The sequence below is a fragment of the Spermophilus citellus genome (assembly GCF_964194105.1).
Source record: "Spermophilus citellus genome assembly, chromosome: 16".
Classification (NCBI taxonomy): Eukaryota; Metazoa; Chordata; class Mammalia; order Rodentia; family Sciuridae; genus Spermophilus; species Spermophilus citellus.
Window position 1 is genome coordinate 11,242,862 of NC_138196.1, and position 72,089 is coordinate 11,314,950.

At 45.5% G+C, this 72,089-nt stretch overlaps 2 protein-coding genes across 2 annotated transcripts; one reads left to right on the plus strand and one right to left on the minus strand.

Annotated features, from left to right (window-relative positions):
- Positions 1-6,043: 6,043 nt before the first annotated feature.
- LOC308634931 (retinal homeobox protein Rx-like) lies at positions 6,044-10,117 on the plus strand (the record flags this gene model as incomplete). Its single annotated transcript, XM_081269133.1, has 3 exons — positions 6,044-6,332; positions 6,630-6,883; positions 9,623-10,117. The coding sequence occupies 3 exons, from the start codon at positions 6,044-6,046 to the stop codon at positions 10,115-10,117; spliced, it is 1,038 nt and encodes a 345-aa protein (XP_081125259.1).
- A 23,782-nt stretch (positions 10,118-33,899) lies between these two features.
- LOC308634934 (small nuclear ribonucleoprotein-associated protein B-like) lies at positions 33,900-34,670 on the minus strand. Its single transcript, XM_081269135.1, has one exon. It carries the CDS (start codon positions 34,593-34,595, stop codon positions 33,915-33,917), a length of 681 nt encoding a protein of 226 aa, XP_081125261.1. The 5' UTR covers positions 34,596-34,670; the 3' UTR covers positions 33,900-33,914.
- Between the last annotated feature and the right edge of the window lie 37,419 nt (positions 34,671-72,089).

The window sequence follows — 72,089 nt, forward strand, 5'->3', positions numbered from 1 at the left end:
CAGGGAGGGCTGGCACAGGGCTCTAGTCCAAGCTCGACCACAGATGTTCTCATGTTGGCAAATCCTTAATTTCCCTGGACCCACGAGTAAGAAGGAAAGGTAGGAGGTAGACATGAGAGGATAGAACAAGATAATCATCAAAGATCCCCTTATGGGTCTACCACATAGGAGACTCTGAGACAACAGGAAACTAATGGGAAACTAGTTTTTTGTGATTTTTTAAATATTTTATTTTTTAGTTGTCGATGGATACACAATATTTTTATTTTGTTTTTATGTGGTACTGAGGATGGAACCCCGTGCCTCACGTGTGTCAGGTGAGCACTCTACCACTGAGCCACAAACCCAGCCCTAGTGGGTTTTTTTAATATTCTTTAGTTATAGCTTTATTTCATTTTTATGTGGTGCTGGGGATCGAACTCAGTGCCTCACACATGCTAGGTGAGCGCTTTTCCTCTGAGCCACAACCCCAGTGCCCCCAGCCCTAGTTTTTTGTGTTCTCTTTGTTGTGGTGGTTGTTTTGTTTGTGGTGCTGGGGATGCAACCCAGGTCTTTGCACGTGCTAGTCAAGCACTCGGCCACTACACTACATCTCTGGCCTTTGTTTTTATTTTTCATTTTGAGACAAGGTCTCACTAAATTGCTGAGGCTGGCCTTGAACTTGTGATCACCCTGCCTCAGCCTCTTGAGTGGATGGATTATAAAGCATAAGCCACCACCACGCTCAGCAGGGAACTAGTTTTAAGGGATCCTGTTTCTGAAAATAACCTAACTGGGAAGCCATGGGCATGGCAAAGGAGGATGGACTTCTGCTTTTTGCTGGATGTTCTGTAAAGAGCTGCGGTCCCCGTTCTGATGTACAAGGACAGTTACCTCTGGGAAACACATCAGCTCCTAACTGCCCTGTTTCCACCTCTGACCAGATGAAATGTTTGCTGCCATAAGACCAGGGAGGGCACCCCACTAGCCACAAATGCCTCTTTTCATTCTCTGATGGTATATGTGCTACAACTATGCGATGGGGTTCTTACTCCTAACAATAACAATATATAAATAATTAACATTTACTGTTGAGTAGTAAACTGGTGTATATGAGGTGTGTGATGTTTATCATCTGTGCCAAAGTCCTATTCTTACAAAAGTGGCCAAGAGTATTCATTATTAGTTATCCACAGATTAAAAATGAAGTTTCTGATAAACACCTCTCAGAATGTTTGTCTGATATACCTTCTCTGGTGCTTCAAGAAGGAAAATAGTTCATCAATTAGGAGGACCTGGCAGTGAGAGATGAACAAGAATACTGTCTTCATCTCTGGATTCAATTTGTCAATATTAAAGAGAAAGATTAGCTTCAGAGTTTTTTCCAACTTTGCCAGCAACTTGCGTATTATGCACACGATGTCCAATATATAATTCAGGTTAAGCATCCCTAATTTAAAAATCTGAAATGCTCCAAATTCTGAAACTTTTTGCATGTCAATGTGATGCCACAAGCAGAAAGTTCCACACCTGACCTCACATGACAAGTTGCAGTCAAAAGACAGGAGACCTAAAAGAATTGTATAAAGTTATCTAGGACTGTGTGTATAAAGTATATATGAAGTATAATTGAATTTCGTGTTAAGATTTGGGGAACCATCCTGAAGATAACTCAGTATGCATATGCAAATATTCTAAAATTGAGAAAACACCCAAATCTAAAACATTTCTTGTTTCAAGCATTTTTTGGATAAGGGACATTCACCCTATGTGGAGGAGAAATCACAACCTCAAAGGCAAATACTTCAAAATATACTTCAAATGCTTAAAACTATATTACCAGAAATCACTGAGAGTAATTTGGAACTCTGGGAACAGAGAGAGTTCCCCAAACTTCATGAGACAGCCTTGGAAAGTTGAATGGTAACTTGTTTTTTAGCAGGTCTGCCATCATTTCAACTGAAAATAAATTATAGATGACACTTCCTACCTTCCTCACTCCCTCTTGACTTTGAACTATATTTTTCCCATTTCCTTGAACTCCCCAAATTTCTTATTTTATTCACTGGTTCTCTTATAACCACAGGAGAATTAACAGGTACACACACACACATGTACACACACACACACACACACACACACACACACACACCACATTGCAAGGTGGTACACATAGTGGCTAGAAAGTTGTATAACTGAACAAAACACCTGGGTTCAAATCCTGCCTCCAGGTGAAGTCAGCTGTGTGACTTGCCTGTTTCCTTAACTGTAAAGTGGGTAACAATGTTTCTTTAATGTAAGGTGGGTAACAGTAGTATCTACCGCATAGGGATATTGTAAAGACTAAATTAGGTAATCCATGTAAATTACTCAAAAGAGTGTGGAATATACTTGCTAGCAGAGATAGTTAGAGTTCAGTAAATAAACTATGTATGTATTTAACTCTTTAATTGAATTTTGTGGAACTTCAGTGCAGGGATTTGTGTGTGCACTTAATGATATATAAGTTGGGTTTTTCTAAAACGAAACTTAATTTGCCTTCCCTGAACACGTATCAGCAGTGGAAGGAGGTGGTCCCCAAGCGTGGAATGCCACAGGTAGGGATGTTCCAGGATTAAAATACTACTCAAAGGATAATCCCCATGGAGATGATCAAGTTGGTTTTGTGCACTCTGTGAAGGGATGTCCCATAGACCCTGAAATAGACATTTTTCACCCAAACATCAAAAAGCACTGAGAAGCAAAACTACATCGTGTAGCCAAGTGGCATTGATTCATAGACATCCCCTCTTCCTGCTCCAAGTCTGGGGACTCTGTAGAGGTCCATCTCTCTTAAAGAATGTGGCAGGTAAAACAGTGCATCTACTGTAAGTGCAGAAATCAGCATCCCTGCACACAGCCAAGAAAACAGAGCCACTTTATACTAGAACTTCCACACTTCTGAAAATGTGTGCCTGAACCATGCCAAGTTTAATGGGGCTCTATCTGTGTGTAAGGTCAGCCGCAGGTGGGGGCTGGGAGGAGGGAGCTTCCTTTGATCCATCTAATGAATTAATGAATTAAACAGAGGTGGAGTTCAGAAGCCAGGCTCCCTACTTTCCCTGAAGCAGGGCTGATTATAAACTAGCATAACTGCTGGAAAAATGCAGCTTTGAGCTAGAAGAATTAGGGACATGGCGGAGTCCATTCATCTTCCCTAATCGAGTTCTTGGGAAATACACATGTAGATTAGCCCCTAACAATGACCCCTGGCTGATTGCTTGGAGTACCCTCCACCGCGCCCACAATGGTATTGACTGGCTCTTTATGTCCCACACAAAGGCATCGAGCTCCCCTGTCCAGCTCAGCCCGGCCCTGCAGGCCCTCACCAGCGGCTGTTGAAGTCTTTCTGCTTTTCTCCTGAGACTTCGAAATAAATAGTAAATAAAAGCTCACCTCACCTGGACCTATTAGGAAGAGCTGGGCAGTTCTAGAAGGTATTAATTTTGGAAAACAAGGCCATAAACCCCTTAACACTGTGTGGGCAGGAGCTTAAGAAATGGCTGCCAATCTTCATTTGGCGGCGATTATAAAGATCAATTAAATATTGAGGAAGTTTATATAAAAAGCATTCTCAGAAGGGAAGCAACCAACACTGATTAATGATATCTACATCTGCCCTCTGGTCACTTCAGTCCCTGGACCACTTGGTCTATGTAACTGGCACCTAAGAAGGGGCAATGTCTTGGGCAGAAACTTGAACTGCCTAGATGTCTGATGAGGGGCTGGAGATATGTTTCACCTGGTCTACAGTGGAACCTGCTGTGGGTTTGTAAATCTCTCTGGATATTGATGCCCGTGGCCATTCTCAATGGATTCTGACTTTATTTCTTCCAAGTGCTGGCAATGTGTCCACTTCAACCTCTTAGATGCATAATCCAGGGACTCTTCAGGGAAGAATTGCAGATTGCAGCAAAGATGTGCTTTCTTAAAATAAATAAATAAAATAAAACTAAAAAACCCTCTAAATAATAATTACCAAGGTGCTGCAGCCAGAAAATCCAAGACAAGGAGTCAGTTGGCCTGAACTCTGGTCCTGACCCCTCCACTTCATAGCTGTCTCACTTTGATCCTCAGTTTCCTTATCTGTAAAGTGGGGGCCATTTTACAGCATTGTGAGGATCAGATGATATGAAAAAATGTAAAGTCTTCTTAAAACTAAAACTATAAAACTTGAAGTGCTATTAATTTTCATTTAGCTTTTTTCTTAAAACAGAAAATAATTTCAATCCACTGCAAATGCAAGCGTGCTTGCTATTTTAAATTACCTTTTTGTAATTTTATTTAAAATACAGCTACTAATGACCCCCTCCCCATATGCCTATCAGGGAGAAGTAATCATTTAACAATCCTTAAGGTATTCAGTTTTCCTTCGCAAATGGTCTTCTAACGCCAATCTCCAAGGACGGATGTTTTCTCCTTTGCATTGTCTCAGACTGGACGCTATAAACTCCTCAAGGCCAGGGGTACTGCCCACCACCTACAAGGCCCACGACCTCGCCAAGGGCAGTACTGGGCCAGCAGAACCAATGCAACAAAGGAGTGTCTGGATGCAAGCAGGAAGAAAGGAAAGCGGGGTAGGGAAGAGACCGCTGAGATGGAGATCAGAGGACCTACCAAAATAATTGAGGAATGTGGTTCCCTAGATCTTTAGCTTTGGGGGGAGTATTTTAATTCGTGCTCCCAGTTAATAGTCCAGGAAGGCTGGGCTCCTGCTCCACTTGGAAGGTTGCAATGTTCCCAGTGCCATTGTCCATCAGCACCGCGGGACGTGAAAACACACTCGCCCTCACAAATCATCCTTCTGCTTAGCCTTTGAGTAGCTCGGGGTCAAGGGGCCCCATAGGGGAAGAAACGCAAGCGGATTATGCCGGTAAACCTCTGGGAAGCTCGGGCTGTCTCTGTGGGCGAAGATTCTTCCCCTTCAGCTTTGGGTCTTCTCCTTGGCCTGGAGAAGTGTCGGGAGCTAGAAGGAAGGTGCCTGTCAGTAAAGGGCCCTGTCCTTCCCCCAGGGCAGAGATAGCGAGGAACTCCTTGCGGGTGTGCTGCCCGGTATCAGCTCAGCAGCTTGTGGCTCTCTCGGCCTCCCAGCTCTTGAGGTCACCGGACCTGCAGATGGCCCCACCCGCTGCTTTAGCGGGCAAGAGAGTGAGAGAGGCTGCCCTCGCGCACGTCTTAGGGGGTAGTTAAAACAGACAAAGACTAAAGAAACCCGATGTCTGGGACTTCGGACCACTGGGCTGAAAGAGGAGTGCGGGTGGGGTTACAAAACAGGACGAGAGATGATTCAAACTGGGAGTGTGCACTGACCTCCCTACCCCTCAGAGCTGCAAAGCCTTCTGCTGGGATCTGGGCTCTTTCTAGCGGCGCCCGGTCGCCAAGCCTGGGTGTGCAGCCCTATAGGAGAGGTGAGCCGCAGTGGGGAGGTGAAAGCAAGCGAGCGGAAGAGGGGAACCCAAGGAGGTCAGCGCCTTTGAGGCAGGACTGGGGCAGGGAAGCAGGGGAAATCAGGCTAGCCGACGGGAGCCCCCAGGCCCGTCAAACATCTCACCTCTACACCCTAGAGAGTGTTGGTGGTATTTGAAAAAGGATGATCAAGAGGTGGAGGGGAGTCGAGGGGACGTTCCTAGTGCTGGCCTTGGAGTGGCAGGGCTAGGACCCCGAGGCTGGGCAGGAGAAGGACCCGCCCCTCTGAGGGGGGAGGGGCTGAGAGAAGGGGCCCAGTTCGGGCGTGAGAGGAGGAGCCCCGGACTAGCCCGCTCCCAGCTTTAGCTTCCGAAGCCCCAGTTGCTCCGCCGCCGAACTTCCAACTTCTGCAGCGACTCAGGCGGTGGAGGGTCGAGCGCTCGCCCACCTCTAGCGCAGGCGGCCTGGGCGGGGTTGCAAGCCAAGCTTGACCGTGGGTAGAACCCGTGCGGTTGCTCGCTTTCCAGAAGTCCCACTCCCCTGACCTGTACAGTTGGAAAGAGTCCGCTTGGAACCTCTTCTATCTCCAAAGCGGCCAGCCTTCCTCCAGGCGCTCCCCATGCACCTGCCGGGCTGCGCGCCGGCCATGGCCAACCGGAGCTTTTCGCTCGCGGGTCACCTGCTCCGCAGTCCAGGCAGGAGCACCTCGCGGTTGCACAGCATCGAAGCCATCCTGGGCTTTACCAAGGATGACGGGATCCTCGGTACCTTTCCGGCGGAACGGGGCGCCCAGGTAGCGAAGGAGCGGGAGCGAAGGCTGGGCGCGCGGCCCGCCTGTCCCAAGGCGCCTGGGGGAGGCGCGGAGCCCTCCCCGCCGCCAGCACCCGCGCCGGTCCCAGAGTACGAAGGTGAGTGTCAACTGCAGGCTGCTGCAGGGCCCTTGAGGCGCTCTGCAAGAGGAGAGGGTCCCTTCGTTAACTTTTATCGAGGCGACTGGGCGCGGGGGTGGGGGTACTGTCCACGACGGGAGCTTCCAACTCGCGTCCCGAGGACGCTTAGGAACCCCTTGCAGTTTCCACCCACCCACGACCTCTCGAGGCCAACTCTTTGCGGTAGCTGGGCTGGCCAGACACTACGAGGAGGCTTGGTAGGCCCAGGGATGCTCCCGGGAGTGTCTCTGACCCTCAGGGGCCTCGTCGCCCCAGCCTCTCGCCCCTACTGTCCCAAGGAGCCGGGGGAGGCACGGCCGAGTCCAGGGTTGCCTGTCGGGCCAGCCGCTGGCGACGCGAAGCTGTCGGAGGAGGAGCAGCCCAAAAAGAAGCACCGGCGGAACCGCACGACTTTCACCACGTACCAGCTGCACGAGCTGGAGCGTGAGTTCGAAAAGTCCCACTACCCTGACGTGTACAGCCGGGAGGAGCTGGCGGGCAAGGTCAACCTACCCGAGGTCCGGGTCCAGGTAAAACGCCCGAATTAAGGGATTGGGATCCGAGAGGGCCCAGGCCTAAACTGCAGCCAGTGCTTCTCTGGGTTCCCGGGCATCCACACATTTATTATCGTGTTTCTTCGGCTTGGCAAGCCCAGAGGTTCCCTCACGCACCCGTCTTCTGGCAGAATGTCCGAGTTTATAGGACGATCCCCCTTTGGGGGTGGATCTCCCTCTTCTAAACTAAAAGGAGGAATTGAGAATGACTTTTGAGATAAAAGCCGGGATGGGGTTGGGGAGACGATGCTGCGCGGAAAGGGAATGTAGGCAGAGACCATAGGGTCACTGGATTGAGATCCCAAATACCACCCTTGCAGCGCACATCTTGATGAAAAGGAAAACACTGTCTCCTTGCGCCGGACTGCAGTTGAAACTTAAGAAAGTGGATTTTAGAAAGTGACTTTTCCTTCTCTGGTGCACGTCCAACCGAAATTTAGCGCTGCGGAGGCCTTTTCTTTTTATTGTAAAGGGGTTTTCGCTTTAATTAAAGCTGAATTATCTTTAATCCCTGATCATTAAAATATTTGAAAGCCTTAAATATTTGCTAGTCATCTGTGAAAAATCTGGGAGGAGTTCCAAATTGGGAGAGTTTAGAGAGGCCTGAAAGAGAGACACTGGGAACAAATTTCAGTGCATCTGAAAGGCAGTGGAACTGAGATGGGATTCTTGTGTGTGTCTATGAAATTAGATTTCCAGGAAGTAAGGATACTCAGGTGTCTGGTGCTTTTTTAGCTGTGTTTTAAAAGTAAAATGGAACAAGCTCTTGCCTTTTGTCTCTTTTTGCTTAGGTTAGGAGTTTACAGTAATGAGTAAAAAGTCGTTGTTTTTAAAAAGTTCACTAATGTGACTCAGGATTAACTAGCAAGGACAGTTCAATTTCTCCTAATTTGGGGCAGTAAAGCGGCAATCATTTCATTGAAGGGATGGAAATGTTAGCACCTGCTTTCCATTAGAGGGAGGGTTTGGTAGGGAGGACAAGCCAAAGATGAAGAAAGAGGAGATGCCCAGGCTTTCAGTGCCCTACATCATGCAGGTAAGGCAGCTTGAAGCCCACCTTTACACTACTCTTTGCACCTGACCCCACCTTTTTTCTGGTTGTCCCACTTTTACTTGTTCAGGGGTTTTGGCTTCTCTGAGTTGTGAGAATCTTGAAAACAGCGTGACTTCTCTGTGACTATAGGGCCAGCACAGTTCTCAGCATATAGCGGTTCTTAATATCTGTGTGTGGTGTATTTGGCATTGGAGGCATTAGGAGAGCAGTAGGATAGCCAACTCTCCCAGGCTTCAGCTATATGAACTTGGATACTGTATCAGAGAGCTAGAGCTGCAGTTTCTGGCAATAAGGGAAGTCCAAGTGGTAGTGGGAAGGGAACCCTCACCCCATTTCTCTAATGTAGCCAAACATCTAATATTTCCTGGTGGTTCAGGGCCTTGGGTATGCAGATAAATCTTTATGGGAAGGGGACAGGGATGCTTACATTTTTCTTCTTTCCTCTTTTCTCCCAAATTCCAGCCTTGCACACATTTGCCATGCCCTACTCAGTGCTGGACTATTGTTTTCTTAGCTCTCCTAGGTTGCCCTCACCTTCATGTCCAACATAAATCTGCTTTCCCCCTTCTAGATTGCAACTATTTGCTCCGTTCCCTTCATAAGCACAATACTGAAGCCACCTGTTTGGCCAAAGTTCTTCCGTATTCTCCCCTAAACTAAACCAATTCTCTCTGTTCTGTTTTCGAGAGTGGAACTTGGTGGTGAAACGTTAATTACATTCCATTCTGGTGCTTTTGTTAGTAGTGGAGGATTCACTGCAAGAAACCAGTGAAAGCTTGGCCAGGACTATATGAACAGCAAGAAGGAAAAAAAACCTTGAGTACTTACTGAGCTAATATCTTAGGATAATGTCAACCAGAAAGTAAAAGTAGATACAATAAATGTGAACATTGTAACCTGTGAAAGTAATCCATAAGAAACTTCAGAAACACTAAACAACTATCAATAAAATAAAATGAAAACCTTATTAAAGCAATAATTGAAATGTGCATATGGTAAAATAAGCCCATTTGCTTCTATCTATATGATAACTAATAATCCATGGAAATAGCTGTATTCAACTCTGATGTTGCCAGTATTTATGTATACCCACGTTTATAATAGAGACAAAAGGCAGATATAACAAGGTATGAGTCAAACACATAGCAATTGAGAATTATATCATACTGGGAAAAAGCAAAATCTTAACTCAAGTGTCAAGAGGAGCTGCCATCTAGCAGGTCACAGAGATCTGGTTTCAAGGGCCTATGGTCCAGAGCAAAGTGAAACTCACTTTTTTTCTTTCTGAGCATCTGCTCCATGTCAGGAATTAGAATCAGATACAGTCACAATCAGAGCTACGGGTGCGGTAAACAGGGGAAGGGTGTGGATGCCTCAGAGGACTAAGATGGAACAAAGAGATTCACCGCAGGGAAGAGACAAAAAGGAAAAAAAACAATAAAAAAGAAAATAAAGACATTGGATGGAAGGAAAGGTGGGGATGAAGGGAGTCGTAGGGGATGAAAGAAAAGAAGGCCCAAGGCCCTCTACGCAGGTGCAAAATAGTCAGTACTAATTTTGTTTGGAGCTGGGGAGTCAAACTAGCCAGTTTGCCTTTGGCGCAGGAGTCGGGCATGAATTGCAGCCTACGACCTCGACGTCCTCTGTGCTTTCTCTTGCAGGTGTGGTTCCAGAACCAACGGGCCAAGTGGCGACGGCAGGAGAAGCTGGAAGTGTCCTCCATGAAGCTGCAGGACTCGCCCCTCCTCTCTTTCAGCCGCTCCCCGCCCTCGGCAGGTCTGGCGCCCCTCGGGGCCGGCCCGGGCAGCGGCGGCGGGCCACCAGGGGGCGCCCTGCCACTGGAGTCGTGGCTCGGGCCGCCGCTGCCCGGAGGGGGCGCCACAGCGCTGCAGAGCTTGCCCGGCTTCGGGCCGCCGGCCCAGAGCTTGCCCGCCAGCTACACTCCACCGCCGCCGCCGCCCTTCCTGAACTCCCCGCCGCTGGGTCCCGGCCTACAGCCGCTCGGGCTGCCGCCGCCCACCTACCCATGCGGGCCCGGCTTTGGGGACAAGTTTCCGCTGGACGAGGCGGACCCGCGCAACAGCAGCATCGCTGCGCTGCGTCTGAAAGCCAAGGAGCACATCCAGGCCATCGGGAAGCCGTGGCAGACCCTCTAAGGGGGACTGAGGAGCCTGCTGCGTGTTGACTGCGAACCGAGTGCACGGTCCCGAACCCTTTCTCTCCTGGACCCCTCATTGGGCCACTCTTTCCCCGTCCCTCCTGCAAGCCGCCTGCCGGGCGTGGGTTAGGGTCACGAGCCTGCTCCCGACTCATAGGGAAGGACCCTCTGACTTCTCCTCAAGACTTCCCCTCCTTCCTCATCACCACCATAGGCGCCTGCAATGCAGCTCCTCCTAGAAGCAGTTTTCCTCTGATTTGTTCTTGATAGAAAGTAGGTACCTTTATGTTGGTGGGTTCTGAGTGAATGTCATACAAGGGTGTGCCCTGTCCAAAGCTGTGAAAGGCTCTCCAGGCCTAACAGTGGCCTGTTAGTATTTTTTTTTAATTTGTCCCTGGGTGTTTTTTTTTTTTTCCACTTTCTATCTTTGCCCAATCTGGAGACCTTTAAGGCATGGTGGGTGTGTAATGGTAGTCTCCACACATGGCCAAGGGAGAGGAATAAGGATTCCTCTGTGCATGTTTCCAAATACCTGTTGGTTTTCTCCAACAAACATCCCATAGGCCACCCAAAACAAATGTGTTCAAATCAAAGTATCATTCATATGGCTCATAAAACCTCCTTAAAACTGTCCTCCCCCTTTCTGCATTCATATTCACCAAAGATATTATGAGAATCATTCTTGACCCCTGAAGTCAAGTTACATTCCATTTTCTTTTCTACCTTATTTCTCAGCCATACATCTTCCACATTTTAGCTGATCGCTTGGTTGCCAGAATAAAGACACTCCTATCCTCCCTTTCCCAGTAGATGTTCTCGAATAATGATGAGAGTGTATAAAAGAAAACACTTGGAGGAACCAGTTCTTTTACAACTGAGAACATGCCCTTCCCTTGCCCCCTCCTGCAATCCCTTTGCTGTGATAGAGATGTGTTGTGGGTACTGCAGCAGCTCTGTTGGTCTGTGTCATGAGACAGTATGTTGAGGATGTTCAGCCACAGGATAAAAAGAACCCCAGTCCTGACTCTGTATTGTACTAGCTCTGGGTTGCTGCCTGGATTTATTTTTTTTGGGGGGGGGTGGTACTGGGAATTGAACTCAGGGGCACTTGACCACTGAGCCACATCTCAGCCCAATTTTGTATTTTATTTAGAGACAGAGTCTCAGTGAGTTGCTTAGCACCTCACTAATTGCTGAGGCTGGCTTTGAACCTGTGATCCTCCTGCCTCAGCCTCCTAAGCTACTAGGATTATAAAAGTGTGTGCCACCACACCTGGCCCCTGGACTCTGTTTTAAATCTAATTTTTTTTTGGTCATTATCAGCCAAACCTAAACCTAATTCATCATTCCTTTCCTTCAACCCCTATGTACAGTTGATTACTTCCGCTTAAATGACTTGACTTAGTAAGAAACAAAAACCAAAACCAAACATTGACTTTGCCCTACCTACCCCTATTTCCCCCTTCCCTGCCTGTTTCCTAATTCAAGACTTTATCATCCATCACTCATCTGTGACATGCAGTGCTTGCTATGTCACTTACTATTTGGTCCCATTTCATACAGTAGTCATTCCATCATTGATTCATTTAGAAACATTCACTGGGTCCTTTTTCTCCCCCTGATCCCTGGAGCCGTGCAGATACGGCCTCCATATTGGTGTCCTTGTTCTCAGTCCTTTCAATTTACCTTTCATGCAATCTCCAGAATCAAACATCTCCAACAATTCCTGTGCTTAAAAACAACTCCATGCAGCAGTCTCCTGAGACTGAATCCGAGCCCACCTGTCCTTCAGGCTTGACCCCCGCAGCCCTCTCTCTCTCCTGGCTCTCTGTTCAGGTGACACCAAGGCACTCTGCACTTCACTGATCCATCCTGTGCCTTTTCACTTTGCGACTTTGAACTTCAGAACTAATAAGTGAGTTTGGCAAGGGTGTAAGATACAAGGTCAATATACAAAAAAATTAGTTGGATTTCAAAATATTTGCAATGAACAATCAAAAAAATGAAATTAAGGAAACAATTTCATCCACGATAGCACCAAATAAATAAATAAAATACTTAGGAATAAATTTAACCCAAAATGCAAAACTTATACTCTAAACCATATAAAACATTGTTGAAAGAAAATCTAAATATATAGAAAAACATCCCACATGCATGGATCCAATGTTAGCATCATTGTTGAGAGGGAAATAGTTCTAAACTGGTCTGCAGATTCAACACCATCCCTATCAGAATCCCAACTAACTTTTTAGTACAGATTAAGGAGCTGACTCCAAAATCCATATGGAATTTAAAGAAACCCAGAATAGAAATAACCAAAAACAATCCCGAATAAAAGAATAAAGATACACACCAACTGATTTGAAAACTATCACAAAGCAACGATAATCTAAATAGTGAGGTATTGGTTAAAGATAGAAATATAGATCAAGTGAATAGAACAGAGTCCAGAAATAAACCTGTACATCTGTGTTCACCTGGTTTTTGACAAAGATGCCAAAAAATATTAACAGGCCACCATTAGACCTGGAAAGCCTTTTACAGCTTTGGATAGGGCACACCTTTGTATGTCATTCACTCAGAACCCACCAACATAAAAGTACCTACTTTCTATCAAGAACAAAGCAGAGGAAAACTGCTTCTAGGAGGAGGAACTGCATTGCAGGTGCCTATGGTGGTGATGAGAAAGGAGGGGAAGTCTTAGACATCTGGTTCTTTCCCCCCATTCAATGGGGAAAAAATGGTCTTTTCAACTGTGGTGCTTGGACAACTGGATATTCACATGCAGAGGGGGGAAGTTGGATCCTTATACCACGTGTTAATCAGATTTCCATTATTGTGACAAAGACTTGAGGCAGTGACTTAGAAAATATTTATTGTGGCTCTCAGCTTTGGAGGTATCCACCCATAGTCTGATGGCCTTGTTGTATTTGGTCCTGTGGCAAGGCAGTGAGTACACTGTGGCAGAAGCACGTGACAGAGCAAAAAACCACTTCCCTGTGGCCAGGGAGAGAGAGACTGAGGAGAGGGCTGAGGTCCCACTATCCCCTTCAAGAGTACATACCTAGGACATGAGGACTTCCCACTGTACACTACTTCTTAAGTTTCTGCCACCACCCAGTAGTGTTACCCTGAAGACTAAGCTTTTCACACATGGTCTTTGGAAGACACTTGAAATCCAAAGCATAGCAGACCACACACAAAAATTAACTCAAAATGGATCAACTACATTAATGCAACAGCAAAAAGCACAAAACTCTTAGAAAACAAAGAAATCCTTCATGATGGTGGATGCGATGAAAGAGTCTGAGATATGATACCAAAAGAATGAACAACAGCAAAATGATGAATTAGAGTTCATCAAAGTGTCACACTGTGTGTTTCAAAGGACACCATCGATAAGGTAAAAAGACAACAGAATGAAAGAAAATACTTGCAAATCACATCTGAGCAGGTACCTGCATCTAGACCGTAACACTTGCAACTTGATAGTAAAAAGACAATCCGATTTTACAGTGGGCAAAGGATCTGAATAGACATTTCTCAAAGGAGACATACAAATGGCAAATGAGCACATGAAAAAAAAAATCAGGAAAACACAAAACCCCCAATGAGATACTGCGTCACACATCTTAGGATGATTAAAATTAACAAAGGTTGTAGGAAGTGTTGATGGGAATAGGGAGAAATTAGGATCCCCAGACGCTGTTGGTGGGAATGGGAAATGAACCAGCTGCTTCGGAAAATGTCCTGGCAGTTCTCCAAATGATTAAACAGTTACCACGTGACCCAGATACTATAAACCCAAGAGGAATTAAACCCACATGATCACATAGAGGTTTGTTCTTGAATGTTTATGATAGCATTATTCATGGTAGCCAAAAGGCAGAAACAGTCCAAATGTTCGTCAGCAGATGATTTATAAGCAGAACACGTATCCATATCACGGAACATTATTCTACCGTAAAAAGACTGAGTACTGATACATGCTCCAGCAAGGGTGGCGGGCCTTGGCAACAGTTTGCCGAATGAAAGGGGCCAGTCATAAAAGACCACATGTTATATGAGTGAAGATTGAAATGAAAGTCCAGAATAGGGGAATCTATGGGGACAAAGTATCTATGCTTGCTCAGTGCTGGGATACCAGCATACGAGGACACAGGGAGGGATGACAGGTAAAAGATGCACTTTCTTGAAGCAATAAAAACATTCCCAATTGTGCCACTGGGTGCACGTACCTGTGAATCTAAAAGCTCTCAGGTGGTGCTGTACCTGGGTGACATGTATGGTATGTGATTTAGACCTCAGTAAAGCTGCTCAAGACAAAACTAGGCCTCCCCCAAGGCTCTCCCTGCTTCCACATACTTTGGGCTCTCAGGTTGGAATAATTACCATCTTCATCTTGTAGCTCCTGTGCCCACTGGGTCTACTAGAGTCAAAAAATGTATCAATTCACCTCACATATGGAGGGCCCACTGTCCTAGCTGCAGTGATGATACAGACACAATTCCACTGCCCTCTCAGCTTCAAGGCTCATCTGCAGGACTCACCCACCTCAGGCCCCGTCATCTTCTTAGAGACCCTCTGCTTGGAAACCACTGATCTGCCCAGCTGCTTGGCCTCCCCAGGTCCTCCCTGGTACTGTCACTCAATGTGGACAGTGCCTTTTTATCCAATGGAAGAGACAAGCCCAGAATGCCAGGTCTCCTGGGGAAAAGAACCAGCACTTAGATTCACTCCATGATGTCAGACTCTTCAGCCCTGATAGTTGAGTGAGGTGTGGTGGATTGGAGGCCCTGTGTGAGGCCCGAGGCCCAGGGAAGCTCAGCTTCCTTCCCACTGCAGAGCCAGTCCTGCTGGAGGGGTGCCTTTTCTCTTGCCTTGAATTTTCCTCTTCTTGGTTCAAAGCTCATCACCCCTAGGGCCTCTCTGATTTTCCCCTGCCTCACCCTTCGCCCCCCACTCATTCTCTTTTAAAGCAGACAGGCCCTCAGTAAATGTGACCTCCTGACAGTTAACCAGAACTCTGCTGGAGGCTCAAGTTTCAGCCGGTGACACTTTGTGCTCAATTTCCAGTGGCTGTCAGGGCACTCAAATTGCAGCCTGTTTTGCCTTCTCTATGCCTTACTTTGTTTTTATTTGGGTGAGGGAACATTCCCTTCAAATGATTTAGAGATTATCATTATTATTTCTTGGGCAGTGGTAGGAGCCCAGTCCTACTGACTTGATAAAGTGGCTTTAGGCAAGGTGGCTCCATGATGGCTGCAGACCCTGCCTGGGGCTGCCAGCCTGTACCTCCTAACCAGAAACAAACTCCAGCCTCAAACTCGGATCTGGGGACTAGCTCACTTCAGTCATCTGGCCAAGGGTGCCACCTGATGGCCAGTTGGAGAACTTCACCTGCCTCCTGTGCATTAGACTTTTCTCATAAAAGGCCCACTTCCCAGGGTCACCAGCACCAGGAACAGCCTTTCCTCAGCCAAATACTGACCTTCCTTTAGGAGCCCACCTGCAATTCTTGGACTTCAGGCCTCCCTTCGGGTGGATTCCTTCACTTTCCATTCGGATTCTCACCCAGGCAGTCAACACAACCACAGGAATTCTTAAGGTCACTCCAAGGGAAATCAGGAGTGCAGGGAAACCTACGCTCTTGTGTTTTCATGCTGCTCCACAATTCCGGCTAGGAAGGAATTGGTTCTAAGTTGATTTATTGAGAATGTAATTGACTTAGCCTCTTAAATATCTTGTGAGTGAATGTTTGCATTTTTTTAAATAAGATAAGCCCAACTATAATGTACCATTAAAAAAAAATGTGTATAAAATAAAATGTACCCTGGAGTAGGACAATAATATACTCAAAAAATTCTACAGAAATGTAGCATTTTAGATGCCTGAGAAGTAAAAAATATATACCTGATATATGGTAGCCCTTTGTGAAACCTTCAAAGGTTACTACTTATTAAGTAGTAAGTTTAGTTCCAATATCAGCTGATATATAGACTACAGGATTTCTACTCAGTTTAGTCTCTTATATTTGATAATATTGAGGTATTTATGGCTTAAGTATTCCAATACACCACCCATCTAGAAATATCTACATTTTAAGTCAATTTACTCTGTATCATTTATTTACTTATGCAAATTTGTTATATATGACAGCAGAATGCATTTCAATTCACAGTATACATATAGAGCACAATTTTTCATGTCTCTGGTTGTACAAAGTAGAGCCACACTATTCATGTCTTCACACGTGTACCTAAGGTAATGATGTCCATCTCATTCCACCATCTTTCCTACCTCCCTCCCCTCTCCCTTCCCCATGCTCCCCCCACCATCCCATTATAGAGCAGTATCCATTTATCAGAGAAAACATTCAGCATTTTTTTTTTATTAACTAACTTCACTTAGCATAATATTCTCCAACTCCATCCATTTTCCTGCAAATGCCATGATTTTATTCTCTTAATGCTGAGTAACATTCCATTGTTCAGTAACTTCTATAATCACCCTCACACAGCATATGTGTGACTGAGATATTGTTGATTCTTGAGGATCCTAGGTGGGAACTGGCGCTATTTACCTGCTTTCTATAACAGACAGCTTCTAGGACCATCCCAAGATGGTTTTTGACTCTGGGCTATTAGTGCAGGATTGCTTGGTATAGTAAACTGGAACTTGCCTTGGAGTTCAACAAATTGATTTTATTCCTGTTTTCCAACTCAAAACCAAGGTGCCCTGATGCTGGTTCTTAAATTAGTACCTCAGATTACTAATCTTGTAATTTGCATACTGTCATCTACCTTCAGGGTTGTTCTGAAATCCTCAACTGCATCATCAATTTGGAGGGTCCAAGTGCAACTTCAGTTCAGGCTAAAACAAGGTCTCTTCCTCCTGGGGAAGCCACAGACACATCCTTCACAAGCTCTTTCTTAAAGAGTCACAGAAGGTGGACTTCCTCTAAAAACATAGTTCTATAAGACTGCATCTTCCCTCTCCTCTTTTCTTTCCTTAGCTGCCGTTCAAAGGAAACAAAACCTTTGATCACCAATGTTGGTGCAACTAGAAGATACCTGTGACTCAAAAATTAAGAGAAAATAGACAATTGCTGCTGTTATGGTTTGGATATTAGGTGTCCCCAAAAGCTCATGTGCAAGGCAATGCAAAAAGGTGTAGAGGTGAAGCAATTGGGTTGAGACCCTTCAGCTAATCAGTGAATCCATGCCCTGCTTCCTTGTGTGAGGTCCTGAGCACTTTCCCCTGCCACATTCCACCATGATGGGCTGCCTCACCCCAGCTTGAAGGAATGGAGTTGGCCATTTATGGACTGAGACCTGTGAAACTGTGAGCATCAGGTAAACTTTTCCTCCTCTTATTATTCTTGTTAGGTCTTTTGGTCACAGCAGCAAAAATAAATAAATAAATAAGTTGACTAAAACAGCTGCCAACAATAAAAATGATTGTCATGGAAGCTTCATGGGAGAAAGGAGCTAGAGAGACGCCCATGGAGGTAGACCTCAGAATGTGCCGTGAAAACCCACCTCTTAACAGGAAGTATATCACCTCTGTGGGGCAAAGGTGCCCAGGAACCACCTGGGAGAAAGTTCCACAAAGAAACCCATAATAGCAGCACATCTCAGAAAGCGCCTCTGAAGGCCACGGGCTTTCTATAAAGTGCAAAATACAGAGAGAAGGAAGGAAGTGATAAAGACAAGAGCAGAAATCAATGGCTTGAGAACAAAGGAACCATCCAGAAAATCAGTGAAACCAGATGCTGGTTGCTGTGGGCTGGTTGTGACCCCCCAAATGTCACAAGTTAGAACTTATTGCCCAGTGGTCATGGTAAGAGGAGGGGGCTTTGGAGGGCTCCACCCTCCCCAGAGCCAGTGTCCCTGTCAACCAGGCTGACGGGAGTGTGGCTGTCCTTTTGCTAGTGAGGAGGCAGCAGAGAGGGGCCTTCTGGGAGAGGCGGACCTGCTCCTGGTACCATATTTGTCAGCACCGTGATCTTGGACTTCCCAGCCTCCAGAACTGTGAGCTGTAACTTTCTTTATAATCCCCCAGGCTAAGGCATTTTGCTTTAGAGCCTGGATGGACTGACAGATGCTGTTTCCTTAAAACAACAGCAACACCTCAATGAAGTTCCAAAACCTCTAGTAAAACCAGCGAGAAGCACAAGATGGGGAGATGCATGTCACCCACATCAGGAATGAAATGGGTATCGCTGTGGATGCTGCAGATATTAAAGTAATAAGGGAATAATACAAACAACTTTGTGCTGCTGATTTGACAACTTGTAAGAGAGGAACTAATTCTTGAAATCCACAGACTACCCACCTCCATCAAGTTGAAATAGCCTCATGACTGTGCATGAACCTGAATTCAAGGTTTAACCCTCCACCTGCCCCAAGGAAGCCCCAGATCCAGGTAGTTTTCCAGAAGAATTCTATTAAGCACTTAAAGAATGACCAGTATTTTCACATAGTTTCTATGAAACAATCAAAGAAAAATCTCAGATCTTAGTCTTGGACTTACCCACAAACTAAGGGCTCGTTCTGAATGTCACCTTCTGGTTCAGCAGCAACTATCAACCAACTGGGAAATCCTGGTTGGAACTACCGGACACTAAAACCACATCACCCCACTAACCAGGTAGCCACCTTGGGTTTCCTTCCCTTGGTCCTCTGGAACCAGTGCTTATCCACCAGTTCCACAGTGAGGGGGCATCAATCAGGGTGACCCTAACAGCCCCCCGGGTACAGTGGACATCTCCTGATGCTAGAAAGCCTGTAACAATGTCGTTTCAGTTTGAAGCCCTCATTGGCTGCTGGTTCAGGTGGCAGCTGGTTGGGGTCACATCTTTTGCTCTGGGCCAACCCCAGATGAAGAAAGTGAGTCCTCTAGTGCACAGGAAGCTGGATCCGTCCCCTCAGCTAGGAGACAGGAGTTAGAGATACTTACTGGAAAGGCCCTAGCCCCATGGGGGCCAGGGTTAGTCAGACATTTATTGACACCTTCAAAACTTGGCAGAGAGCTTCTCACTTCATGTCATTTTTTCTTAAAATGTATCACCCATCAAAATCATGGAGAGCTGGGTGTGGCTCGTACCTGTAATCCCAGTGGTTTATGAGGCTGATGCAGCAGGACTGAAAGTTGGAGGCCAACCTCAGCAACTTAGCAAGGTCCTAAACAACTTAGACCCTGTCTAAAAATGAATAAATAATAAATAAATAAAAGGGCTGGGGATGTGGCTCCATGGTCAAGCATCCCTGGGTTCAATCCCAGCACCCACCGAACAAAAAAGAAAAATCATGGAATCTCTTGAAGTCAAACCCAAATCAAATTCAATCTCTCTCTCTCTCCATCTCTATATCCAGAGAACAGTGACATTTTCTACTTGGAAAGTTAAAAATCTCTAAATAATGATGGTTATTCCGTGAGAAAAGCACCATCAGCCCGTCGCAAGCACATGTAGTGCCACAAGATCAGGTGGAGCCAAGCAGAGGGGCCAAGTGGGGCTTGGGCCACGCAGACCCTCAGACGCGCAAGCTTCTACCTAAGTCCCGCTTCCTGGTTCCTTTTGAGATCCAGTGAGTGCTCTTGGCAAAGGAACCCCCAGAAGAAGAGGGTCCACCCCTAACCCTCCCTGGCTCTGTCAGGACCCTGTCCACTCGCTGGCTGGGAGCTGCTCACCAGCAGCATTCTGGAATGGGTCGCATTGTCCTGCAATCACACCTCTTTCAGTGGTGAGACTGACCTGCCAAGGAAGGAGTGGATCTTCCAAACCAGCAAGGGGAGCAAACTTCCTTAAGACACAGTGCACACCACTGGAGGAGGGCAGCAGGAAGGGCAGTTTAAACCAGGTTTTTGGACAAACCACAGGGCCGTCTCATTGCCCCTCATATACGGGGGTTCAATTTGGATCACAAATTCCAGGGTCCAGAGTGGGCAGGTGGGCAATGTGAACATTAGCAGGGGCATGATGGGTGGGTGGGGTCTGTGGCAAAGTGAGCACCCTCCCTGTGGCTGCTGAAGATGTATTTAAGGCACGGAGTCTCCTAGAAAAGAAGACCCAATGGCAGGTCTTCTTTGGCAAAAGGTGGATTTTTATATGACGTCTCTTGATTTCAAACTGTCTGTGGCTAATCCTAATTTTTAAGACACTGTCCAGACCACCAGCATATCTAGGAGCAGATCCGAGCAGGAGGCTGCCAGTTTCTGACTCCTGAGTGAAATCAGTGTCACGTTATCCACCTTCCCCTCCCCTCCGTCCCCAGGCGTTAGTGAGAAGAAAGCCGTTCCTTCTGCAATCTGGCTTGCTTTTTGGTTTTGTTTTTAATTTGAGTTCAACCCCAGCCTGTCCACTCGGGCTGTCGGTACGGGGGCATCTTGGGACCCTGCCAGGTGGAGGCAAGCCCAATTGGAAGCTGTGTTTCCTTTTCATGTCTGTAGATGTCTGCGGTGCCTTCAGGCAGCAATTAAGTTGACACGCATCTTGCAGAGAAAAAGAGGAGCAGGGCAGAGACAGCCAGGCAGAGAGCCGAGCCTGTCCACCCTGGCTGCACTGTCAGCACCTGGGGCCAGGGAACCGGCTGCTGCTGGCTCTGAAAGTCCTGAGGTCTTAAACACCATCCAGAAGGATTTCCTGGGAGCCTCTGAGAGTGAAATAAAACCTAGACTATTTGCACTGAATTGCAGTGACTGATTTTTTAAGTTGCTGTTAGTGATAGAAACAGGGTTGTGTGAGGTCATCAGAAATAAAGTTCATGCAAACGGTGATGCTGTCAAGGGTCCGACCCAGATCAATGCCACCCTCCTTCCTTACTGAGAGCCTTAGTTTTGTAGATGCTTGCCCTCTTCCCATAGGACTGCTCAGGAAAAATCCTCATTGGGTGAGGCTAATCATAGTGGTCTGGTCCCATTTTAGTGATAGGTTTAGGGAAAATATGTAACTGATTTGGTCACTATGGTGTGAAGCCTAAAAAGAGATGTCCCTTTCTTCCTCTGAATGTTGTCATGTCTGGATGTAATATCTGGGACTCCAGCAGCTATCGTGTGACCGTGAGGAAAGTCCACTTAAAGACAAATCTGAACTGCTGCTGGCAGAGTGGGAAAAGAACAGAAAGACCCGCATGCCCCTGGAATTAAATTAAGTCACAGAATTAAATTGAACTAAACAAACCCGAGCACCCCGTCCCCACTGGAGTTCTTTTTTATGAGATACTCCATCTATCTTGTATGCCAATTTGAATTGAGAGCTTGCTGTTACTAACAGCCACGGGAATCCTAACTGCTCTGACATTCATTCCTGAAGGCCAACGGAATGAAGAGTCATGTGGACACATTCACTCATCATCTGGCAATTAGTGTAGAGTCTGAGCTCAAGGAAAAGAAGAGCCGTGTGTGGGTCCCCTCGGCTGAAGTCCATCTTGCCCTCGAGGTGCCGTTTGTCTCCAGGCCCCCAGCTCCTGGGGGCCCTGTGAATGAGGAGTGCAAACTGCCCCCCAGACATGCGCATCAGACACGCGTGGTCCCTACACATGCAGAGGCGTGAGAGCAGGAGGAGGTTTGGCCCATGTAAACAGGTACTGGGTAGCATCATGTCTTGGGGTTTAGTTTACAAATTAAGGTGATGTCCAGCCTACGAGACCTGGTTGCTGTCACTGTCTCTCTTTTCCAGAGATAAAGGCAAGGCAAGGCCGTGGAGAAAGTGTCACAGTGTCTGTGCCGTGAGGTCCTGGTCCTCGGGATTCAGGAGGCCTGGGACCCGGCAGCTTCTGAGTAAGCCTCGAGCCATACTGTCCTGGAGCCTCCTGGTCACTGTGGCTTAAGACCCACTGTGTCCAGCCTGGTTCTTTCGCAGGATTTAATCTTGTAATAGCTGACATGGCAAACATTGCTAGCTGCCTATCCAACGCCTTCCTCTTCTTTTGCTTATTAAGAGAAGGAAGTTTTGATGTTTGGGGATTTTTTCTTGGGGGGTGGGGGGGGTGGAGAGGTGGATAGAATGATAGAGTAGCACTGTCCCCAGCTGAAATATGACATTTCTCAGCTTCCTTTGCTACGAGAAGAGGCCATGCCACACATTATGACAAAAACACAAAGGTTGAAGATTTCTGAGAAAGCTTTATTTTCATGATATGGGCCCCTCTCTTTTCTGTTTTCTGTTATTTTTCCTGAAGGAAGCCAGGGTGTGTTGACTGGAGCTTCAGCAGCCATTTTGTGAAGGCAATCTTAAGAACATCACAGAGACCTTGGCTCTGAATCTTTGGATCACTGCTTTGGCCTGTCTTGCCAGCTCTCTTTATCATACGATAATGATCTGCCTCTGTCCACCTGGCTATGTTGTATAATTTATGGGGGACACACATAGAAGGTGGAAAGACAAAGAAAATGGAGAGAGGTTTCTAGTTTTTATCTGGGTCTCATTTAAGATGGTTAATTGGAAGTCACAAAACCCAAGACGTGGAGCTAGGAGACTTTTTGGTGCCCATGCAAACATCTCTCTTTTGCTGGGGGAGGGGCCAGGATTCATGGTGGTGGATCTCCCTCAAAGAGTTCTTCAGGTATTCTGATTACACCCGCCCGTGGCTGAGGAAGTGAATACTGCAGTCCTCATATTCTGCCTAGATGACTCCCCATATATCCGAGCTTGGTTAAAATGCTCTGTGATGATCAAACACCCCCAGTAGGAATGGAAAGGTGGGCATTCTGAGGCTGGAAATTGTACTGTGCTGTTTGAAATGCCCATTAGTGTGTAAGCGAACCTCTGATCATCAACAAAGCTTGCTCAATCACCTACAGCAATCCACCCCGCAGCACTTAAAAAAAAGAGAGAGACTGTTTTTAAAAGACCAAATTTGAAGTCTATTATTGCTTTCTTCCTTTTGGATTCTTCCTCTTGATTATCCTGCTTTGCTGCAGGATTTCTAAACATCATCACCTCTTAGATGCAGTCCCTCTCCTTGCTGTGCACACACCGGCCGACCTGCTGTGGAGACCAGTCACTGGGCTCCTGCTTTCCCAGAATCCCAGGCTGGTGCCAACTGTTCTCTAAGGCAGGAATAGGCGGAAATCAAAGGGGAAATTCTTTTTGTTCCAGCGGAGGAGGGGACAGCTGTTACCTGTGTTCACCACCTCTTTTGTGACCATCTCTCAGCTTTGATAGGGTCCCACATTCCCAAGCTAGAATCCTGAAAACTACATTTCCCAGTTGCCCTTGCAGCTAGCCATGGGCATGTGATCTAGATCCCACCAATCAGACCACACTCCTTCTGGACTGATTTGGGAGTGACCCCCAGGGAGAGGTTTTCAGGGCTGGGGCACCTGGTGGCAGAGGCAGGAGGAGGAACTGTGCACCCTGGCAGCTCTGCAAAGTGCTTCTGGCATCACCATCCCATCAACTGACCAAAGCGTAGGCTCAAGGCCTGAGCCCAGATTTCTGGCCTTTCCCATCTAATCTTCATTCACAAATTCCTCCTTATTTACTTCAGCTGCCCCAGATGGGTGCCGGGAACCACCAGACCTCACAGAGAAGTGATGTCACTCCACTTACAAACAAGTTCAAGACAGCTCTCCTCATCAGGAAGAGCCTCTCTCAAATGAAGGGATTCTAGTGCTGACCTGGGCTGGGCAAATGGGAGTCCTCAAGGGTCAGGAGCTCTAGGGAGCTCTTCTGAGCTCCCAGCCTGATGTCACAGAGAAAACGTTGCACGGGCGTCTGCTCTCTGGAGATGATGCAAGCAGTGACAGTTGAGATGGGGTTTTCCTAGCAAGGCTGCCACCTGTCTGGGAGCCTTGTCCTCCCTACCTGCAAGGCCACGGGTACAGAAAGCTTAGCCTGGTTCTGGAAGATGTTTTCATCTTTGGGTGTGTGCTGCCAGAGAGTGGACCCTCCCGAGGCTTACCCTCTATCAGCAGCTGCATGGGCTTCAGTTGACAAAACCCAGGATCAAGTTCTTGGGAAGAGAGGCCCAGGAGGACCCCGAGGTAGAGAACAGGGCCTGGAAGAGGAGATTTGTCTTCCCAGTTCCCCAGGCCTCACTTTGTAGAAGCTTTGAATCGACATAGTGTTAGAAGAAATGAGAAAGGACACGTCACCTCTTTGTGTTTCTTCGACAATCAAAACCAGAACAAGATAAATCTCTCTAAGGTTTCAAATGTGATTTTCCTAAATGAAGAAAGTAAACCTTTGTCAGGAAGCTTCTCAACCTGTTGATGTGCAAACACCCTGATAAAATGCAGCCCGGGAGCATCAGTGGCCTGCAGCAAAGGGAAGGCAAACTCTCCAGTTCATCTTAGCCTTTTGCTGACCAAATCTGGCGTGGGGGATGACCTCTCTAAGATTGGCAAGGAAGTTTTGAGGAAAAAAAACAACAAACCCCCAAACAAAAACAAAACCAGTGATACTTGGTAAACATGATGAAGGGGAGGTTTAAAATGCCGTGCTGGGGAAAATCTGTGACTACGAACATTTGGATCCCAGCTCCACCTGCTGTGTGACCTGGGGAAAGTCACCTGCCCTCTCTAGACCTCTGTTGGCTCATTTAAATGAGAATGATCACTCTCAGCTTATAGGAGTAGGATGGGGAATGTGTCCATGACATCAACAACTTACCTGATAGGTAGTGATAAGGACTGACTATAAGGGGCTTCCTAAGTGACAAGGAGGGCCAGCCAGCCACCATCTCCAACCTAGCCCAGCAGCTGGCAATGATAGAGAGACTGGTGAGATCCTGGAAAGGCCACTCCAAGGCCTCGGTAAGTGGCCTTCAGCTGCAGAGCTGACCATTCGGCCTGACTTAGTCAGCAAACTCAGAAGCACGCAATCGAGCTAGCTGTCCCGTTCATCATTGCCCCCTCTCCTCCCACTTGGACTTGAAATAAGAGAGCAACCTGCCCCTCAGACAAGGTGTTTAAGCTTTTATTGTGAATGATGACAGATTGGGGCCCTGGACCTAATCAACCAAGAGCCAAGATGGCAAAAGCTTCATTGGAAGACTCATTTGGGACAATCGTTTACAGCAAACAAGTTCAGACCAGAAGATGCTGCTTGGAAATCACGGACTCAGCCAAGGTTGAGAGATACGAGGATGGTTAGATGTTCTGCACAAAGGAGATCCTGCCGATCCAGCAGAGGTGACACTTGCGGAAGGCAGTCTCTCAGGGATTTTGTTTGGCTCCTCTGAGGCCATCGTCATTGTCCCTCAGCTGGGCATCCCTTCCTTCCTCTGGAGAGGCTGGAGCAGAGAGTCTGCCAACTGGAAAAACAGCAGAGTGAAGCAGACATATTATTAACCCTGAAGACAAATCCATTTGCAAGAAACCCTTGGCCTCACTGGGGAGCTCATTAGAAAACAAGATGAATTTTTGAGTCAGCCCGGCCTTCCTGGCTCGGAAATTCTGGGGAGAGGCATTGACCTGCCCGTGTGAGCCCTAGGGATGATTCTGACCACGCAGTGTTTGAGCACCACAGTACCCCCAAGAGAGAAACTGACCTCCGCTTTTTGAATTGCTGTATTTGGGGAGGGGTCTTCTGTTGCATCTGCCTACCTTGTCCCTGCTGTGATTTCTCAGGCAGTTGTAACCAGTGTTGGAAGTGAAAAGTGTAATCCCCAGGACTTGACTCCTAGGGTAGCAACTGGTGGGGTAGGGGGGGTGGGGACAGGCACTTTCATTCTTTCTTGGCTGACTTTGGCAAAGCCTGGTAACACCAATCAAAGCCAGTTTCCAAACTGCACCATCTCACGCTCCCAAACCTAGACTGTAACTGGTAGTCGTCGGGCACCCCGGGAAGGGGAGCTCAGTCGGGGTCTCTGCCAGCACTCTAAATGCAGTGTGGTTTGCTTGCTGCTGCTTCTTCTCAATTTAACTAAGACTCAAGAAAGAGAAGTTAGAATTTAAAAACACTTCTCTGGTCCCATAGCAGTGTTTACCCAATGAGATGAGAAACTAGAGCTCCTTCCCCTTCCCAAGGCTCCCCGGCAATTCAGATTCCCCAGCTTCCAGACAGGCCATTTGTTCCTAATAAAGACACTACTGCTATTCAGAGGCAAACGGTTACCTGCCCTGTGGCTCCACTGGAAAGCAGGTACTAATGAGCCCAGGGCTGGGTTCAATTCCCACACAGGCCAATTAGCTTTTCCTTCCTCCCAAGGGCTGCCAGGCTGCTGGAGATGAGATCATCCATCTTGCCATGCGAGCTGCTGTCCATGGGAGGAGTCAGAGACATTGGGGAAGAGACACAGATGTCCCCCATTGGCTCAAATATTGAACTAGGAGGACTGGCTCAAGGCGGGGAAAGGAAGAAGAGCCCTGTGGCTTGGCACCATCAGGGTGCCCCGGGACAGAGGCGGCTGGGTAAGGAGGAGCTGTTTTGGAGATGGGGGATGCCTTCATTCTTCCTCCATAGAAACTGCCAGGACTGACAGTTATTCCTGATTGTATGCTGCCTGTTCTGTGTGCCGAGCTTCCTTTAGAGCATTACAAAGATTAAGAAAGAAAAGCTTCATCCTGTTCATACTGATTTGATGGGACAGTGAGAGGGGTCCCTTATAAGTGAGGACAAACTTGCACCTCTACTTCCTTTCCAGAAAAGCTTCTGGAGTCCCTTCCTCTACCCCTTCTTCATGTCCACTAAAAAGAAAAACCCAAGGCTACCGAAAACAGTGGCTTGGGACCCAATCACAGAGACCCCCAAGGCTAACTAATACTGGCACCGGAAGTCAGCACCATCTACAGCCACACCCTGGAGCCGACCCCCACGCTGTCTGGCTTTATTAGAAATCATGGGGTAAAATTTCCACTGATTTCAGGATAGGATGAGAAGATTCGAGGGGAAAGTGCAGGCAAAAGGTTAAAGTTATCCTTGGAAATGGTGCCCATTTGCCCTAATCCAGAGTCAGTGCAGATTCCCACACATCTTCCTGAATTAAGTAAATGTCTTTGTCATCAAAACATAGGAAATGCTCTGGATGTCTACCTCCAGCTCCGGGAGAGTTAGCAGCAGGACTTGGTGCTTTATTTCTACGGCAGGAGAAGAGAGCATATGTGGGTAGTTTTTAATTTTAAGCAAAGTCCTTCACCTTCTTAAGCTCCTGCTGCTAATTCTGGCTAAGTTATTAAGCTTCTCTCCAGTACCATGAGATATATGGATTTCTAATAGAATTATTCTCTTGGCACCCCTTCTTTTTGAATAAGATAATTGTAAGATGTTTTCAGTTTTCATAACAACACACTTTCATTGAGGCAGAATCTCCAAAGCAAAGGGGAGTGATAAACTGTCTTGGTCTCTGTTTTGTTTTTCACATTTCTGGAAAATATACCCAAAGCTTGGCACACAGGCTCTTGCCCTGGTTTCACCAGGGAAAGGCTATGCGACTGGTCTGCAGTCGCTATTTTTCAACCTGAGGTGGAATCAAATGGGATGGGTTTTCTAAACCTGTAAAAATAAAAGCAATGCATAAAAACAGAGAGCAAGGCCAGATTAGGAAAAAATTACCTTTTTTAGCTCACAATGGGAGAAGTCTCTCTCTCTCTCTCTCTCTCTCTCTCTCTTCTTTTTTTTTTTTTTGGTACCAGGGATTGAACCCAAGGTCGCTTAACTACTGAGCCACATCCCCAGCCCCCACCCCTTTTTATTATTTATTTTGAGTCAGACGGATCTCCACGAGTTGCTTAGGGCCTCACTAAGTTTCTGAGGCTAGCTTTGAACTCATGATCCTCCTGCCTCAGCCTCAGGAGCTGCTGGGATTATAGGTATGTGCTACCTACCAGGCTAGAAGTCCCTTTTTAAGCAGTCACTCCCCACCATTTCCCACTCCATGAATCCTATAATACTACCACTCAGAGACCTTTTTGGAGATTTTCTTTCACAATTGTCTTGGAAGCTTCCGAAATTTTTCTGAATATAGGAAAGTTTTGATCCTTGAAGGATTTGAATGTTTTCAAAAGATTTCAAAGATGTGAGCCAAGTTCGGAAAATAAGCAACTTGAACTAGAACTGTTGTTTGGTTCAACAAATGAGGCACTATAGATTGATAACATGGTGGGTGTGTTGGGGAGTAGTATTTTTCCAATGTACTGTGAAAGTCAGTCCATTTCAATGTTTGTAGAAATCGATTCTGAGGGTTTTGTGGTGTTTTTTTTTAATTATTCTTCAAACAAATGAGAAGGCAAAGCACTTGACCAAGAAGTGGGGCATGGCTAGGTAGGGCTCGGAAGCCAATCACAAGTTCTCAGAGCACTCAGCATGTGATCCTTCAGCAAAGAGGAGGGCTGATCACCTAACACCTATCACACAGATCTGTCAAGAGACTCACTCAGGGCTCTGTACAAAGTTGGCACTTGGCTCTGATTTGGTTGATTTAATCCAGATTTTCTTTCTGAACAAAAGCTACTATAAAGACTTTCTCTCCAGGTGCTTCGTGCAACAGATGAGCTTTTAGTTTGCATTTAGCATAAAAAATCCCCAGTAGAGGGAAAAGCAGTGGAACAGAAAGTCTCCCTCCAGAGAGGCTGACTAAGGCTTGGCAAAGCCAGCCAGAGCCTCTGCAAGGGGGCCATCAATCAAAGAGCTAACCACCATGAACGAGAGAATCTGGGAGGTCTCCAGGCTCCATAAGTGAAAAGCAATATTATTTATTGCCAGAAACAGAGAGGAGCAAGGCCTTCCACTGCATCCTGTATCCTGTGTATCTAAGATCAATAAGGACCGTTACCCGGAACATGGCCTGCACGACACACACTGTCTGGGGCTGACCAAGCACAGGCTCTTGTCCCAGGTTCACCAGTGCAAAGCTGTGTGATTAGGTCTGTTTCCACATCTCCAAAACAGAAAGCCTGAGGCTATATAGCTCAGTGGCAAAACACGTACTTAGCATGTGTGAGGCCCTGGGTTCAATTCCTATTACACCCCACCCCCACCAATATGAGAGAATAAAAGAATCTTCCTCCTAACACTGCTGTGAGTATTAAGTTGAAAAACTGGAGGTAAACTGTTTAGCCCAGTATTTGAACTATGGAGAACATTCAATAAACTAGCCATTGCTGTAATTGCAAATATTTTTACCTTTTCTTGTATATTTTGTGGAAATTTCATAAAAGTGATCATCATCTCATTTTCAGTTGTCTTGCTTTTGTCCCATAAAATTTATTCTCTGTTTTATTTACTGTCTTTGCATCTAAACATTGACCATTTGGTATCACTATTTCCCCCATCCTCTATAACATTCCACGCAGGACAAATCAGTTGACTTCAGATATGTTCACCAAGTTTTGAAATATGAGGGTAAAACCTGAACTCGATGATCTGGGAACCAACAGAAGAAATACTACTTTGCATATAAACAGGAATGTAAACAAAAACGCCCCCTTCTGAAAAACATCTAGGAAGAGGCTCTTTCTTCCATGGTACTTATCAAAAATAAACACATCTGCAGACCCACAGGGATTTACTGGAATAGAGTCCATGGCCTCATTATCAAAATATTTTGGTAGGGCCATCAAAGAGTAACTTCAAATAAACACAATTGCTAATAGAACTCCTAAAGGGAAGTTTTGAAACAACAACATTTTGATGGGACCATAGGAAAAATCATCTATTCTGGCAAAAATAAAAGACAGCATGGAAATTGTCCGCTATTTTGGTAAGCATATGTTGGTGTTGGCCTCGCAGAGTGGCTATTAAGACTTACATCATAAGCACTTTTGTATTTCCCCTCTTTCTAACTCTTCTCAAATACCTTTCACCCCACTTCTCAAGTATGTTGGCCTCACCTACATCTTTCAAGTTGCTGCGTTCCTCTGAATCCCAAGTGGGTTGGCAATTGCCCAGGGGCTGGATTTGAGGTGGCTGATGGCTTCTGTCCCCCTTATCCTGTATGAGGTCCAGCAAATTCCTTGCAGCCTCTTCCCACAGAGTGTGTTTCCTCAGGTGCTGCTTCAGGCCATCTCCCGGGAACATGTAGGGGAACTCTCCCGTGCTCTTTTTCCCCATTAAGTGCCCCGCACAAACAAAACCAGATCAGAATGCCACACATTTAACCAGCGGGAATGAATGGATAAGAAAGATTAAAAAAAAAAAAACAGTCATGTTTGTGCTGTTTCCTTCTAAATGCAGCGTAAATAGCATTTTATTTACTCTGACAGATTTTGCTCGGTGTTAAAAATGTGCAACAAGGTGGACAGAATTCAGAACTGTAACCCAGGAGTCCTGGTGTGGGAGTCAGTTTTCATCGCTGTGACCAAAATACCCTACAAGAACAACTTAGAAGAGTGAAGATGTATTTTAGCTCATGATTTCAGAGGTTAGTCCATAGTCTCAAGTTCTCGGCTCTAGTGCTCTAGAGTATCATGGCAGAAGGACAAGGCAGAGGGACACTGCTCTGGGCACACCCCAGTGACCTACCTCCTCCAGGCACACCCCATCTGTCTGCAGTTACTACTGAGAGGTTCCAGCTCTCATAATTCAATCATTCCACCTCTGAACATTCCTGCATTAACACAGGAGCTTTGGGGAGGACAAGTCACATCCAAGCCATAACATCTGGGTTTTTGTTCCATCATTTCTGTGAACTAGCCAGGTGACCTCAGCCAAGTAGTTTAATATCCTGGTCTTCAATTTTCTCAGCTATAAACTTTATAGGGTGAACTAGATTAAACCTAAGGAACCCTCTAAATCTCAAATTCTATCATCAATTCTATGTGCACCAAATTCTATTCCCAACAGAAGAATGGGCTTTAAACATCTTCCTCAGCCAATTCTGAATTGCTTCTGAAAATAAAAGCCTTGGTATGTTTCTTTGTGTGATTAAAAGAAGAAGAAGAAAAGAAAAGTGTTGCTTTCCTCTTATCTTTAATACAAATGTACCAAAGGAATTTTTCACTTAAACTTTCTCAGAATTTTAGCTGAGATTGAATCTAGGAAACTTCACCTGGACATTATTAGTTAAGAGCGTGATGAAAAACAAGCTGGAAACAAGTTCTGACTAACACTTGGCAACCACATAAATGCAGGGTTTTCTCTTGGATGTCTGAGATGGTCAGTGAGTGTCTCTAAGTGGCCTCAGGGACACGCACCTGCTGTACAAATAAAGCCATCATTAAGGAGGCCAAAGTGCTAAAGACAGGGAAATTCACGTTTGCAAGTGAAGTTAACACAGGATAAGAAACAGGCAGGGAATTCAGGGTCTGCGGTCTTAATACTTTAACCCATTGCTTCAGCTACACACATATGTTGTCTTCTTCTAGTTTCCCTCACCCCATCTCTCTGAAATTAGGCCTTTACCTCTTTGAAATTTTAACATCAATGAAAGGTTTTTTTAAAATTTAAAGTATATACTGGATAAAGTCCTTATGGTCCCAACATAGACTGGCATTAGAAGTATTCAGGACAAATATCATGGAAACAATATTTGAAAGACCTTCAGTCACTTAAAAGAGGCCCCTTCCCAGAGCACTGTCCACCAACAAAGAAGCCTCATTATAACTTCATCACTGTCATATATACTGCAACTGACAGTTTCCAGAATGTTTAAATGTGGATTATTTCATTTGATTCAGACCACAGTAGGTTTTACTGTTATATATTTGGTGAAAATGAGGCTTACCTGAGGTCACACAGATATTAGCAAAGGTCCCTAGGATTAAAGTCAGCTCAGAGGGCTGGAGATGTGGCTCAGGTGGTAGCGAGCTCGCCTGGCATGCGTGTGGCCCGGGTTCGATCCTCAGCACCACATACCAACAAAGATGTTGTGTCCACCGAGAACTAAAAAATAAACATTAAAAATTCTCTCTCTCTCTCTCCTCTCTCACTCTCTCTTTAAAAAAAAAGTCAGCTCAGAGTCCAAATTCCATTATATTGTTTCAAAGTGCCTTTTAACTTCCTAAAACTACAAGGTAGCAACACATCATTCCAGAGTCTGGAAAAAAGAGTAAGATCTGAAAAAAGCCTTCCAATTTTATAAAAAGGCACAGAGACTGTATATTAGTATATAATGGCTCATTATGTAAATGAGAAGAATTAATTCAATATAAGGGAGACTTCAAATGAGATTTTCTTTTTTTAAAATTATTTATTTAGTTAGTTTTTTTTTTTTCGGCGGACACAGCATCTTTGTTGGTATGTGGTGCTGAGGATCGAACCCGGGCCGCACGCATGCCAGGCGAGCGCGCTACCGCTTGAGCCACATCCCCAGCCCCTCAAATGCGATTTTCAGTATAAGTCCTTGCTAAGTCACTTACAACAGGAGACTTCACATGATTTTAAGACCCTACTGAGATCAGTTTTCAAGCTGAAGCACTGGGATCCAGAATGCTTGGCTCTTCACTTATATGCGTGGCCAACTTGGTGCCTGGATATCCACTAAATAACCTTGCACTTGGCCATAACACTGATTATGTTGAACAACTTCCCAGGAAGTTCTGATGCATCAGCTTCATTTATACAGAGGAAATTGAATCATGATGATTGGAAGGCAGGATTGGAACCCTGATGCTCCCCGTAATGAGCTCAGTCCCTCTTGCCCTCCCTAATTGCCTATCATCTAGTCAGGATGCTGGAAATGAGGAAGGAGTTATTGGCTCTGAAACAGAGGGGTGATGGAGATATTATTTTTACAAACAAGAACTTTATTTTGTCATGGCCAAATAATTTTGTGGACTTTCTATAATGGGAGGATAAAGTCATCACCCATTCTGTGATCAATTTAACACAGATCCTGTGACGCCTGACTGAATTTCATGTGTGGTGGGTGTGTGATGTTCAGCTCCCCATCACTAGATCTACAAGCTGGTTATTAAGGAAAGCACACCATCTATAACATCCCAGGGAAGCACTCATTTCCTGGGTCCTATTTCACTTTTGTGCTGGCTACTGTCAACCAAATCATTGTCTCCATGGCAACATGAAGGATATGCCCACTTCTACCTCTCCTCCCATCATCATCTGTCACATGTCCATATCAAAATAATGGAGATATCAGCATAGACAAAAGACAGGCATTTGCAAAACAAAACCTTGGTCAGAGAGACAGAGAGAAAAGAACTTCTGTTCTTTTTTTTTTTTAAAGAGAGAGTGAGAGAGGAGAGAGAGAGAGAGAGAGAATTTTTTTAATATTTATTTTTTAGTTCTCGGCGGACACAACATCTTTGTTGGTATGTGGTGCTGAGGATCGAACCCGGGCCGCGCTCATGCCAGGCGAGCGCTCTACTGCTTGAGCCACATCCCCAGCCGTCTTTTTTTTTTTTTTAACAGCATATGAATGTTTATTTCAACAAGCTGAAGTTTTTTGAGTTTTGATGAGAGAAAATGTTTCATATGGTCCAATTTTGCAAATCTCTTATTATGGGACTATTATATATCAGATGCAATGGTGTAGTAAAGTATTTTACAGGGAAGCAACTAAGATTAGGGCTAATTTTTCCAAGGCAACACTTTTGACTCTAATTATTAAGCACCCAATATATCAAAGGATGCTTACAAATGGATACATCAGGTGCATTTACAATATTCTCTTGAGAGTTTATTATAAACCAGTCTCATAGGCCACAAGGAAAATAAAAGGACTATGTACAGCCTTACAGGAAACAGGCAAGGAGCTGAGGAGGACCAAGATGAGTCTAGGGCCTTGGTGGGCGCATTCCCGGGGGAGGGGGCCCTGTAAGGGAAACCAGACAATCCGGTGAGACTCCGCGAGCAACAGCATAACAAACAAACAGGTCTGTGGTAACATGGCCCTGGGGAATCGGGCCACGCTTCTGTGGAGCTACTTCCATAACTCTGTGGCCAAGGGTCAAAGAAGGCCGCGCATCTCTGGGGGAGGAGGCTGCATTCCTGGAGGGGTCATGCCCATCCGGGTCCCTCGTCCAGGGGGACCCATAGGAGGCCTCATACCAGGAGGTGGGCCCATCATGCCTGGAGGGGGTGCCCCTCGGCCCATAGGTGGTGGAGGACCCCCACGGCCTGGTGGGTACTGGGTTGGAGCTCCTGCAATACTGGCAGTGGCAGCAGCAGCAGCAGCTGCAACAGTGCCTCTTCCTTGTGGGGTCATCACCTGTTGGGATGGCCCACCAACCCCACGGACTGGTCCAGCAAGACCTGCAGGAGCCTGGGGCATAGGAACACCAGCTGGGATTCCTCTGCCAGCAGCCCTGCCAATTCCTGGGCCCCCAGCAGCTCCAGCAAGTGGCACTCGAGCAATGCCAGTATCTTTGGGAGGGGGTCCTTCTACTGTCATCGAGACCAGGTTCTCGCCTCGAAACAGCACCAGACCAAGGACTCGCTTCTCTTCCCTTTCTGCTTGTTTGGAGTTCTTTGGCTTGATCTTCCTGAACTCATCACAATCACAGAGGATCAAATTCATATGCTTGTCAAAAGCCTTGAAGGTGCCAATGAAGATCCGGCCATCTTGCAGGAAGCATCTCATCCTGTAGTCGATGTGCTGCAGCATCTTGCTGCTCTTGCCCACAGTCATGGTGGCAGTTCTGATGGCTCCAATTCCCGCTGGATTCGCCTCCGTAGAGGCCTAGACACCCGCCAACAACCAGATTCCCGCGTCGTCGCTCTTCTGTTCTTTTTAATCATTTAAAGAAACCACTAATAGACAAGTCTGAATTTCCTTGAAGTCAAAATTTGAAAATTATCCTAACTTAAGAAAATATATACATCAACATGTAGATTAAAGTATTGAGTACTTCTAAGAAGTAGTTTTTCTGGAGTTTTTGTGTTTTGCTTTTGTGGGGCTGGGATTGAATCCTGGCTCTTGTGCATGCTAAGCAAGTGCTCTACCATGAGCTACACCCCCCAGTCCTGGAGCCACACTTTAAATCCCCCAGTTTCTGAGTCAGCACTGCAGTGTCAAGCCACTTTGCAGCTTCAGAGTGGTGCTTTCCAATTCCACCTTCTGGGATAAGCATCACATCAAAGAGCCAACACTAAGAACATTGCATGGAAGCATTGAGAATAGTGTGTGTTGACACACATTTTCATTGCACAAACATTCCCATGGACATCCAGCCACAGAGGAGCATGCTACATTTTCTAGCTGTCATCTCCTTTTCTGTTGCTACACTCTGCTTTTGTCAGGTGGAAGGAGCAAATCAGTTAACAGGCCTGCAAATGGAAGCTGACAGCTTCCTTGTAGACAGCAATATGTGTCTTTAGTTTTGCACTAATTAAAACTAAACTGTGTGTCTTTGTGATTGGAGAGGATTGGCCTTGGTTTGGGATAACTGAAAGCTAAACTTGAAACTTAACATCATTTGTCCCTGCCAACGCTTCTTATTCCAACATTGGTATGTGTACACACAACAAACTTTTAAAATATATGATGTAATTTTAGGCTGAAATTTATATTATTCTTGACCTCCTTCTTCCCTTGCTCTTCCTCACACCCTGTACAAACAGGGGGAAGAGAAAAGGGTACATTTAATAATAAATTTCAAAGTGGCATTTGGGGTTGCTGCTGGTCTGTGTACTTTGGGGTTACCACTAGGAAGGGTGAATAAATGCAGACACCCTAAGTACCTGGGGACAGTCATGTTGCAGAACTGCAGCAAAACAGGTTGGGCCTGGCTTGCACCAGAAATAATGACCATGCTCCCCAGTTAACTCTGTTCTCCTACTTTGGGCCTGCAAGGCTTACCTCATAGTAAGTCCTGTTAGTATAAAAATACAGTTGAGGAAAACAGGTTGGAAATCCTGAAGGCTCACTCCACCTTTCCTCCTCCTGAATGGTGGCTATACCAGACAATGGCCACTGGACTTAAGCTCCCAGAGACCCTTGTTAAGAATTACTAATTCTAAATTTGGGTTCTTTGACCCCTTGTGAGTGTCCTTCATTCTGGAAGTGCAGGGCTTCTCAGCCTCACCCAGGCCAACTTCTCCTGGGTTCCACCGGGTCCTTGGCGATCACAAATCCTCTCAACCCTGGGGGGAAGGATGATACTAATAGCAGCCACAAAAATTGCTCTGGGCAATCCCGGGCTCTCTCTCCTCTGACAAAACCAAAGGCAACACAGAGGCCCAGGAAACCAGTTCCAGCCTCACCGCCCCTTCCCCCAAATTCCTCCTCTTCGTGGCAGGAGGTTGATATTCAAATTAATAAGTACTTTTTCAACACACTGTTTCCGGTCCTAAGTGGTTGACTAAGGAAATAGTGCGTGTCTCTCTGTGTCTCTGTCTGTGTTCCACACACACCATCTCTTTAGAGATGGGCCGACTCCCAGGTTGAGGTTGGTGCAGTGAGCTGCGGTGGGGTACGTCTGGGGATGTTGAACCCCTTGCATTTGCAAGAGGCTATGCTTAGCGAGGCCCAGAGGCCCGCGGGTGATGGGTGATGGCGAAGCTGGCGGCGGCTGCCTACTACCACTTGTCCTGGGTGTGCCCTCGGCAGATCCCTGACCTGGCAGGCGCCCTCCTGCCCGGCTCCGCCCGCCACCAGGCAGTCTCTTCCGCCTCGCTTCCGGGGAATCAGGACCTGGGAATCACCACGCCGGTGTCGGAGAGCAGGAGGTTGGCAGAGGAGATGGGAAAGACGCTAAGGCAGAGGGCGAAGTCGTGCGTTTAGATAGACAGAGACTGAGAAAGAGCGGGGGCTCCAGGAACAGAGAGGCTAGGGTGAACGCTAAGAGCACGCGCGATTCCTGTAGCGCGGAGCCCGCCGGCTGGAAAGAAAGAGGGTGGGCAAAAGGCGGGGTGGGGGGATAGTATCTGTAAAGGAAAGAGCAGGACCCAGACAACTCAGGAGAGCCACAAACAGTATACATTCAGGCACTGTTGATTTGGAACCCGGGGCGGGAGCGCTGCGTCCCTGGACCCCACACCTGTGGCTTTGCGAGGCGCAACCTCGCAGCAGGGGCTCCAGCCCAAGCTCGTAAGAGTCGTAGCCTGGACCTGGCTAGACCTAGGCTCAGAGACACGATCGCGACACCTCGCTCCCCAAAGTTGTTCCAGGAGAGACCCATGCCAGAGCGGGTTGAGATTAGGTGAAAAAAAAAAAAGGAAGTGTCGGATTTGTGCGGAGGGATGATGAGCTGAAGCGTAGGGTTGGGATTTTTGGAGAGCTGCGCGCTGGCTTCTGCGCCCTGAGGAGGAAGCGGGTGCGCACCCACAGAGAGCGAGCGGGAAAGGATTCAGGGACCAGTCTCCGGTTAGTTAGAGACCCAGTCTTCCCGGGACGGGGAAAGGTGGGGTGGAGTTTGGGAGATCGGGGTCGGTGTTTTAGTAGAAGGGTCGGAGCAAGCCCAAGCCCCACAGCCCGTCCGCGAAAAGGCTGAGATGCGGAGACAGGTCTCCACGGGCTGGCTGATCCCTCCAGGGACAAGAGCGCGGGGCTCTTGCGGCCAGGACACTCACCCACCGCCCAGTGATTGCCGCGCGGGTACATCTTGGCCAGCACGGTCCCTTCGCCCACCGGCACCGGGGCTGCTGGCCCCAGGGGCGCCTGGCAGAGGACTAGCGCCAACAGGACGAATGGGAGCTCGGGGCCGCCCATGATGCCGGCGGGAAGCCCTGGTATAGCAGCCGCGAGGCTAGGCGAGGCCGGGCGGAGAGTGCGCTGCCCCCGGCGGAGCAGCGAAGGAGGACTGGACCTCCGAGGAGCTCCCGCCGCTGCCGCCCGCGCCACTGCTGCAGCCTCCACTAGGGCCCCGACTTTATATGGAAGCCGGGCGGGGGGGCTGGGGGTTTCTTCCACCACCGACCACAACGCTCTGACGTCTCCCTATCGCGAGCCGGGGCGCCCGGACTCCTGGCCCGGAAAACCATCCATCTCCCCTCGAGTGATAAAGAGGCTGAGCGTACAGTGCCCCGTCTCCCTTCCCCTCCTAGCCGCGCCCGCCTTCCCCACTCCGGATTAGGTCCGCCCATCCTCGACGCCAACACAACTTCGTGAACTGCCCCCTGTCTGACCTCACCGGTCTCCCGCTTTTACTGAGCTCGCATCCAGCAAGCGGTAGAGAGCAGCGACCGGCAGCCTGATCTCAGAGGTAGAAGGGTGAGCACGGAGGATGGACGTTTTGTGACTGGGCAGTGCTGAAAGTGTTGGAACTGTGATTGCAGAGTACTCCTGATGTTCCAGACCCTTCCCTTCCAGGGACAACCTCCCTGCAGTCCCAGTCTTAGACCTCCGGGCTGGCCTCCCTCCCGCAGATCTCCGCTCCGCTCCGCCCCGCCCCCAGCACTCGGTGCCTCCCTCCACCGCGGCTTTCCCCGGCGCACCTGCCCACTCACACCGCGAGGTGGAGGACGGAACAGAAGACCCGCTTTGAGAACAGCGAGAACGCTAGTTGGACTAAACACAGGGCCCCTTCCATTAGCACACTTCTTCCATATCATAGAGAAGGAAACTGCTCTTACGCTGATTTCCCTAGGCTGCGCCGGCGGGAGAGCTCCAACTGTCCCTCAGCTGCTACTGCCGCAGGAACAGGTCTCTAGAGGTGCTCAGCCTCCCTCTGCTCTTTCTGTTCTCTGGTCTAAAGACCGTTCACCCGCCCTATTCCTGAACAGTTAAATGCCTTGAATGTGAAAGGGGCTCGCGCCATAGCCATGGGACAATAAATAGAAGCTGGTAGGATGCTGTTGCCCACGATTTGGCCGCCAGAGCTGCTCGTGTGGTTGTGCTTGTCATAGATGAGGGCTAGTCCTCACCAAGGGCTGGTGACTTGCCTCCCTGGTGAGTCTTTAATGTTCCTTATCCACATGGTGTTGACAAGATTGAAGCTGAAAATGTACACCTTGGTCTGAGTATCTGGTGATTCAATGCATATGTGCTTTTCTTAGGTGAGCACACACAACATATTGCATGACTGAACATTAAAACATTTTTTTTTTCTGTGCATGTGTCTGCCTGTAAGGGGAAAAAGGCTGATTTTATGATAATTATTAGTAGCCAAGGAAATACAATATTATCCTGGGGAGTGATCCAAGTGAAAATCAAAAGGAAAGAGTCTACAGTTGGCTTTGATTCCATCTCTCTTGGGTTACCAGCCTCTGCAGTGAGTCCCCCCCCCACTCATCTGTGAACAGATGTTCACTGACAGGTGACTGATCATCCATAGCTTGCTCCCTCCCACTGGGTGAGCTTGCTTCAACTTGCTTCTCTTTACCCACACAGAGTGCCTGGTTCACAGTGGTGTTCAACAAGTATTTGATGAATGAACAACTTATCTAAGATATGCTTAGGCCTGATGCCTTCTACAAGTCCAAGTCTTCGAAGGAACACTAAATTCTTTTCTCTCCACATTAACTTGTTGGAAAAAAAATGTCCTTCCCATTTAGTTCAATCAAGAAATTTTAGAATCTTCTAAATGATGTTTTCACCCTATGGAACTAGGAAAAAAAACACTGTAGAGACATTCAAGTATAGGAACAGTTCTACAGAAAGCACAATTTTTCTGCTAATGCAGGCAACACACATTTGTGTGTGTGTGTGTGTGTGTGTGTGTGTGTGTCCCTTGCAGGGCAAGATGTATCTGGGTCCCTCCATTCACCTCAGTTCTTGCTCTCAAAATTCCCAGCCCACAAGATTTCTGCCACCAAACTAAGGCTGGGCTATGTGACTTGCTTGGCACCCTGTAAGGGCAGCAACTGCATCAGTCTTGTTCACAGTGTGTTTCCCAGTCCTAGGCACAGAGAAGGGACTCAATAGATGCAAATGGATACATCGTCTTGCAGGTGTAAGATGTGATCTAGTTCCCTAGCCAGAAGAGATAATGATTTGTTGTCAGAGAACGGAACCATTGTACATTTGATTCAGCTGGTGTGAATAAGCCCAAACAGATCCTGGTTGGATGTCCTCTCTTAATGAATGCCTTTTAAAGTTCTCACCAAGGTGTGCCAGGTAGAGATGATCAATCCCACTGACTTGGTTAGGGGAAACTTAACTACTATGAGAAAGAGATCTCACTGCAAAGACCCACCTGAAAGAGACATTGGTTTCCTTTTTTTTTTTAAATCCAGAGCAGGTACTCCAGGTTGGCGGGCAGTTCTATTCCTCCTGGATATTCACCCCTTTCTTGAATCTTCCATTCAGGAACATCTAATCTAATTTTTTTTCAAGTAACTGTTCCATCCTGTGCCTCTCCCATTCCCCAGAGCAGTGCCCCCCCCCCAGAGGATTAGCCCACAGGGAGCTGAGAAGAGTGTGTCAGAATGCAAATGGATGCTCTTCATCCAGAATGTCATGCGCTGGGAAAAAACTGTCACCTGAACTAAACAATGGCCTGCTGATTCGTGGTCTGGAACAAGCCCTCAACTCATTATGAATGGATAACAAGTAACTGATCTGTTGGACCACAGTGATTCCCTCTGTCCTATAGCACTGTCCCTGTCTGCATGGCCTGGGTGGCAGCTGGCAGGACAGGGAAGATGGACGGGGCATGCCCACTGTCTTGCTATACCAGTTCCAACGTAGCTCTGGTCTCTTTTGCTTATGTTCCTTTGGGTAAAAGTCAGCCACATGGCCACAGGAAATTGCAAGAGGGGTTGTGGTTGCAGTTGACGGTCAGTAATATACTAGCCCTGATTGCTGCACTGTGAAAAAGGAGCCAGTGAAGTTTGATGGGCAGCTAAGAATCTGCCAGAACCAGCCTAGGGTGTCCAAGGCCTGGAGGAAGCTTACAACTTTTACTTAATAAAATAAAACTAAATTCTACAAGCTTGGTTAGGAGGAGAGTTCCCTCATAGAGATGAGCAACTTGACCTTGAGCCACCTTCTCCACCCCAAAGATATATAGTCCTTTAGGGGTTCTATTGCTATCACCATGGGCAGTAACACTTAGGCTCATTGGGCTGCTATTGCCCAAACTAGGACACCCCTTCCTTGAATTTTCCATTCAGAAACATCTAATCTAATTTTTTTTTCAAACAACTGTACCATTTAATTACAAAAGTGCTGTGTAACAAGCAGCAGGCGACATGAGGTTTATTTCTCCTGTGTGTACAGTGGGGCTGGTGCTGCTCAGCAGTGGCATGTGGGCTCCTCTGTCTTGGCTCCAGGCCAAGGTTGGGCTTAGGTTTAGGTGCCTGCACATGTTTTTCATCCTGTTGGAACCAGCCAGCTGGCAAGAGCATGTTCCTCTCCTGGCGGGGCAGAGAGTACAATCAGCAGGGCTCCTGAAGCCTGAACTTAGGGCTCACATGCTGTCATTTCTCCCTGGTGCTATTGGAAGTCACATGCAAGCCACCTGGGCAAGATCACAGCCAAAATGTGGGGAAGCATGCACCAGGGACCAGGAAATGGCTGCAGGGAGAAGTAAACAATGGGGTCCCTATGGCCATGCAGAGTAGAGGGAAACAGATACTTAGTGACATCCTGCAAAAGAATCTGGCCCAAAGGAAGATGTTTATTCACCCTTGGCTTGGCATCTCTGGGGTTGGAGGGTGTGTAGGGCCATACCCCTGGGGGCCTTTCTCTCCAACCCCATGTGGTATTTTCCAGGAAATCCAATGTTGGTTTCTCCCTGTGCAATCTCTATGGCTTCCAGCCTGAAATACATTCTTTTTATGTTTATGTAGGTTTCAGGTGTCTGTACCATGTCTGTACCATGACTTTTCTCTTACAGAAATCATGGCTGTATGATGTGATTTTTAAGGGGGTTCCCCCCCCCAGACTTGGATGGTCTAATTTAATCAAGCCCCTTTGTATGCTAAGAAGAGAGACCCACTTAAGCTAGTAAAGTGGGATTTGTTGTAAGGACACACTGGGAATGTCAGGAGCCCAAAGACAGGAACTGTGTGGTTCATCTGAGTCTCAGTGAAACCAGAACTAGTCCTTAGGTCCCCCATAGCCTTACTCCATGCTGTGTTCCCTCCTCTTTGCATCTGCTCCTTTCTCCTCTCTGTAGACTTAATTTCAGGTCCTCCACGCATTCTCATTCCCACATAAATTCAGCCTGCTCTGCAGCTCACTACACCTACCCCAGCCTCCTGTAATGGAGCAACTTTCCCCATAGCCTCCTAACTTCTGCTTCCACTGGAAACTGCCTCTGTCTTTCAGTTTCTCATCTCCAGGTTTCCAAGAGAAATAGGATCAACCTATCTGTTTTGGTCCAGCCACACAGGTTTAAGTTGCCCAAGATCAGATGCATGAGCATCTGGCAAGGGTCTAGCAATGCATAATGGTAGCTGTGGCCATGCTCACTCCACAGGACTCTGGGCAGGACTGTGTTCCTGTGCATAGGTGAGGCAGGTACCCAGATGTCTCATACACATCATTCTTCTCCCTAGACCCTCAGGTGTGTTGTCTTGGACCTGATATTTCATGATTTGTGCTGTATCTAAGCCCCACATATTTCATCTCTCAGGGCAATTTTTGTTATTTTCTCCTATGAAGTTGAAGTTTTGAAGTTCAAGATTTTTACTATTTAATTTCCCATTTCAATTTACTGGAGCATAAGGAATTGTCCATTAGCATTTCTAAGCAGGTAGAAATAACCAGCATTCCCAGAGTTGATGCAATTCCAACCTAAATCACTGAAACATTGATAGTAGTAGGTCTTTGCAGTTGTTTCAGGGTAACTGAATATGTTTAAAGGGACTTCTTGAAATATTGAAAATGGCTCGTGCATCTATACCGTTGGCTTAGGAGATGACAGGTTGGAGTCCCTGCTTAAATTTAAAAGGCTATTTTGTAAATGAAGTTAGCCTAGTGAGAGGACTACTTAAGCCATCCCTGATCATGGGCACACTGGTGCCAATGAAGGATCTGGAGGCATGTCTGCTGCAGTGGGATGTCCCCAGATTCCCAGGCTCAGGCCAGAGCAGAGTAGGCAGTTGCAAAGAAGAATTTCCGGAACAGGAGCAATGGTTGAAGCTCAGGACTCAGGCTTACCTGGAGTCCATTCACCTCTACCAGTTAGGAGCTACTGTGTGACCTCAGGCCATCAACTTCATAGCTGCATCTCAGTTTCTCCATCTGGGAAATGAGTTGGTAATGCCTTCCCCACTCCAGTACTGAGAGGGTTAAATGAGACCATATGCATCTATTGACTGACAGCTACTTAGTTTTTGTAATTAATAATAGTGGAGAACTCTCAATAGAGCAAGAGAATTTCAGTCTGATTTTGAGTTTCAAGATGGCATAATTTCCTTGTTCAGTGCTTAACCCAATGTCACATATCAAGTCTTCTGAAGAAATATAGGCATGATATTGTATCATGCCAATAATAATTGCCACTTTGTATCTATTAGGTCCCAGGGACTGTGTGGCTATTAGGTGCATTTGCTCATGTCATCTGCACAGCCGTCTTAGGAAGCCAGGGTTATTCATCCATTTTATAAATAAGGAAACTGAGGCTCAGAAAAGTTAAATAACTTGCTCAATACCCAGATGACAATCAGCAGAGCCAAGATTTGACCTCAAGAGCTATATGATTCTCAAGCTCTGAGTGTAGTAAATATGACAGGAATGAACTTCTTTGTAGTTGAGCTATTCCAGGGTTTGATAAATTTTGCCAGCCAGAAAACAGAAAAAGAATTTTAAAAGATAATTTCAGAAGTTGGGGGTGAGGGCGAGCCTCTGGGGGAAGTCCCACTGTGGGCCCCTCTGCTTGCCCACATTGTGCTGTTCCCCGCCCCCCAGCCCACCCTGCCTCTGGATTTGCCTGCGTTGCCTCCCAGCCTGCAGGTGGAAGTAGGCGGGAGTAGTGGGAGCATATAATTTGCTTTCTGGAGAATAACAGGCTCATAGTTTTGGCTACAGAAAGGATGGCCAGAGTCCCAAAATATAGCCCACAGTGTTTGAAACTGAAAATGTATCTCTGAGATTTTCCTACTTGCACATCTTACTGCACACTGCTCCTTGAGTTGTAGATGCTCTCCGCGTGTCACCGATTGCCTTCCACGGTCTTCCAAGTTACCAGGCAGATTGAGGGGGTGAGTACCCTAGACCCAAGACGACAGCTGGTCTAATCCAGGGCCTCTCAACCTTGGCACCATTCATATTTTGGGCCAGATAGCTCTTGGCTGTGGGGGCCGTCCTGCCCACTGTAGGATGCTAAGCTGCAGGCCTGGCCTCTAGATGCCAGCGGCCCCCCTCAGTTGTAACAACAAAAATATCCCCAAAATGTTGCCAAATGTCCCCACTGCTCTCATCTAACTGTTTTGGCGCCTTGACCCCATGCTGGCTGGACAGTCCTGATGTCCATGCTTGGACAGCTCTAGGGTTGGAGAGAACTCACTTCTTCTCAGCTTTGGAGAACACTAAGTTTAGAAAACACCTCCTCTGGTCCACCTTGTAGAGACTCTTCTAGAGACTTTAATGCATCTCTCCAGCTCCCCCATCACCCCTTCCTGGTCTCCCCTGACCACTGGGCCTTGTGGCAGGGTCTCCAATGCCTACAGATGCCATCATGGCACACTCGGTTTCTTCTTGGTACTAGATGTTCTCCGTGCTGGCAACAGCTCCCACACAGAAGGGCTGTACCTCCCCTCCCTGCCCTGACCAATCTGGACGATGGGATTAGACATTGTCCAGGTCACGGTTTCCCCATTCAAAAGCTGAGAGACAGGAATGCTGGGTATGACCACAAACCCAGGACGCTTTGGACCTTTCCCAGAGGGAATTGAGCAGTGGTCCAGAAATCTGGTGAGCAAGGGGCATGATTTTCCAGAACTTTCTACAGGTCTATTCTCATGTCAGGTAGACTCCTAACTGAAGGACCCAGACCTTGGAAAACGAAAGCCATTGTGTCCTCCAGGTCTATACTGCCGGGAAGGCTGAGAGGTCTCAGATCTTATGACTGCTCCTCAGATCAAGCCGAGGTGAGGACCAGGGCAGCCATTCCTCAGGTAATGTAGAGCGTGAGCAGAGCAGGTGATGGCGCCAAGGTAGGGCTGGCACAGTTCTGGGCTGAACAACTCATTCTTCTAAGGAACCTTCCTCACAGAAGACCATGAATGTAAAACCACTTTGTAGACACTGGAAGAGCTGAATGCACAAACACAAAATATGAAGTACAATGGTCTGAATACCCGCCCCCCTGGCTCGATGGCTTCTGGTCAGGCAAAGTTGCAAACCAAGTTTAGTAGCAAGTTCCTAAGGAAAAGATTATGCAGAAAATTCTCTGAAATGCCATTAGCTTAACCTGATTTGACTTATTAAATCAAGAGACATCTATCAGTCTCTCTTGTTCTCCCTCTTGGTGGCGCCCAGCATGGTGGCACCCAGGTATTCAGACCAATGTATTACATTATGGCAGAAACGGGGGTGTCTGGGAGGACAAGAACATAGAGCCCCCCCACAGCAACCTGGGAAGGCTCAGGACAGAGAGGGGGCTCTGCTGGTAACACAGGGACATGCACAGTGCGCAGGGTTTGGTAGTAAATATAAATATCACTTATGGTCGAGTGAGAAGTGCTTTGTATTGATATCTAATTTAATCCTTATTGATGAGAGGTAATTTTATTGTCCCTTTCTTGGGGAAGAGGAGGCTGAGAAAAGGGAAGCATGTGTTCATGGCCAAGCAGCTGGCATTAGAACCGTAGAAGTATGGTGTAGACTCTTCTCATCAAATGCTCTTCTTCAGTGCTAAGCACTGAGTGACAACAGGTTCACGGAGGCCTGGACCTTGTAATACTCTTTCTAATCTCAAGCACAACCTGTCCGCTTTATCCCAGGTTCTCCAGAAAAATAGAATGAACAGGACATGTCTACCTACTTATCTTTCTGCCTATTTATTAGAGATTTATTTCAAGGTATTGACTCTGGTGATTTTGGAGGCTTGACAGATCCAAAATATGGAGGGCAGGTGAGCAGTGGGGACCTGGGAAAAAATTAATGTTGTAAGTTCAAGTCCAAACACAGGTTGCTGGCAGAATTCCCTATTGCTTGACAGGTTAGTCTTTGTCTATTAAGCATGCAACTGATTGGGCATGGCCCACTCACATTGGTAGGGTAATGGACTTTACTCAAGCTTACTGATGGCATCTTTTAAAAATGACTTTACAGAAGCATCGAGAATAACGTTTGACCAAAATATCTGGGTATGGGGACCTGGCCACATTGACAGATAAAATTAGCCGTCATGATGTCCCCCCTATTTGTCAAGTTGGGGGCACCTGCTGTCAATGCTGCCATAGCCCCTGATTCATTCTGCATTTCCTTTAGGTATTAGGCAAATAGCACTTTTCCTGAAGCTCTGCCAAAGCAAAATTGGAATTTTCCAGAAGGAACTTGGCGAGGAACAGAGGAAGTGAAAAGAAAAAGAAAACCATGAAAATGGAGATGTAGACAGGATTTTTTAAAAGATGTCAACTTTATTGAGGTATAATTTGCATATTAAAATGCATCCTTTTTAAGGGGCTGCTTTATTGAGTTTTGACAAGTGCATACAACCACCACAATCAAGATAGTGAACATTCCTGTCACATCAACTTGTTCTCCCAACTTTAGAAAATCACTGATAGGCTTTTGCTATGACAGACCAATTTTGTCTTTTCTGGAATTTCATATAAATGATGTTCTACAGTCTGTCATCTTTTGCATCTGGTGTCTTTCGGTGCCATATGCTTTTGAGATTCAGAGACTGCTGCATCTATCAGATGTATGTTTCCTTCTACTGAGCAATAGTGTCCCCTTGTGTGGCTGTCTCTCAATGTGTTTACTCATTTGCCCACTGATGTATATTTGGGTTGTTTCCAGTTTTTTTTGTGATTATTTCTTTTGTCGCCTTTGTGTTGTTATTGTTGTGTTTTGTTGGCTAGACTCTTTTTCTGATACTCCAAACTGATCCTCCCTGTCTGAAAAACTCTATCAAGTTAATCCTCCATATTTGAGGATGTGTCTAATTCTATGTTCACTACACAGAAATTCCTGGTGGATCTTAAGTGAATCTTCAAGCTCCTCCCTGAGTGCTCACCTCCAGAAAGGTACGGCTTCCACTCCTACAGGTTTGTGATTTCGGTTCCTTTGGATAAACTCCACTGAAGACAACAACTGGAATAGTCCAGTTTGACTCCCTCTGGCCCATACTTCAGCTGGAATGTCAACTGCTCAGACAGTAGGGGCCAGGGTACTTGGCTGAGGCAAGTGGAGAAAGAGGCTGTGGCAGACACCATTACTAGCTTACCCAGCACCCACAGCACCTTTCTTCCTTGCAAAGAGAACCTGAAGCCCAGACTCAAGAAATGGATCTGGCTTCAGCTCAGTGGTGGCAATCCTGTTTCCTCCTTTCCAGGTCTCTCCAAGGGCAGAAGTGGACATGAGACCTAGAGCTAAGTGGAGGTCAGCTTGCAGTGGCTTCTGAGAAAGTTTTGCCTTTTTGATAAAGAGCACAAACATAGAAGATACTGCCCTTCTACCTTCTATTGTTCTACAATAACAATACAAAGGCGACAAAACCCATTCAATTTTTGCCTTGAATGTAGACCTCCCAATGAGCTCTAGCAGCCTTCCTGTGCAATGAGGGAAAGGCCAAGAAACACACAGAAACTTTAGCCCTGATGAAATGGGAAAACATCACTGGCATTTGTCCACTTCTGTATTCTTGTTACATGTGACAAATAAACCCCTATTACTTTAAGCTCTCTCTCTCTCCACACACACACACACACACACACACACACACACACACATATATTTTTTAGTTGTAGGTGGACACAATACCCTTTTATTTATGTGGTGCTGAGGATCTAACCCAGGGCCTCACACATGCGAGACAAGTGCTCTACTGCTGAGCCACAGCCCTAGCCCTTTAAGCTACTATTAATAAGGCTTTTGTTACAGCCAAATAAGTCCCTAGACTATATAGGAAGGTTTTTTTGTTTTGTTTTGTTTTGTTTTGTTTTGCTTTTGGGGTTTTTTTGTATTGGGGGATTAAACACAAGGCACTTTACCCTGAGCTACACCCCCAGTTCTTTTTATTTATTTAATTTTGAAGGGTCTCACTAAGTTGCTTAGGGCCTCTATAAATCCCTGAGGCTGGCCTTCATCTTGCAATACTCCTGCCTCAGCCTCCCAAGACGCTGGGGTTACAGGTGTGAACCCCTGTACCCAGCTTATGGAGGTTCTAAAAGGAACATTGAAGCAGATGAAAGACAAATGTCATGTTTCTTTGACTAGGGCCAATCTTACCTATAAACAGAACTCACCTCTTCTCAAATCTTCTAGTAATCTCCTAGGTTTTCTTTCTGGTTCCTTCTGCTCTCTTTTTTCCTCCCAGAGAATGTAATTAGGTCTTCTCTTCTCTACCATTTATTGTGTGTCCCTGGGGAAAACAATTAACCTCTCTGCAGCTGCATTTCTTCATGTCTGAAATATGGAAAATAATACCTGGTTGCTCTGAGGATCTAAAGGAAATAGAACAGCAAAATAAAGTTCTCCTAACAGCGTCTCCTGGATCTGCAGGAACCCCATGGGTGATGACAATGAGGATGGGGGAAGGTGTACAAGGCTTGGAATCATGTGGAAGCTGCACTAGGACACCCCCTTCCTGCATCCCCACTTTCCTGTAGCAAAGCTGAGACCTCTAAACTAGGATCACAGGAGAAGCAGGTTTGCAGCTGCCACTTCCTGTCCCCACTGCTGCAAAATCCCCTTCACCATGCAGTATGCTGGGATATCAGGCCACCTTGCAAGGTGTGTTGGAGGATACCTGGTGTCCCTCCAGTGCCTCCACCACAGCCCCACCCCAGTGGGGTGTGCTGTTGATTACTCAGACCTTCGCACAGAAGCAAACCTAACTGCAGAACCTGTCTCCCATTGCATTTCATCTTACTGAGTTCTGACCAAGGTTCTCACATATCCAGGTCCTTTGGTAAATTAAACTTTGATTCATCTTCCGTATTTGCCATTTCTCATTCATTTTGCATCATCTGCAAATTTAATCTAAGTCAAGTTTACTTACCCTCCAGGTTATTAATGAGCACTGTATATTGGATGATAGGGTTTCCGGTATTGAGCCCTATGGGATCTCTCTTGATTCCTATTCACATTCGGATCTAATTTAAGATGCCACCAATTATCATTTGTATTGGCCATTTGTCAACAAAACCCAAAATGACATTACTGTCAAATCTTCCAGGCCCTACTTCTTTAATTGCTCTATGAATTGCTTGGGTCAGAGGTTTCACATCAAATAAATGTTGAAATGATTTCCACTGAATTCCCCTGTGGGGTTTCAAGGCTGTAATTGTATTCAAAAATGGTTGTGCCTGTATTAGAGAGAATAATTGGAGGCTTTTGAATCTGCCTGGATTCTTGCTCATTAGATTCTCTTTCACCATGTGCATAGAGATCCATTTTCTTATTGAATTTCTTAACTTCTTACCTGGAAGGACAGGCAGACCACCAAACGCTCATTTCCTGAGTTACCGCATTGATGGATGCTCTTCTGCTTCTAAAGTTTAGAACCCTCCAGGCCCCAGGTTCCTGTTGTATCCCCAGCTTGTGCTGTGACTTTTGGGTACTAAGAGCCTGAGGTGTCCCCCTCTTCTGCTTGAGCACCAAATTTTAGGTACCCCTTACCTAGTTAGTGGTCAGTCATTCCATTATCTTCTAGTCCAGGTTCCCAGTCTTGACCAATTGTGTCCCCTCCCACACCCCCTCGCCACTGGAGCAAAGGCAATGCCTGCAGGGAGTTTTGGTTGTCACCACTCAAGTGGTGGGGGACAGTGCTACTGGTATCAACTGGGGCAGGGCCAGGGAGGGATCTCTAATTATCTCACAATGCACAGCACGGTACCCCGCAACAAAGGGCTTTCTGGCCCAGAATGCCAATAGTGCTAAAATTGAGAGATCCTGTAAAATCCAGGCCATTCTCAAAGTTGCCCCCCGTCACTGCCACCAAGGAAGAGGGAGCTGTTAACTGAAAGGCAGAGATCTGCTGCCCACTGGCTCTTCACCTCCCCCCTCTGGCTACCTCTCTTTCCCCATTAGATCTGGGAAGGGGTCAGGTCTGTAGTAGAGATTGCAAATTCTTAAGTGCCATTTTACTCCCTGCCTTCCATTCCCTCCTGTGTCCTTCCTTCCCTCCTTCCTTCCTTCCTTCCCACTCTTCTTTCCACCCACCTTTTCTCTTTCCCTTCCTCTCTCTTTCCCTCCCCTTCTTTCTTGCTTCCTGTTTTCTTTAAAATCTATTTATTGGGCTCCAGCCACAGGCCAAGCACTGTCACAGACACTGCAGATGCGGAAGTTCATAAACAGACAGAATCCCTGCCCACTGGGGGCTGACATTCTAGCGGGGGAGTGAGATAGAGCCCCACAGCAGGCATTTCAGAGACGTGTAGATGCTTCAGAGAAGAAGGCAGTGCTATCTGATCTGTACAATAACCACCCATTTTAGTGGCCCCAAACCCAGCCTCTCATCTGGGCCATGCAGAAGCTTCTGGCGACAGACTCTGGGGTTCGACTCCTGGGTTTTCTACTCATGAACTCTGTAGCCATCAGCAAGTTTATTCATCTTTTGGAGCTTTAGTTTCCAAGAAAGTAATGACATCTCTCTCGCGCAGTTGTTCTAAGGATTAAAAGAGATAGTGTATATTAAGGGCTCAGCACTGGTCCTGGCGTTTTGTAAAGTACTCAATAAAGGAGCTGTTATAATGTCCAGATGGAGAAGAATCCTCCTGCCCATATGTTATCCTTTGCAATGAACCACCACTGCCCACTTCTTCCCCTGGTGGATACTGGGAAACAGAGACTTACTAAATACCATTCGGGTGGACACCTGGCCCTTCTCCCCCATGATCCTGACTCTCCTGTTATCTAAGTCCTCCACCAGTGGATTTGATGAGAAACCGCTGCACTGATGTTAAAGGTGGTGGGACTGATTTTATTCAGAGACTGCTACAGCCGGAGAGATCGATGTCATTGCAGAACTGAACTCAATTCCACTGAAACAAAAGAGGAGACTTCTTAACCCCTGGGTTTTGATAAAGGAAAAGCACTGAAGGGTGTGTAAGTGAGGGTGTCACCAATGGAATTGGGCCCTCTGTGCTTGCTAATTTATTCTTGTCTTGGGGAGAAACAAACTTCTCATATTTTTTAGACAAGAGGTAGTTTTGCAGGTTGGGTGAGGTGCCTACTCAGCTTCCCACAGAGGGGGAGGCCAGAGAGCCAGCTTCCTCCATGTTTGTGTTTCAGAGAAACAACTCTCAGGTCCTCCGGGAAATGTTTCTGGATGGAAGAAGACCTACACCTCTAAGAGTTTATAATTGTAAGTTTTCTAAAGTAAGTTTTCTCTAGCAATGGGAAGTCGGGGGCATATAGTCAGGTTTCCGTTGGAACAAACAGTAAGTTCTGGCAACATTTGAACTTTCTCAACCAGACAGTTTAAGGGCCATTCTAGGGACACAGTCTTGGATGGTAGGAGCTCTGATGGCGTTTGGTCAAGCCTCGGTGTGAAGCAGTTGGATGGAGTCATTTGTGCCCAGAGGTTTACAGTGGTTGATGTGTAGGCTCTCCCGTGGACCTCGTCCTCCTTGCCCATGGTCATGGGTTTCTGTGGACTTCCTTCTCCTAAGAGGAGTCTTGGTGTATCTTTTTTCTTTATCTTGGGCCTGAAAAAAAGCTTCACATTTCATTATTCCTCAACCTCCTGAGGGTGTGGCAGATGTTGGCATCTGTTAATAGACAGGTTCTAGTTCAGAGAAAACACCTTTTAAAAATCCGTTTGAACTTTCTTGTCAAAAATGTAAAGTATCCAGGGAAGGACTATGGTAAAAAATTAAAGTCCCCTTTTCTCCAAGCCCAATTCCCCAGAGTGGATCATCCCTAACTGGGTGTGGCGGCACATGCCTGTAATCCCAGTAACACTGGAGGCTGAGCAGGAGGATCACAAATTCAAGGCCAGCCTTTGCAAATTAGCAAGACCCTATCTCAAAATTTAAAATTAAAATTAAAAAGTCAGTGGGTGTAGCTCAGTGGTAGAGTACAAACAAACACATTACTAATGTTCTTTATGAAAGCTTATCATGCGCCTCAGAGGCTGGTATTATTACCCCACTTTCCAGGAGGGGAAACCAAGGCCTTTTCCCGTTTGCATGGTGACCAGTTGGCAGGTTGGGGAACAAGGACAGAGATCCAGGCTCTCTGACTGCATTTGCTCTTTCCCACAATGGCCTGTGCGAAGGGTTTTACTTTCCCCTTTTTAGTCAGGATCACATTCTATCCAGAAGTTGGCTTGATTCACCAAACAATAGGCTAAGGCTGTTTTTCTGTCAACACGTAAGTCCACCTTGTTCTTCTGAAGGAGTGTTACCTCTTGCCTGTTTGACCCTGATCCTCTTGGTGATGATTTCAGATACTGCTCACTTCTTGCCAGTGCAAACAGTGTCGTGATGAGCTCCTAATTACAGGATTTCATACACATTTGCGTCTCTGTTTGGTAGTCCTAAAAGTAGAATGGTGGTATCAAAATTTATGCCTATTTAGATTTTGCTGGTCATTATTTTAAAAATTTTTTTAATTTATTTTTATTTGTTTTAATTAGTTACGAATGACAGTACAATGATCTTGACAATTATATCCCATCTGACTCAAATTCTGGTCACTATTAAAGGGCCCAGAGGACACCTTTAAGATATTGCTGTGTGACTGGGGCTGGGGGATGCCTCGCTTGGTTTACTTCTGCCAGAAACACTTGGCCTTTCACCACGTCCTGAATCCTCAGGCAAAACAGCCAGTTAATGACTGAGAGTAAATTAGTGGGGAGGGTCCCATGGGGCCGGGGAGGCTCACTGGAGCACCTCCATGTATTGAGAATGTTGAAGTAAATTAACTGTTAATCCTTGTGAGTGGCGTGGGTGTGATAAACCTGGCTTCAGTTTGACAAGAGCGGATCCCAATCATCTTCCATAATTCATGAGGACAGGTGTGAATGTAATCACAATTCAGCTTCTAATCCTCCCTTGGTGCCGGGTCTGTATTCTTTACCTAAAGCCTAAATGTCCTAAGCAGGTTGAAATTAACAATCACAGTGGTCCTGAGGAACTTCTTCCATTTGAGTCCCCTCCCCCCTGCTATCACCTTTTAACTTTCTTATATTCTAAAGAAACCAGATAAACCCATTTTAATTGGTTTTTAAAATATGCATACCAAGAAAGAGCCCCCTAATTTGAAGGAAGCTTACTGATTTATTTTATTTTGTTTTGTTTTTCAACCTCAGGCAAAATGATCCAGGAATGAGCCTGGGGACAGGAAGACATTAATGCCAGTAATCTCATTGCTTTGTCGTTAAAGTAGTATGTATGGAAATGACAAAAACAAAAGATCAGAACTGCCACCTATTTTTCATCATTGGGCTTACAGCAGGGTAGCTACAGTGTCTTCCAAAGGACAGGACAGAGAGGATCTAATCACATACTGAGGGACATGGCTGTCTATACCACTTTGATGCAGTTGAAGGAGTGTGTGTGTGAAGGAGTGTGTGCACGCGCACGCCTTGCACACACACGTGCATGTTATTCCACATTTATTGATTATCCCTGTTCCCAGTGTGTAAACACAAACACATCCTCTCCCTCATTCCCTCCCTGCTTCTGATCTCCTGTCTGCCTTTGCCCAGACATTTCCAAAAGGAAAAAGAATCCTGGCAGAGCAGCTTGCTCGTCAAGTTAAGGGTTTTGGCATTTCTCCTGGGTCTCCTACAGCAACATAGAATGCGCAAATCAAGCTAGGAAACCTCCTAGCCACGTGGCCCCTGGGTGCAGGGAAGAGTGGGTCTTTTTGTTATTGGCTGCATGACCTAAAACAGACACATGCAGTCCTGGAAGTCCAAAGGGAGCAAGAAAAAGCCAGCCAGGACACCTAAGCACTTCCCACGGAACCCGTGGGAAGCACACAGCATGGCGTCCTGACCCTGTGGCGCAGCCCAGGCCGGGCACGTTGGTCTCTGCTCAGAGCTATTCTAGTTGCTGCATCCGTGAGAGTCCTGCTGTGGCTGACGCTGTCCGAGGGTGGGTTTCTGGGTATTGATCACCAGGCTTGCAACTGAATAACTTCCATTTCTTTCATGTCTATAAACACCATCTGTTTGGGGGAAAATGGTAACAGGAAAAGGAGAGGGTGCTAAGCAATTAGAGAGGCAAGCTGTGTGTGTGTGTGTGTGTGTGTGTGTGTGTGTGTGTGTGTGTTGAGGGAGGATCTGCTTCAGTTAAGAGGAAGCTCCAAGGCTGGGATGGGATTTTTCTATGCATTTTTTTTTCTATGGATTCCGCCAATGAGGCTGAGGTGGGGAAAGCAATGACATTGAATAACGTTTGCTGAGATCTTCAGGGTGGTCAGTAATGAATTTGGAGAATGACTATGTCAGGAGGGTGTGGGGGTGTCCTATGTTCACCTCACTCCTTCCCAGTCTATCAGCCCCTCCTACTTGGAGAGACTATACCTCCAGGGGGTGACACCATACGCCCCGCCTTCACACTCTCAGATTTTGCTCAGCCTGTTGCAACCATGGCAATGAGCATGCATTCACTTCCCACCTCTGCAATCAGATTTCCTCAGGAACTCGACTTGGAATCCACACCTCAGAGTTCAGTTCAGGTATGTGCTTTCCAGCCATGTGATCAAGGGCTCCATGATGAGAGCAGGCATGGGCTTCTCCAGGGTGCAGATGGCCCAGTTCTAACAGGAGTAGTTTCCACACTGGTTGACTCAGCAGTAATTCCAATAACCTTCCTGGGCTGGAGCTGTGGGATAAGCCCTTGGGGTCGATGGAAGAAGGAGTTTTACAAGGACCAGAGTAAATTCAGTGGCACAAGGAGAATATATGGTTTCACAGCAGTTTTTATAAAACATAAAAAGAGATGGGGGATTCCTTAGTAACAGAATATGTCTAAGGCAAGAGGGTCTTGTGGCTGCTAAAGAGGCTGAGGCCAGACTAGGCTCTGTTAACTGATGCAGAGGCAGGGGACTGAGTCCTACTATTGATGAGACACTGGGTCACAGAGAGGCATTGTGGTGCAATGGAAGAGGCTGAAGATGAGGGTGAAGATTTGAGTTTGCCTCCCAGGTCTTCCCCTGAAGGCTTGGCTGCTTTCTTTAGACAATCCATCTTATTGAGCCTCCATTTCCTGATCTGCATTATGTGAGTTCTTGTGCATTTCTTGCATATCTCAAAGGGTTGGAGAGAGAACCAAAGAAATTCAAATACTACAAAGGGCTATTATAAATCCTGACGTGGATCCAGTTCTCAGCATTGCATCTTAGTAGGTGGATGGTACCTATTACATCATGGTAGAACATCTAGGGAGCGGAGAAAGCGGGGAAGGCTGAGGTGACCTACAAATTTCCATGTCTCACCAGGTGCATGAAATAGGAGAAAACCCTCAGGCTTAGCTGTCCCGCTAACTAGCTTTAGTTAACTAGCTTTGTGCCTTACTAGCCTTGTGACCTTAGGTCAAGTTACTTAAGCTTCCCGAGTCTCAGGTTCCCTATCTGTGACCTGGATAATCACAGGGAATTTGAAGACTGCATAAAACCCTATATACAAAGCACCTGGCATACATGACTGATAGTTGCTAGATTCTTCCCTTTCTGAAGGAAGTGAGAATATGTTCTCAGGAGGAGGAGAGTCTGAAGAGGGACCATATTGTTGTTTTCAAACATCTGAAGGCTGTCGTGTAGGATGAGTAAACTTTTTATGTGTTGCTTAAGAAGCTAGAAGCAGTGGGTGAGAGTCTCAGGGACTTCTGTTCAATAGGAGAGGAGCACTTTCCATGCCGTTCCACAGAACACACTGCTCCGTGAAGGACGGAGCACCTGTCACTGCTAGGTGTTAAAGCAAGGCTTGATTCACCACCTGTCAGGGACGCTGTAAAAGACAGCCCTGCTGTGGGAGAGAGGGTAGACAGTAGTTCCCACCGCACTTTAAAATTCTTTGATCCATAACATGATGTTCCTTTAATTCCCTTGTATGCATTTTTACTCACAGATAAAAAATATAAAAGCAGTCCCTTTGTTTTAGTAAGCTTTTTATTGCTGCGACCAAAATACTTGACAAGAACAATTTAAAAGAGGAAGTTTATTCTGGCTCCTGGTTGCAGAGGTTCAGTTCATGGTCAGCCTACTTCATAGCTCTAGGCCTGAGAGAGGGCCTAGAGAACATCAGGGTGAAAGGGTTTGGTGGAGGGAAGCAGCTCAGGACATGGCAAGCAGGAAGGGAGTGGGTGGGAGGGGACGCTGTGCTCACCAGGGACAAAATATAATTCCAAAGATACACCTGCCTATGGTTACCACCCATCATGAATGAATCCACTGATTAGGTCACACCTCTCGTAATCTAATCATTTTACCTCTGAACTTTTTTTTTTTCCTGAGAGGTGCCAGGGATTGAACTCAGGGGCACTCGACCACTGAGCCACATCCCCAGCCCTATTTTGTATTTTATTCGGAGACAGGGTCTCACTGAGTTGTTTAGCACTTCGCTTTTGCTGAGGCTGGCTTTGAACTCGCGATCCTCCTGCCTTAGCCTCCTGAGCTGTAGGGATGACAGGAGTGTGCCACCATGCCCAGCTTCTTCATTTTCTTAAGAGTGTTATAAGTATATATCACAAGTCATGGTTCACAAGATGTGCCTCTGTTATTGATACCTAGTCCTATTTATTTATTTTATCATTTCTACCAGGGAATTGCCTTTAACTGTGAGTTCCTCAGGAGTGTGTATTTCAGTTTCCAAACATGTTGACAATTAATTTTTCACATTGCTGCTTTTTTTAATAGAAACTCAATAGTCAAAACTTGTTTGGAATTTGTGTCTTGATATGTGATCCTTTTTTAAAAATGTTCTCCATGTTCTTTAAATGAGAAATATTTTCTACTTTATTGGATGCAGACCTACACATCTATGACTTATATCAAATTTTAAATCATACTGAATAAGTCTTCCATAAACTTTCTAATTATGGCTTTCTTGAACCTGGAAATTTCAAGGTTTCCACTCTAGGATTTGGTTAACTTCTAATTCTTTTAGTTTCTATTTTACATAATTCAGAGTTGCATCTTAGGTGAGTACAAAATAATGCTTGCTGCATCTTCTGGTCAATTGTTTTGTAGTGTGTCGTATATTTCTTTACCCTTAGTAATTCCTTTCTCAATTAAATTCTATATATTTGTTATTAATATTGTAAAAACTTCTTTTGATTAATAGGTAACTTGAATATCATTTCCCAAAACTTTCTTTTTAACCTTTCACTGGTAACTTTGTTTATAGAAATTTTCTAAAAATTTAGTTTGTTGTTCATTTGTTTAATCCTATTTCAAGGTCTCTGTCCTTTAATAGGTAGGTTGATTCAATTTCCATTCCTTATGGTTACTGATATATTTGAATCTATTTCTATCATCTGGTTTCTCTTTACCAGCTTTTTACTTTTCTTTTATTTCTTCTCTGGTTTCTGCTGGGCTGATGGAATTTTCTATATTCTCTTTGTTTTTCTTTTCGATACTGGAAATTCTTGATGGTATTTCTTTTTTTGAGCATGAACTTTTCTTTTCTTTGAGCATTTTTTTCTGACAATGTACCAAGCTTATCAGCATCTCTAGTCTTCTCCAAAATGAAGCAAAAACCCAAGTGTACTTACCCATTAACTGTTTGCTGCTACCCTCCCTTGTTCATTTACTCATTTAACAAGTATTTATTGAACACCTCCAAGGTGACAGGTGCTAAGGCTAGGGTCGAGGTAGCTCAGAGAGCAAAGGAAAATCCTGTGTGAGGGCACGTCTATTCCATGGGGAACTAACGAAGCCAAGCCTACATCTTCTTGTTATTATCCAGAGCTTCATGTTAAAAATAAAATAAAATGCACTCATTTATTTTTCAACTCTTAAAATCAATAATTAATTAAATTTACCCATTTGCCCTTTTCATTTCTGTCTTTGTTGCTGTTTCTTGAGTCTGTTTGTTATGTTGCCTGGATTTGTTGTTCTTCTTGCTTGGTGGCTCTTCTGAAGGTTTTAAGGTTTTAAGGGTCAACTCAACTTGGATGTCTCCAAGGATCATCTGTGTACCCCTCTTTTTGGATGATAGTAAAGTTGGGGAGAATTCTGGGTCTACAGGTGTTTTTCCAGCACTTTGAAGATTTGGCTTCAACAGCTGTTGGGGAGAAGTCTATTTTCTATCTAAATGTTCCTTTGTTGGTTAGGTTACAGGTCACTCTCTCTGATACCTCCAAAGATTTTCTGTTTAGCCTCAAGGTTCTTGATTTTCGCCAAGTTATGGCTAGTATGGATTTAATTTACTTATCTTTCTCAGTACCAAGACAATGTCTTTAATATGAGGCCTCATGGCTTCATTCAATTCCAGAATAGTCTTACCTGTAAGATCTTCAAGTAAGGCTTCTCTGACATTTCCTCTTTTGTACTTCCTTGAATTTCTACTGTTGCATCTTGGAGCTTTTGAGTCTGTCTGTCTGTCTGTCTGTCTCTCTTTTTCTTTTCAAGTCTTTCAACGTCTGTGGCCTGCATTATAACCCCTCAATTCGCTTGCCACTTCTTCTCCTGTTTCCAGAATTTATCCTCTCCATCGAGTTTCCGATTATAATGACTGTGCTTTTGATTTCTAAGGGTTCCAGTTGCTTATTTATCATATACTCCATTCTTCATTCACTTATGTTGCTTATTGCCTCATGACATTTTGTTCATTTTTATATATGATTTTTCCTTCTTTGTCCCTTAATGAGTCTAAATGTAGTTACTTAAAAATCCTTTTACTTTGTTATATTATCTAATTCCAAAAGGAATCAATTCATTAAATTGCTCTTCCTGATATTGATTTTCCTACCCAGAGTTCAAATTGCAAATTTGCGCTTCTAGGCTCATCTTGTGTGGGAAGTCAGTCTCTCTCAGCTTTGCTCCACTGACACTCCACATCTCTCCAGCAAACAGTCTGGAACCAGCTCTTATAAAAACCTCAGAGAAGCCAGGTGTGGTTGCACACGCCTATAATCCCAGAAGCTCAGAAAACTGAGGCAGGAGGATCGCAAGTTCAAAGCTAGCCTCAGCAAAAGTGAGGTGCTAAGCAACTCAGTGAGATCCTGTCTCTTCATAAAATACAAAAAAAGGGCTGGAGGTGGACTCAGTGGTTGAGTGCCCCTGAGTTCGTTCAATCCCTGGTACCAATAAATAAATAAATAAATGAAACACCTGAGAAATATTGCAGAAACCATTGTGGAAGCAGGCAGCAACTTCACTCAGGTCCTGCTTGAAAGGATGGGCCTATGTTCTCTAACCCTGCTCCCTGGGTGTGCAGCTATGTGAAAAACAAAACCCAATCAGCTAGTGCTGCAATTTTTCCCAGCTCTTTTTTTTTTTTTTAACATGGAGAAAGCCGCATCCCACTGGGCTTAGACAGAGATGCTGCTTCCCTTTCCTACATTCTGAATCCTGTGGTTCCCCAGAACCGTACCCAAGATCCATCCTGCCTGCTATGACTAAGAACCCCTCAGGCCAGCATCTGAGAGTGTTCGGTGCAGAGGTGATGCTAACAAGGGGAATGTCTTCAAACGTGAACTGTCAGTGCCACTATGAGTCCTAGTGTCACCTCATTTTGGCTGATTCTTCCCCAACACTCAGGTGGGTAGAGGAACAGTCTCATAGCACTTCACATTGGACCAGGGCTCCCCAGGCCTCCATCAAAATATACCCTTTCTAGATAGGCACACCTGTCATCCCAGCACTCAGGAGGCTGAGGAAGGAGGATCACGAGTTCAAACTAGCCTCAGCAATTAAGCAAGACCCTATGCAACTCAGTCTCAAAATTTTATATATATGCTGGGGATGTGGCTCAGTGGTTAAGGCCTCTGGGTCCAATCCCTTAGTCTTCTCAGTGCAACAGTTAACCGACTCCCCTATTCCTAACCCTATTGAAGCTGGGGGAGATTACACTTTAGAGGGGGTAGACACAGGTGCAATTTTTATGTTTGTAGTTGGCATTCCAAGATGAAGGAACTCATTCTTAAAGGCCAACTCCATCATCAACGAGACAGAGAGTTGCTGCTGGCTTCAGTGTCGTAGTCCACAGATATTTGAACTTGCATTTTATCTTCTTGCAGATTTTCATATCATATTTGATTTCAGCTACTTAAATATGCCACAGCAAAAAAACTTTGGGATTATATTCATGAATTAATATCTTAGACATTTTAGTAAGGATATTTGTGGGTCTTAACCCTTTTGATCTTCATGAAAGTCATTGCTCCCCCCTCAGCAAGCGAGTCTATCTCAGTTCCCATGTTTCAGTTTCACCTGTGGCCGAGATCAGGAGCTGGTCTTTCTGAGTGCTGACCCTTAATTAATTCACAGGCTCACAGGAAAAGCCATCAAAAAGCCCTTTGTACTAGGCCATAAAAATAGAACCTGATGACCAGCGGATAGATTTTTTAATTTAATCCGTAGTATTTATTATTGTGCTCATCAGTGGCCTTATCTCCAACAAATTAACATCATGTGTACACGTCACAGACTTCACCCAATAGTTTACAAGGTTTGACCCAACACAGTCAACCAAGGGCCCTGGGGTCAACTAGGAAGTCATAGTAACCCTGGTGTTCTTTGCCATTCATGTTTTTTTTCTTGAGAACTTTTAATAAATTAGTACAAAATGTACAGGTTTGCATTTCATCTCCCTTCATTTTTCTTCTTTTGCATATATCAGCCAGAAGCAGATGGTGGAGAAATTCAAATATCTGAACCATTTATTTACAAACTGGGTGATTAATTCCTAAATGTTCTCCTTACCTGTCTTTTTGCAGAATTAAAAAATACAGATGGGGCCAGTGTTTGTGAAGGATAATAATATAAGGAAATTAGAAGTGTTATGCTATCATAATGAAAGAATTCTGAAATAGCCAACTGAGACCTAAGACACTTTTGCACCTTCCAAGGAACAATGGTAACTGATTTCCACGCAGACTTTAACTATGTGATCATAATTCACCATTTGCAGCTAGCTATGCTCTGACCTCTAATTTTTTTTTTTTTTTTAATTAATGTTCCATTTTTCTTCTGGTATAGAAACACCAATTGTCATTCTTAACATTGTGCTTTATTTGGGGCTGTAAGGAATAATTTCCTCATGGTTAGAGATGCATATAGCCCAGCCTTCCTCAAAGGGTCACCAATGCCCCCTTTAATCCTTTTTCTGGGAAGCAGGTTCCATGCGGGGAAGCTGGGAAGACAAGAGACTGGAAACTGGGCAGCTAAGAGAGGCCGAGTTTGAGGGAGAAATGAATCCTCTTAGTGGTGGTTGTCATGGAGGGTTTGCAGAATGGGCTCCTGCTTAACAGTTCCTGCCAAATGACACCCCTGCTTCCTGATGCTGGCGCTGTGGAAATAGGGAGTGCAAGATTGAGCAAATTATTTCACTCACGCTCGATCCACAAATCTAATTAACGAGGACTCACTCTCAGCTGCAGACTCTCCTGGAAACACTCAGGGTTGGAACTGGCAGGTGGTGGAAGGCCAGCAGCCTGTGTGTACCAGTAAAAGCAGGTCAGCTGAGTGCAGGGGCTGTCCTTATGGGTGTCACAGCAGCAGGACATGCACAGGAGAGAGGCTGTGCTCCAGGTTTCTGTGAGGGTGTGGTGATTTTCTGTAAGGTTCCTGGCCCTGTTTCCATGGTGGAGTCAAACCAATAGCCACATCCACCCCCAAGCAAGGATCCCAGGTTCCTGTCACTCATGGCACCTGAATCACCTACGAAGCCATCTAACCCAATAGGTTCAAATTCAAGGCCCCAAACTTCAGGATAAGGGGAAAAGATAGCAGTGTCTAGGTCTTTGTTCTTCCAAGTGGTCCAGCAGCCAGCAGCCTCAAGATCACCTGGGAAGATGTTCAAAATCACAAAATCTCAGATGCTACCCCAGACCTTCTGAATCAGATCTTAACAAGATCCCCAGATGATTCCTATGCACAGTGAAATTTTGAGAAGCATTGATTTGGGAGCATTTATGTGTGGGAAGCAAAGTGCTAACCTCTCTACCTGCTATAGATGGAATGTCTGTGTCCCTCCAAATTCATATGTTGAAACCTAAACCTCAAGATGATATGTTAGGAGGTGGGGCTTTGGGAGGTGATTAGGTAATGAGGCAGAGCCGTCATTAATGGGATTACTATCCTTATAAAAAGGGCTCTAGCGGGCTCCCTAGCCCTTCTACCAGGTGAAGAGGGCACAGTGAGAAGATGGCAGTCTATGGACCAGGAAGAGGCCCTCATCAGACACAGCCTCTGCTGACACCTTGACTTTGGACTTCCTAACCTCCAGAACAGTGAGAACTTGATTTCTGTTGTTTATAAGCTACTCCGTCTGTGGTACTTTGTCATAGCAGCCTGACTGCATAATGCTTAATGGAGATGGCATCTCCCACCCAGGGGTAAGAAAGCTGCTCTTCTGTTAGTGATGCTCAACCATGGTGGCCTACTAGAGTTCCCTGTATTTTAGAACAAAAAAATGGGGATGTGGCTCAAGCGGTGGCGCGCTCGCCTAGTATGCGTGTGGCCCGGGTTCGATCCTCAGCACCACATACCAACAAAGATGTTGTGTCCGCCGAGAACTAAAAAATAAATATTAAAAAATTCTCTTAGAGCAGATTATGCTAAGCGAAGGTAGCCAAGCTCTAAAAAACAAATGCCAAATGTCGGCTTTGTTATAAAGAGAGCAACTAAGAACAGAACAGGAAGGAAGAGCATGAGGAAAAGACTACAGTAAACAAAGACGAATGGGGGGAGAGAAATGGAGAGAGAAGGGAAAGCATATGGAAATGGTAGGAGACCTTCAATGATACATAAAATCATAAGAGGTCATGAGGGGCAAGGGGGAGGGAAAAAAAGGGAGAGAATTGAACAACAACAGGGGAGGTAGAGAGGGAAGATGGGAGGGGAGGGGAGGGGAGGGGGGATAGTAGGGGATAGGAAAGGTAGCAGAATACAACAGTCACTAATATGGCATTATGTAAAAAAGTGAATATGTAACAGATGTGATTCTGCAATCTGTATTTGGGGTGAAAATGGGAGTTCAAAACACAATGTGAGTCAAATGTATGAAAGATGATATATCATGAGCTATGTAATGCTTTAAACAATCAATAAAATAGTTTGACAAAAAAAATAAAAAAATAAAAAAATAAATTTGTAAAAAAAAAATTCTCTCTCTCTCTCTCCTCTCTCACTCTCTCTAAAAAAACATGCCATGTTCAAAGTGCCCAGGTGACTCCAATTGGAAAGCCAGGGCTGAAAACCACTGGTGACTGGAGACTCTTAGAAAATGAAGTCCCTGCTGGAAAACCCCAGGCCTCCTCTAGCTGCTTCCTGAACACTTCTAGTCTCTTCCCTTCTCTCCCAAACTCCTCACCTGGCAAAAGCTGGAACTGGTGAGAGATGAGGGAGGAGTCCCTGGCTCTCTGTGTAATGGAAGCTCCAGAGTTTGGGTCCTAGCAGGGGACGCCCTGTCTGGTCTTCAGTGGCTGCAGGGGTGGCCGCAGGGGTGGCCACAGGTGGGAGGCATTTCTGATGGGAAAGCCATCACACAGACATGGCCTGGCTCTTCCCTGCCGGAGCTGGGCCTGGATGGTTGAACTTATAGCCAAGAAGAATTAGAGGCTGACTGGATCCACTCCCAGACAATTTGTTACTTTTTATCTTTAGATATTTGGTTTTCAAATTTCCTTTTAAAACCCTTAATCACCATTTTACATCTTACCTGTCAGAGGCCCTCCTGTGATTTCTCATTTTTCTAAGTTCCTATCAGTCTCCTGAATGATAAAAATGTTATTTTTATATGTAACAAATTTGGACCAAAATTGTAAACTAAGCATCAGAAACAATGTACATGCACATACATGGGGTGTGAGCCGGTGTGAGCAGGCGCACATGTGTGCATGCACGATGGCAGAGGGGTGGAAAGAATGTGTTGACATAAGTCATTTTCTAGAGGCCATAGGAAGCAGAGCTTGCAGGTGTGTAAGATTGTGCATGGCATTGTCACCTAGCTAGAAACTGTCTCCACCATTCAATGAGAGCAAATGTGTGACGCCATTGGCATAAAGAGTTAGTGCTTCACACCCCAAACTTCCCTACCTCCCCTATCTAGGTATCCGCAGTGACCCCATTTATATGATACTCACATGGAGATTGGGGGAGTTCCCCTTACAAGTTTGCCACTAAAATGTAATTCTGACTTAAATGCCACTGTGGAGTAGATATTAAGCCTCAGTAAATGGCTACTTTGGGCTTCTTAGGAGCTCTGCTCTTAAGTCATGAGACTACTCAGAAGGGGCAACCCCAAGCTCCTGGGAGGACCAACAGGCATGGAGGAAAGGGTTCCCAGGGAGGTTTCTATTTTGTTATTTTGCTTCAGCTTTTTCTAGATCTGACCCTGAATCGATCTTACAGGGTGCTGAGAGCCTAGAGGACAAGCAACTGAACTGTCAGGAATAAATGGCAGGTGCACCCAGTACACAGGTAGAGCCGGAAGAGTGTGTTATGTTGTAGCCTTGGAAGGCTCTGAGCCCTGCCTTCTGTGTGCAGAACACCAGGCAAAGGCTCCTGCCACCACCCATGTCCTTCCACTTCAGGCTTAGCCCTGGAGGCCGGCTGTGGCTGCCATTGAGACTCAACAGTGTCCATGCCCATATGGCTTAATTAACAGGACCGAGAATGAGAACCCTGTCTCCACAGAGCTGAGTTGGTTCTGGAGTGCTTCTGGGAAGAGAAGGGAAGAGGCAGCTCTGAGCTGGAGGAATCTCCAAGACTCCAGAAGAGCAATGATGCAGGCTCTGTAGACCCACGTGTGCCCATGGGTCATCCTCTCTTAACAGTCTGATCATCTAGGATCCTATGGATGCAGCTCTCAGAGACCTCCAGAGGGTCCTTGGGAAGTTTGTTTCAAACTGATGCAACCCCCAAAATATTAGAGTTGGAGATTAGTAACTTAAAGTGGCATGAAGATAAGATGTTGGAAGAATGAAAGCATCCCGGCATGAAAATCAGTTTCAAAGAGATGGCATTCATGAGCCGTAAGCAAGGGAGCTCCTTCACATGGTCAAAGGGAGAGGAGAGGGGAGCCTTGTTCTTGCATGGGCCCAGGCTGGGGGGGGCTGTCTCTTCTAGGTAAAAGCTTGCTCAAAAGCAGCTGCTGAGTTGGTTGCTGAGAATCCTGATCATACGAGAAAGGACTTGAGCTGCTTCCAAGGGTTGGGGGTCCTCGGGACACAAAGAGAGGCTCAGCCCTGTGACCTTAGCAGCTAATGGCTGAGATAGAAAAAGAAAGCCACTGAAAAGGAAATCAGTTATACTGGTGCATTTAAGCTGCTCAAAAGATAACAGAATGAAAAGCAGTTTATCTGACTATGTGCTTGAACCTTAATACACACACACACACACACACACACACACACACACAAATGTCACCTTGCATCTTCATATCATCTCTGTTGTTTGGAAGAACATGTCGGGTGGGGTGAGGGGGTGGGTGTACCACATGTGCTTCATCTCTGGAACCTCTCTGTCTTCCTATGACTTGATTATGAGTCCTGGTGGGAGGTAGAGTCCTTTTCCCATTGTATAAGCTGAAAACATGAGATATTTTCTTCTTGGCCTCCCTTTCCATAAGGCAAAAACATGATTTCAGTTCATCAAAGGTAACCTATCTGGAATGGTTACCTCTGGAGAAGCAGAGACAGACAGATGTGGCCAAGGGAATTACATCTAGTCTCTAGAGTCAGCCAGGTCTCTGGCAGCATCCATGGGCCGGAGCCAGGATTAGGAATGAGAGCATCATAGTTGTGTTATCCAGGGAACACATTATATTCACAGGACTATCTCCCTGTAGCCTGATTTTTTTTTTAAGTTTTTAAAATTGAACCTCCCTCAGTTCTACTATTTTTTTTTTTTGAGCTTAAATCTCCAACATCCACAGAAAATTGATGAGTTACCCAACAACCCTCCTGGAAATTGCTTTTCTGGATGAATGAGAATCAGTTTTGTTATTTGCAACTTAGAATGGACAGTTATATCTAAAAGTGAAAAATAAAATAACTGAAGTAAAAACCACATGGGATAAGATTACCAGAAGATTACACCCTGCGGAGGAAAAGACAAATAATCTTAGAAATATAGTAATACAAATCATTCAAAATGAAACACAGAAAAAGAAGATTTAACAAACAAAAACACCCAAAGCATCTGTGACATTTAATATATGTGCAATTGGAGTCCCAGAAAGAGAGGACAGGGGATAGAAAAAATAATGGCCAAAGGGGGTCCAAATTTTATTAAAACAATAAACTTGCAAGTCCAAGAAGCCAAATAAACCCCAAAGGAATAAATGGACAGAAACCCGTGTCAGAGAGCATCACATTCAAATTGCTGAACACCAGCAATAAACAGAAATGCAGCTGGAGTGGGAGGGAAAGTTTCACATTCGAAAGAGTAAATTTTATGTTAGAAAGGATGCAAGCCGTCAGATAATGGAAATCCATCTTTAAAGAGTCCAAAGAAAACAAAGCTCTCAACCTCAGTTTCTTTACCCATAAGATACCCTTCAAAAGCCAAGGCAAATGGAGACTTTTTTCAGACAAATAATAGCTGAGAGAATTCACGGTCAGCAACCTGCACTACAAAAAAAATTTTTTTTCAGGCACAGAAATATTTATATTCATTCATTTTGATGGACTCATCTAGTTTTATGGCTTTAAAGAGCATCCTTGGGTTGACAACTCCTACATTCACATCTCCAGCCCCAGACTCGTCCCTGAACTCCTGCCTGGTACGCACAACTGCCTCCTCAATGTGTGAGCGTGAGTGTCTAATGACACTGCAGACCATGTGTCCCACGCTGATTAGCTCCCAGTCTTCACCATCAGGGTGAATGACAACATTATCCTTTGTATTTCTTATTCCTAAAACCTTTCAAGGTCAACTCTGATTCTGACCATTTATCTTCACCCCTGTTGCTATCCTCTGGTTTAAGCTGCCATCTTTCCTTACTTAAATTATTGCAATGGTCTCCTAACTCTTCCCATTTTCTGACTTCTCTTCTCTGGAAGTCTTTTTATAACACTCCCTCCTTGCTCAAAGCTTTCTAAATTCTTCCAATCTCATAATAGCAGCTGAATGACAAAGAAACTAAGTGGACAGTGAATTCCACTCTTATGCATAGTCCTTTACAATGACCTTCAAGGTCATGACCTTGTCTCTGCCTGGATTGCATCTCCTCCTCAGCAGCTCTGTGGTCCCTCAAGTCTAACCACACTGACCTTTGCTGCTCCTCCAACTTACCAGGGTCTTTGTACTTGCTGTTCCTTCTGCCTGGAAATCCTCCCCACTCTGATAGCCTACCTTGCTCCCCTACCTCCTAAAGCTCTTTGCTCAAATTCTACCTTTTCAGAAAGGCTTTCTCTGTCCATCATTTTTAACATTCCAGTACCCACAGGACTTCCTTTTTCTTCCTCTGCTTTATTTTTTTCCATAATACTCAATGTTATCTGACATTCCACATATTTTGCTTATTTTTCTTCCTCCCTTAAATTTTCTAATAATGTAAGTTCCATGGACGCAGGATGTTTCTCTTTCTTGTTCATGGATCTGTTCCCAGGACAAAGATCAGGGGTTGGCACCCATCAAATGCTTGATGAATATTTATTGAATGAAGACATAGAACAATTGAGCTGGGAAAAACTTTAGACATCACCCATTTGGTCTCTGCTAGTCCTCAGATGACAGGAGACATCAGCACATATAAGGACCACGTCTTTCATTGCAATTTTTTTTCCCCTGCACGAGCATCCTGGGATCTCCTACGTTGCCCAAATATTTGGGACCTGGACCTAAGAATCTACATTTTCTTGTGTAATTTATTTTCATGAAAGTTTGAGAGCCCTTGCTCTGTGCTCTCTAGTTGAATTCAACAGCAGAAACACATGCATGCAAGGTTACCTGAAAGAAAAACCTCAGCCAGTGACTGCAAGTAATGTTCCTGGGCCAGTAATGATAGTTGTCATCATGGTACATCTCTCGAGAAACTCAAAGTGGGAAGATTCATCTCTTTGGAATGTTCCCCAAATGCTGAATGCCTTTGTGCACAGTGAAAAGTCTGGGGTTAATGTCAGTACACCAAGGGCATCAACAGTCTGTGAGTGTTTGTTTAGTAATACAAATGCATTGTCAGGTGAATCTTTGTTTAGAAAGTGGTGGGATGTGTATGTGGGGCACTAGCCAAGGCTGGATTACTGGCTTTAATGCCTTGCATATATAACACCCAATAAAATGTTAACATTGATCAGCATCTAGCAACATTCACTCTTCACCCCACTACAATCTGCCTTCTGCCCCTAGCACTCCAAAAAAAAAAAAAAAAAAAAAAAACAACTCTCATTCTGGTCTCTGGTAAGAACCAAGCAAATGTCCTTCTCTTTAACTTGACTTGCTCACTGCATATGACAGCGTGGGTCTTTCTTTCTGACCTCCACATCAGTTTTCTGTTCTAGCTTCTTCCTGCCACTCCAGCCACTCCTTGTCATGCTTTGTGAACTTCTCTACTTACTCTTTCAGTGTTGATGCTACCCAGGGTTCTGTCTTCTTTGTTTCTGGGAAATAGTAAGCTGTGTGGACAGCCCCAGTTTATTCCCCCATTTAAATACCTGGAGAGGTGTTCTGGGTGGTTCCACTCACTGAATATAGCAGTTTACCACATCAGAATGCATTTGGGAGGTGAGAAGTCACAATGTGCTCAACACCAGGGATCCACGACTCCCTGGGAGTTCACCACTTCTTTGGACCCTGTAAGAACCCTCTTGTCTAAACATTCCAGCTCTAGACTCTCAGTCTGAGGGAAAGTCTAGAAACATCTCTCTGTGAGCAGAATATGGTAGGAAAGACCCTCTGTGAAGCAATGGATTCAAGAATAAAACTTTGAGAATAAAATTGAAAACCACAGAGGACATTTTCCATGGATTCAACTTATGCCACTTAGTTGCACTTTATTTTTTTATTGGTACACTATGATTATGCCTAATAGTGGGATTCATTGTCCACTTAGTTTCTTTATCATCAGCTTTACTTCTGGCACCTTCTAACACAGCAGGCTCCCTCCCTCCTGATGGCCAGAGAGCAAAGGACAAGCAAGTACTTAGTAAACGACTGCCTTCTACATTTGTTCAAAGGAACTCTTTTATGGACCACCTTTTTATTTAAAAATGCTTCACAGTGGTTTATTCATTTAGTCACTAAATATTAGAAAGTAGAAAACATAACATTTAAGGCATAAGAATGTGAAAAATGATCTCTTAATGCTATGTTTCCTCTTTGTTTCCCATGTTGATTGAAAAGGCATCAGGTCTGCACACAATGCGTGATGTACATCCATAGGCAGAGCTGTGCCCTGGCAGGGACTGAAGCATCTGATCTTAAAAACTGTTAAATTTGAGAGTGAATCACCAGGCTCACTTTGGGTCTTTAATCCACTATTGAGCTCTGAGCAACTCTTCCCTGTGCCACCAGGTAGGAGCTCTAAATGTCAGGCTGATCCTGCTACAGTCTGTTTCTTCCTTAGTGAGAAGTCAGAATCTACCTATCTGCCTGGAAGTCCACTGATCCAATCAGGAGGGTTTGAGAGTGATAACCAAGAGGGAGGGGGAATGTCTACCAGCCACAACAGGTTAACCAGATGCTGCGGAGGAAGCCAGGCGTGCCCCAATGAAGCAGAGAAATGACAGAGGAAGCTCCCAGTGATCATTGGGGGAGGAAGAGATTCACATGTTCCCACCTCAGTGCACAAATCAGGAAAGGGAGGTAAAAATCAATGGGAGATTTTAATGAAGGGAAGAATTCTCTCTTACCCATGAGATTGAAGATTGGAACTTACACAGGAATACGGAGGCTGAAAATTGTATGATTTTTTTTCCCCCGAATGTGAATACTTAGGGGAAAGTCTGCAGTCTGGTTATCAATAAAGTGATTCTAAAGATTATAAAAGAGAGGCAAAAGACCCAGAATAGACAACATGATAGTAAAGGAGAAGAATGAAGTTAGAGGGCGGCTTATCATATCTGACTCAATGCTTACTAGAAAGATACCACGACCGAGAGAGGGAGGCACGGATGAAGGAATAACCAAAGTGATCAATGCAACAGCATAGAGGGCCCAGAACCAGGCCCCACGAATACAGCCAAAGGCCTCTGGTGAGCAGCAAAGGCAGCACAATGGGGGAAAGATGGTACTTTCAACAAATGGTGCTGGAACTGCACATCCACCTGCCAAATACACACACACACACACACACATACACACACACACACGACATCTTCTACAAAAGTTAACTCAGAATGGATCCTGGACCTAAGTGTAAAATGCAAAACTAAAAACTCCTAGGAAATAATAATAACTAATAACTCCTAGGAAAACCTAGAAGACCTTGGCCATGGCAATGGCTTTTTAGATATTACATGAAAGTACTATCCATGAAAGAGTTGGTTGATGAACTGGATTTGTTAAAATTAATAACTTCTATGTAAATCACACTCCTTGATATTTATCCAAATGAGCTGAAAACTTATGTCTATACAAAAATCTGTACATGAATGTTTACAACAGCTTTATTCATAATTGCCAACACTTGGAAGCAACCAAGATGTCCTTTGGTATGTGAATGGATAAACCATGGATATCCAGACAGTGGAATATACTATTTAGCACCAAAAAAAAATAATGATCAAGCTATGAAAAGACACGAGGGAAACTTAAAAGCACACTGATTCAGAAAAGCCACCCTGAACCTACATACTGAGTAAGAATAGTTAATGGTCAGCAATCAGAAGTGATGGGCCCAGTTGAGATTTGGTTCAAATGCAGAGACCACACCAGGAAGCTAATGGTAGAAATACTATTGTGCAAGGCAAGGTCTATTTCAAATGTAAAAGACCATGGGGCTCCTCTGTGGGAACACTCCAGCCAACTCCTTTGTCCCAGAGAGGCAGAAAAATGGAGGGTGGGAGTGAACCCGGATGGGAGCTTCAGGAAGAATTCAAACTCAGGCTAAAGGACGCAGCCAATATTTTTTCAGTGCCTGTTTAACATAGATTTTGCTCCATGCTCTACTCAAGACCATGTAAGCCCCTAAGCTAGCACACTTAAATGGGGTTTTCTGCTCTCTGTCCTCCTCCCGGAACTCGGAAGTTCTCCCTCTTCTCACTTAAGTAAATCATGTTCCATTTACTCTTCCCTTCCTTTATTGTCCGTGAATTTTATTCCTCAAATTTGCAAGACAAGAGCCCAGAAGGAAATTGGTGAAGCAGGGAATCTGGTTTCATCTCAAAACTCCAGTTTCAATATGATTTCAACTATATAACATTCTGGCACACCATGGGTAAGCTAGTCGGTGGTTGTCAGGGGTTGGAGGTAGGAAGAGATAAACAGGTGGAAAACAGGGCATTTTAAAGGCAGCAAAACTACTATAATGGTGGACACATACCATTGTACAGACATTTCACCCACAGAATGCGCATTACCAAGAGTGAAGCCTAATATAAACCATGGACGTGGAAAGATACTGATGTCTTGTCAACAGTTGTAACATATGTCTGTGCTGGTGGGATATGTTGATAATGGGAGGCGCTATGCATGTGTGGGGTCAGGTAGCACAGAGGAAAGTTACTCCCTATTCAATTTTTCTACGAACCTAAAGCTATTCCAAAAAATAAAGTCTATAAAAAAATACAAGCAAAATCCTGCAACCCGGAAGAAGCTACACATCTGTAGTAAAATCTTGAAACCTAGAAAGAGTCATATGGCATAGAGTGTTTGGGTGGTAACTGAAGCGGGAGGAAGGCAGAGGGAATCCTGCAACAGAAGGCCCAGCCTCAGAGAGCATGTGGAGGAAGTGTACTGTTCTGTGCTGGCACAGAACTGGTGCAGAGGCAAGATTCAGTGTAAAAGGGGTTTCTTTTCACTTATATCATCCTAAAACTTCAAGTGGCTAAAAGTAGAAGCTCTGGAAAAAAATGTCCCTGCAACAGTATAGCAGAATTGAAAATTCAGAGAAAATGT

Bases quoted from the DNA above. Each gene is read 5' to 3' on its own strand.
- LOC308634934 (XM_081269135.1), bottom strand. From the start codon at position 34,595: ATGACTGTGGGCAAGAGCAGCAAGATGCTGCAGCACATCGACTACAGG.